At 34.9% G+C, this 72,089-nt stretch overlaps 1 protein-coding gene across 3 annotated transcripts; it reads right to left on the minus strand.

Moving 5' to 3' along the window:
* Nucleotides 1-4,571: 4,571 nt before the first annotated feature.
* LOC138695884 (cytochrome P450 9e2-like) lies at nt 4,572-43,159 on the minus strand. 3 transcript variants are annotated; one of them, XM_069820225.1, is made up of 8 exons: nt 43,046-43,159; nt 35,233-35,671; nt 29,898-30,062; nt 26,608-26,813; nt 21,430-21,607; nt 17,554-17,775; nt 13,279-13,533; nt 4,572-9,954 (listed from the first exon to the last, which is right to left on the minus strand). In XM_069820225.1, exons 2-8 carry the CDS (start codon nt 35,612-35,614, stop codon nt 9,770-9,772), a joined length of 1,593 nt encoding a protein of 530 aa, XP_069676326.1. In that variant the 5' UTR covers nt 35,615-35,671; nt 43,046-43,159; the 3' UTR covers nt 4,572-9,769. The 3 variants fall into 3 exon arrangements, with proteins under 3 accessions (XP_069676326.1, XP_069676325.1, XP_069676327.1); XM_069820224.1 differs by lacking the exon at nt 43,046-43,159 and adding an exon at nt 37,788-38,224; XM_069820226.1 differs by lacking the exons at nt 35,233-35,671; nt 43,046-43,159 and adding an exon at nt 37,788-38,223.
* Between the last annotated feature and the right edge of the window lie 28,930 nt (nt 43,160-72,089).

Below are 72,089 nucleotides of genomic sequence, written 5' to 3' on the forward strand. Positions count from 1 at the left end.
GGGAAAGTTGAAGGAAGTCGACTTGCTCCAAGCACTTGACTCCTGTAAACTATCCCCGTGTGAATTAGCCTTTAAGGCCAATTCACACTGGGATAGTTCGCAGGAGTCAAGTGCTTGAAGCAAGTCGACTTTCTTTTAACTTTCTTTGCTCCTGAAATCTGCAGTGCTTGGGAAAAGTGACATAAGTCAGTTTCCACAAACCTTTTTTGATAATTTATTGACAACTTACACTGGTTTATGTCGATTTGATTTTTTTCTGTATGAATTATTGTAATGGGAGGAATACTTATGTATTTTTTTCCAAGCTAGCAGATATTCTGTAAGTTGTCAATAAATTATCAAAGAAGGTTTGTAGAAACTGACTTGTGTCAGTTTTCCCGAGCACTGCAGAAATAAACCTAAATATTTTACAATACTCTTACCCGCATTGGTCACATATGGAAGTTTGGTTTGACTCTCAATGCAAGAAAATCACAAGCAATCCTAGTGGGACATCAACGTCTATTATGCAATATTACTCCTGCTCTTCCAGTCAAGTTAAACGACACAATAATCCCTTTTGCTTCCTGTGTTAAAAACCTTGGAGTTTACTTTGATACGCATTTAAACTGGAATAACCAAGTAACCCATATTACCGAAAAAGTGCTTTCCATACTACATTCCTTAAACAGCATTCGAAAATTCCTTCCGCTATCACTCAAGAAAATACTAGTGGAAACACGAGTAGTGCCCCACTTCGATTATTGTGATTTTCTACTGACTGATCTCAGTGTCAACCAGCCGCAAAAATTACAACGTCTTCATAATTCTTGTGTTCACATCGTCTGCGATGTCCGTCGCGCTGACCACATTACCCCATCCTTCCAAACTCTAAACTGGCTACGGCTTAACGAACGTAGAAATTTTCATTCTCTTGTGTTCCTTTTGCAAGTCCTTCACACTTCTACACCTACCTACCTTGCCTCCCGTTTCAGTTACCTGTCATCATATCATAATCTCTTCACACGCAAGCAAAATAACCGCATACTAGCCATACCAACACATAAGACATCATCGTATTCATCATCATACACAAACTCGCTCTCGCGTTTGTGGAATACCCTACCCAGTGACATCAGAGACTGTCGGAATTTAGTAGCGTTCAAAAGCAAACTTATTAAGCATTTTCTTACTGCGTAGAGTAGGTTTAATTTTTACTTAATCAATAAAAGAAATGCTTCTCTCTTCTTAACTTTTAGGCGTACAATAAACTGTCTAGATTTTATTAATCAGTTAATCTTTTAGTGCTTTGATTTTTATAGTATCATATATTATTATAATGTACCGAAGTACATATGATATTTCCATGCAGATATTCTGCGTCATCATACGATGAAAGAGTAATGGAACGGAGAAAAATTCTCTCCGGGTTCAAATCCCGGCGCCGGAGAGAATTTTTCTCCGTTCCATTACTCTTTCATCGTATGATGACGCAGAATATCTGCATGGAAATATCATATGTACTTCGGTACATTATAATAATATACATGATATGCGTAAATCACTTCGTGATTTAAGACGGCGCTTATTCCGTCGGATCCCGGCCAACTAGTCACTCATTACGAGTGCACCTCAGCACATGTGTGGACTTCGGGCCTAGGTTCATAGATATCTATGACGTAGTGCAGAGGGCGGCCACCAGAGGGAACCCAAGAGTTGGAACTTAAAACTGAGACGATTCTTCCGACGCCGGGGTGGAATCCGGTGTGGCTTAGTGGATAAAGCGTCAGCACGTAGAGCTGAAAACCCGGGTTCAAATGCCGGCGCCGGAGAGAATTTTTCTCCGTTCCATTACTCTTTCATCGTATTTTATATTGTATGTGTAAATTTAATATTGTAATTATCAGGGAACGGATTTATATGGACTAAAAATATATGAAATATGTAAATATATATGTAGTTATTTTTACCAAAATATGGAATTAAATATGGATTTTTACCAAAATATGGAATTAAATATGGACTTAAAATTATAAAAAAATGACTATGTACGTTAAATATTGGTACATTTTAATCAAACTAAACAAAAAATATAATGGACGTACCTTATCTTCCAATGTAGTTTCAACAAAACACAATTTTTATTGTCTGTTACCATAACAATAGGTTACAAACATTTCTTTCAAGTGCTGAAAAGTGAATCTTCTTCTATTGTCTCTGAGGATAGATTTATACTGACTAAAAGAGCGTTCGACGTCACAAGAAGTAACTGGTACATAATTCAATTTCACAATGTCTGCTGGGGATAAGTCCAAGTTAATCTTCACTGTTGATTCACCACTCATCACAGCAACAACCTTTTGTAGTTCTTCATATCCAGGGTTTTTTGAAAGTACAGTGTCCACCTTAGCTCTTACTGCATCTGCAACTTTACCTCTACCACGATTCAGTTGTTCCACAGTACTATTTATAATTTCAAAACTTTCAGATAGTGAAAGGTGCCTATTTTGGAGACTTTTGAGCGTTTTTATGATGCATGAAAATGTATGCTGAATGTGAGCTAAGTCATTCTTCACACTTATGTCACAGGTAACTGTTTTCGCAGTATCAATTGAGACTGCATCTTCAGAGTCCAATGCAAGGAGAACATTGTTAATAGAGTCTATATGTTCGGCATAATATTCAACTGCTTCTAGCCATGTACCCCATCTAGTTAAAATTGGCTTTGGTGGCAATGGAATTTCAGGGTACATTTCTTTCAACACGTTAACTCTACTGGGAGCTTTGAGAAATACTTTTTTCACTGATGAAATCAACAAATCTACTTTAGGGAAATTGTCTCTGACCACTTCTGCCACACGATGAAATGCATGCGCCACACAAGTAAAATTTTAGGATATACAACAGATAATGCTTGTCCAGCTTTGACCATATAAGGGGCAGCATCGCTAATAAAGAATAACACATTATCGTACATAATACCCTTTGGCCACAGGATACCCATAGCTTCGTTGAACAGTTTAACTATAGTTTTGTTATTGCACTTTTCTAGAACATCACAATGTAAAAGAATTCGTTCATAATATTGTTCACTTAACAAACCGATAACTACATTACCAACAAGTCTACCTTCTTTGTCGGGAGTCTCATCAATGGAAACCCAAATTGAACTATCTTTAATTTCATCTCTTATCTTCTGTATTGTCTCATCGTAGATGGATGGAGCATACGTCTTCCTAAGTGTTGACTCATCCGGGATTGTATGTTGAGTATATTTTTCAAGGAATTCCCTGAAGACCTTATTCTTTAGTTTGTAGAGAGGAATATCAGCAGAGATGAGAGAACGGCACAGGTCGATGTTAAACTCAGATCTTACATTCGATGTTGTTGGTTGTGTTAAAAACAATTGTCTCTGCTTGGAATTTAGTTGTTTGTTGGCCTGATGTTTACTAGTTGTAATGTGTTGTTGCACCAGGAACTTTTGTGTAGATGATACTGCACACTGACACAAATTACAAAATAATATTTTATTGTCAGTTGATAAACCATCTTCTTTAAATTCTGAAATGTAACTTGTTAGTTTTGATTTTAAATTGACTGAATGACGTACTTTTGGCATATTTACCGTCTTTATAGTATGATTTACAAAACTGAACCTATGTGTACTCTGACTGGCATTTAACTGTTGAGCTGCACAACTGAAGTCTGTTAAAAATTTTAAATTAAATTAATACAGTTTTGTAACTTACTTTCCCATTGTTGATAGGACTGCTAATTTTCAAATAACTCTGATGTTAAAGGGATTACTGAACATGTGTTTAAATCTCTATTGTTGAAATGTATTTTTAAAAGTTAATGGAATTTTGTTTTGTTTTATTGTTAAACCTAATATAATATGGACTGTTTTATATGAAATATGGAAAATATATGGAAATTAACGAAAATATGTACTAAACTCTAAAATATGGAAAAATATGGAAAATAAAAGTAGGATTTTTCAACCCTACACATTGTGAAACATAAAGATAATGCAAAATATAAATTATATTAGCTTTATAAGTAAATATGTATTTACATATAAATCCTTTCCCTGGTAATTATAATTGTAATTGTATTCTTAACATTGTAGTTGTAATCCCCTGGTAGGGGAGAAGAGAAGGCCTGATGGCCTTATCTCTACCAGGTTAAATAAATAAATAAATTTTCATCTGTGCCATTTTCCACACATGCCTTGTGAAACCATTTTTGGTAATCTCCAACACACTGAACACAACATTCTCTAGCATTGTCATTGTAGTAATAGTCGCAGTCGGAACCAGCGACAAGCTCCATCACTACAATCATGTAAGAAACAGCACTGTGAAACCGATTTCTTTTGCATAACTTGAGAACGTATTTGAATATAGGTATTGATTTAAGTAAATCTAACATATTCCTAGAATGTTTCACTTTATCCTTAACGAGTAAACTTTCTGAATTTCATTCAGTGATTTCTGCTGTTGAAAAACTAAACATAATCCATTTTAATGCGGAGGAAGTCTATTGAACACTGTGCAGTTAGAAGGTGAAAAGGAAATAATAAAATACAAAGATAACTTCAGAATAATTTATTGATCATAATACGTTCAAGAAAACAATTTACACATTTTCTTCAACACATTGTATCAATTATGCAGAGAATATTCATCATTGTCGTCGTAGTCACCATCATCATCATCATCATCATCATCATCATCATCATCTGTTTTTTCAATAAATTATTTTACCGAAATAGCGCTTTGGCATTAACACAAAATAAAATAAAAATACTCATTTTCATATTGTATTTCAGACAGCCATTAAAATAAAACTAGTGGTTTGTGCAGCAAATGCTGCTGCAAACTAAGTTCGTTAGATGTTCAAATAAAAATTTTTCAGATTTATTTTCAATGGAGAATACTTGTCTTTTTGATAGTCATTTGCTTCCATAATAATGAAACGTACTCCCTCTGAATGGATTTTTTAGGCCAAATACTTTTTCTTGAACCTATCCAACTTCCGTTTTTGAGTTTCAACGCGAAAACGCAAGTATCAATGTCAGAACGATAGCAGTAGCTATTTCAGGTCATTGTGGATTGTAGGCAAAAGTTAAAAAAAGTTAAAAAAAGTCAGGTTTGCTAAGCTTTCGAACAATAGCATTTTCGTATAGCTGCTGCATGTAGAACTTGAAATGTAGAGCGTAAAATCATTTTATCCTACTAAGAGATATTGCTGAAATGATCTGGAGACTACAAAATTTTCTAGGCCTCTTATCTTATCAGTAAGTAATACCTTTTTATCTTTCCTTAGGAACTGTAATTTTTGCGCTCTCTCGAGCCAATACTGAAGACAATGACACATATCAATATCTACACTACACCGCCATTAAGCATATGAAAAAGACCCAACCTCACTGGGTTAATAAGTATAAAAATATTTGATTTTTAATAACAATATTATTATCTTACTTAAGTTTTGTAGTTATATAAAGCAGCCACTCAGTAAATTATAGAAATGAAGATCTAAATTAAGATATTCTCTACATTTACTTACATAACTTCAAAACGTTTCACTTTCATGTCATCAATATAGCATCAATTTTATGTATAATTAATGAAAAATAGACGCATCATGATATTAACTATAATAATATTTAATTTCTAATTTTAATAATGTCATCAAACCACCTCAGGTTTCGTAGATTTGAATATCCAATACACAGCTGTACTCAGAAAATTATACACTGTAGAATCAGTTTTTCATAACAAATTGAATTGAGCTCTAAATATGTCGGCAATTCTGCAGGTCTTGGCCTTCTTGTAATAGCCTGTTGTTTATTGTAGTGTGTGTTTTGTTCTGAAATTCAATCAAGTCGGCCGTAATTCAACAAAATTAGTTCTCAAAACTGACAACAGATGGATTTTGGAAAATAGGAAAAATATGTAGGAAAATTGACATTTCACTGAAAACTACTACTTTTCCGAAAAACTTTGGGTTCCAAGCTTCAAAATGAGGGGCCATTTATTAAAATCCGTTCAGCCGTTTTCCCGTAATTTCCATTACCAGTTCAAATATTATATACTGTATATATATACTGTATATGTATATATATATATATATATATATATATATATATATATATATATATCTTCTGTTTATAGCGATGTGGGAGGCACTAATATATCGTAAAAATACTATCACCGCCTAAATCGGCCTAAGGTAAATGGTACTTATATCTGGTCCAATATGAACCAACATTGTTTGTCATTAAATACCTTCAGTTTTCATTAACCATTTTAGATGCAGCCGTTTGAACATTTTTTTTTATTATTCACAATAACTGATATGGACTTATGACATAGATATGTAGCCTATTGTGTTTCAACCTATCATGAACGCTATACGAGGCCGTACGGCATATCGGAACCTACAATTTGGAATTAATCGTATGCGAAAAAAGGGGGGGGGAATTTTACCCATACAGAGCTATATAGCATATGAATGCCTAAGTTTTGTATATAGAGAATTGGACTGATCTTAGATAATCTCTTGTTGTTCCTATTATATCTTCTTTTTCGTTTACTTACAAATTTACTTATTCGTTTACTTATCCATTTATTTATTTATTCATTTATTCGTTTACTTATCCATTCATTTATTCGTTTACTTATCCATTTATTTATTCGTATACTTATCCATTTATTTATTCGTATACTCATCCATTTATTTATTCGTATATTCAGCCATTAATATATATTCGGTTACTTATTCATTTATTTATTCGTTTACTTATGCATTTACTTATTCGTATATTCAGCCATTTATTTATTCCTTTACTTATCCATTTATTTATTCCTTTACTTATCCACTTATTTATTTGTTTACTTATCCATTTATTTATTCCTTTACTAATCCATTTATTTATTCGTTTAATTATCCACTTACTTATTCGTTTACTTATCCATTTACTTATTCGTATATTCAGCCATTTATTTATTCCTTTACTTATCCATTTATTTATTCCTTTACTTATCCACTTATTTGTTTACTTATCTATTTATTTATTCCTTTACTTATCCATTTACTTATTCGTATATTCAGTAATTTATTTATTCCTTTACATATCCATTTATTTATTCCTTTAATTATCCATTTATTTATTCGTTTACTTATCCACTTATTTGTTTACTTATCCATTTATTTATTCGTTTACTTATCCATTTACTTATTCGTTTACTTATCCATTTATTTATTCCTTTACTTATCCACTTATTTGTTTACTTATCCATTTATTTATTCCTTTACTTATCCATTTACTTATTCGTATATTCAGTAATTTATTTATTCCTTTACATATCCATTTATTTATTCGTTTACTTATCCGTTTATTTATTCGTTTACTTGTCGATTTATTTATTTATTCCTTTAATTATCCATTTATTTATTCGTTTACTTATCCACTTATTTGTTTACTTATCCATTTATTTATTCGTTTACTTATCCATTTACTTATTCGTTTACTTATCCATTTACTTATTCGTATATTCAGCCATATATTTATTCCTCTACTTATCCACGTATTTATTCATTACTTATCCACTTATTCATTTGTTTACTTATCCATTTATTTATTCGTTTACTTATCAATTTACTTATTCGTTTACTTATACATTTATTAATTCGTTTACTTATCAATTTATTTATTCGTTTACTTATCCATTTATTTATTCGTTTACATATCAATTTATTTATTCGTTTATTTGTGAATTTAATTATTCGTTTACTTATCCGTTTATTTATTCGTTTACTTGTCGATTTATTTAATTATTCCTTTAATTATCCATTTATTTATTCGTTTACTTATCCACTTATTTATTTGTTTACTTATTCATTAATTTATTCGTTTACTTATCCATTTATTTATTCGTTTACTTATCCACTTATTTGTTTACTTATCCATTTATTTATTCGTTTACTTATCCATTTACTCATTCGTTTACTTATCCATTTATTTATTCGTTTACTTATCAATTTATTTATTCGTTTACTTATCCATTTATTTATTCGTTTACTTATGAATTTATTTATTCCTTTACTTATCTGTTTATTTTAGTCTATTTGTCGATTGATTTATTTATTTATTCCTTTAATTATCCATTTATTTGTTCATTTATCCATTTATTTATTCGTTTACTTATGCATTTATTAATGATAGAACCGTAATGAAATATTGAGGAAGAAACTAATGTTGCACGTTTTAAGTTGATATTCGAGAATTTATATGAAGAGACCAACAAATACTAAGGAAAAAATCTTCAGAGTAGTCGAAGTTGAGAATCGAAATCCAGATGGTAACTTCAGTTTTTAATTTTATTTGTTATCTTCTCTGATAAGAAATAGGTCACTTTTCCCTTTTTTCTGTCGAGCATTCACAAGTTCTATTTAAAATCTGAAATATTAGTAAATAACAAGAACAATAACTTCGGTGTTCAATTCTGATCATTATACACTTCAATTCCATAAGATACTTATCTACATGGATTTAATTCAAAATAGATACCCTGTCAACAACTAGTAATGATGGAAAACAGCATTAACTGATGTTCAAGGACTGAAAAATTATTATTGTAAAAGTGAACAATTCAATATTAATATAATATCTGACAGTATACGTAATATTCACAAATATTTTCTAATAAAATACAGTGGAGGTAAATCACTATCTCTCTGGGGTTGGCAGTGTGTGTGCAGAGCAGTGATGTCCCTTGCTGTGAGGAGAGACCCCTTCTCTTCCCTCTTTCAAGTATCAATTTTATTTAGCTAATACCACAGTCTAGTATATACAATCACGAAGCTCAATACGTAGTAAATATGCATCCATGATAGTTGCTAACCACTAGGATCGCTAACATCGCCTCATTACAGACAATGCGAAATTGTAACAGCACAGTCTATTGCTTTTAGCATCCTCACAACTCAAGCTTCGTGACTGTATATACTAGACTGTGCTAATACTGCACGATACCTCGCAGCTAAATGGCTGAATTTGCTGTGAATAAATTTATTTTATGTTCATATAACAGGACCAAATGAAATACAGACATATTTAAGGAAAGTAACTCACAGATGTAAGAAAAATGAGGAAGGTTACATACAAACAAATTAAATGAAGCTACAGAAATAAGTTAAATATTGTTACCATAGGGATTTAATAACTTAATGTATTCGCAAGGAGTTAAACTTATAATAATTAACAAGGACAAAGAAAATGTAAAAGTACATCTAGGAAGCATTAACTCCTAACTGTAACTTATTCCAAAATAATTTTCATTACTGATCTGCCGGGAAATAAAGGCCTGAGAAGACAAAGAGAGGGACTGTGAAAGCTGAAATCTGAACAGGCATCAAATGAATAGCTTAATATCAAAGGCGGACATCTGACCTTCAGATGAAATTTAGATAATGTGGATTCTTATAAATTTTTTCATGCTGTTTTCAGTTATGATGAAACTATACACAAACTTTAACACTACATTTATAAAAATAAATTGTGTTAAAATATTACAAAGAACACTGTGAAACAGAAAAGTGCCTCTAATCAAAACTATGGAGACGACAGATGTCCGTATTTGATATTAAACTACTCAAATATCTGCATCACGTGGTGTGAGAATGCCATGATAACCAGATTCAACTCTTTTTAAGTTGAAAAGTATCAGTAGCTGAAATGTCCGTCGTCAACTGTCTTGGTCTTCACATGAAAATTCCAGGACTAATCGCCAGTCTGCTTTTTACTTCTTTGTTCAAGACCCAGCCAAAATCCTCCATCAACAGTCATGTTGTAGCCTTTCCTGGTGATTTCTAACGGTATTGGAGTTTTAGATACAACTTTCAGAGTGAAGCGGGATAACAGATGGACCATTGCAACTTTGGCTTCCATGAGGGCAAACCGATTACCTGAAACAAAGTAACATGAAGTAGAGTGTAATATTGAACAGTGATAAATTGAGAGGGTAGCCGGAGGAAGGGGGAGAATTCACCACTGGAACTCAATATTTCTCCTCCCCTCTGGGAATTTCAGATGTAAATAAAAAACTAGATTCCCAGACAGATTGTCCAGTGACATTTCGTCCGCCAGAAATTTTCGAGCAGTTGAGATTTTAGCCCACAGTACTTTTATGCCCATAACAATTATGTTCATCTATTTGTATCAACTTATGAAAATCGTACATTGTACTTAAATGTTCTCAGCCATTTTTGTCCATTTTACATAATTTTATGGTCCATTGTAGGATTAATTTATTATTTAGAAAATTAGCCTATATTATGCTATTTTATGTCCGTGATGTACAATGAAATTAACTAAAAATTTAATTTTAGAAGGAAACTAGTGGCTTGTGCAGCAAATGCTGCAAACTGAGTTCATAAGACGTTCAAATAAAAATTTTTCAGATTTATTTTCAACGAAGAAAACCAGACATTTTGAAAGTTATTTGCAGGGACGTCGCTAGGGGAGTGCGAAAGGGTGCGCAAGCACCCCATAAAAATCGGAGCACCCCTTTCCGCACCCCAAAGGGAAATTTATTAACAAAATACTAGACATAAATTATTTTGAAGAACTAAAACAAACAATTTCTTGGATGTGAAAAAACTATGTCCCATAGTGTATCGTAATGGATGCGATGAGCAATAATAATAATAATAATAATAATAATAATAATAATAATAATAATAATAATAATAATAATAATAAACAGAGGTATAGTATGCGCGCAAATGCATGAAAGAAGATTTTGGATTTTTTATGTACCACATTTTTACACCTCGCACTCCATTTTTAAATCTCGCAACCCATCCGCACCTCCCTTGCTCTGATCCTGGCGACGTCACTGGTTATTTGCTTCCGTAATAATGAAACATACTCCTCTGAATGCAAGATCACAGTCTTCTATCAGGAAAAGTTCTCGAAAGTTTCACGAATTTCAACAGTGCGACTTTTTCGCATGTAATTCAACTCAAGAGAAAGTACAATCACTTCTTATTAGCATGTCATATCTGGGATCAGTGGAAATTCCAAGATACATACAGTCCCAATCATTGCTCTTGAGAAGGTAAAGTCTCTGAAGAACGGCCCGCTATACAAAGAAAGGCGGAATTCTCTGTTAACCATTTTATTCAAAACAACAAAAAACTGAAGGGATAAAGACAGCAGATCGGGTCAGTTTCTTCGGTGCAGAAGGGGATAAAAATTGTAAGATGAATTGAAATTTCTAAATATATTTATATAAAACGCAATAATTTAGAAGTATACATTTAATTATGATTTAGGTTTTTTAGTTCTTAAGGTCCAATTTAGGCTTTTTTAGGTTTAACAGAATTTACATATATAACTCTTATGACCATGATTCGGAAAATTATCTAAGAAATTATGAGTTTAAAAGTAAGAAAAAAATAGGTAATAGTACATTATGCAACGAGCCTATAATGGTAGTAATTAAGACGTAAGTATGTTTGTTTATGAAACGAGAGCAAGCGAGTTTCATAATTTTCATACGAGCGTCTTAATTACCATTACAGGCAAGTTTCATACCACATTTTATGCTCGACCATATTTCTAACTTGAAATTATTCAAAATTAGGTCATGTTATGGTTATGTGCGAACTGACCTGAATTGTGAGATGTGCGCAGACGCGAAAGTATTGATTTTTTCCGAGGCCGAATGTCATTGACCTTGATAGAGAATAAGATGAACATTAGTCTGATATAACCTGGAAATTGATTTAGAATTTAAAAACGAGATGACAAATTGAATTTATTTGAATATTACTTACAATTAACGCTAATTATTAGGTAGTAACAGAACATAACCTTCTGCGACAGTATTGGATTTCCAGCCTCCGTGACTTTTCGCTAATTGTCTTTCGATTGCATATCCGAGAATAATCGATACTTGCGGTTTTATGACGGTACAAAGGTGACTTGTCATTGGCTGAACACCTGAACTTTAATGAATAGGTGTACTTTAATGAGGTGCATTAAAGGGCTACTACCAGGTGTACAATTACTACATTTCGGCTTGGTCGAGCATAAAAACCTATAAATCCTGTCTCTAGTTATGACGAATGGACAAGTAAACAAAGGTTGCTATACATGATACCTGCTACACAGAAACCTGCAGAAAAGTATATTCTATTATCCATGTGCTAAAAAGGATAAATGTTCATCTTCCCTCTTGCTTAAAAAAAGTCCCTAATGCAGACACTTGTATTTCCCTATTTTGACTATGCTGACATTTTACTAACTGACCTCTCCAGCGACAACAAAATGAAACTTCGACGTGCTCATAATTTGTGTGTACGTTTTGTAAGCAATGTTCGTAAATATGATCATATTACCCCATGCCTAGAAGCAATAGGTTGGCTTAAACTAAGATAAGAAAATAAATTTACATTCACTTCTCTTTCTCCTCGAAATCGTGAACTCTTCTATTCCTTCATACCTGTCGTCTCGTTTCACTTACCTTTCTTCCCACCACAATCTGAACACACGCTCTCGTCAGGAAACAATACTAACAATACCATCCCATAGCACCTTCTTATACACATCCTCTTTCACAATAGCCCTGCCAAGACTCTGGAATTCGCTACCTGCTAGCATCAGGGACTGTCGAAATAAAATTGAATTCAAACGCAAACTTACTAGGCACTTGGTCAGTAATTGATTTCTTGTAAATAGTTTCCTTAATCTATCACAAAATATTTCAATATCCAGTAATTTAATCACTATACAATTTTGTTATTCTAGGTTTAATTTGTAATTCAGTAAATATAAAATATTCTTTGTTTTTCTATGATAAATTATCTAGCTTTAATTAGTCAGGTAATCTTCTCGTACTTTGCTTTTTATCGTAATTGTAATTGTAAATTTAATACTATTTGTAATTTTATTTGTAATTGTAATTGTAAATTTAATACTAATTGTAATTTTATTCTTCATATTATAGTTGGAATCTCCTGGTAGAGGGGCAGAGAAGGCCTGACGGCCTTATCTCTACCAGGTTAAATAAATAAATACTAAAATACTAAAAAAATAATTGACATAGAATGTTAGAATATTTCAACAGCAATAATTTCGGAAATTGTTCCAAATAACTGATTTGTTTATTTACATTCATTACTAATAGACCTAACTTTATCTTCCATTACCTATAATTTCACAAATACCTTTTGAATCACAGGGCACATCAGGCTGATACTGCAAAGAATTGACGGCATACTCACCAATACAAGCACGGGGACCAGAGCCAAATGGCAAGTATGTGTACGGTTTAATGTTGTGTTTATTCTCGTCACTGAATCTGTCAGGATCGAATCGTTCGGGGTCAGGGAAGTACTCAGGATCACGGTGTAAACCGAACACAGGCAGCAGAACTGCATCCCCGGGATGAATTTGAACTGGAGGGTCACTTGGAAGAGTGTACTCCTTAACACAACAACGTTCCAATCCTGGTCCTGGTGGGTACTTCCTTAATGTTTCTGCGAATAAAAGGTGACATAGTTTTCTATCCTGTACATGTCAGAAATGAATTAATGGAATACAATTTTTGTCAAAAACCCTGACTGTGACACTAGCGGGCCCGGGATAACGGCGTAGCTCATGTGGTTGGATGCTGAGTTGTTATCCAGGCAACGCGAGTTCGAAACCTAATGCTTTCTCATATTTTAGATCCTTACAGATTAGAACATATTAAGACACTGGAAAAGATTAAAAAAACGGGCTCTCAAGTGTTGTCGGAAAAATTCACCATTAAAATGGGACACACTCACGGACAGGAGAACGCGAATTCGATTATGCGCACTGTTCAAAACATACAGAGGTGAGCCTGCCTGGAAAGAAATAAAAAATAGGTTGCAGCCGCCAAATTACTCTTCAAGGAACGACCACTCATATAAATTGAGGAAAAGAAGACAGAGGACGGACACTGGAAAGTTTTCTTTTCTCAATCGTACTACCAGGGAGTGGAATGCTTTACCTGCAGACTTACTAAAGGCTTTACCAACAACCAAAAACGTATTTAAAAATAGGCTTAAGGACTTTACTAATAGACGATAATTATACACAGTATGTAAAGGATGTAAATGATATGTTGTTATTGAAGTGTTGTATCAGTGAAGAATTATGTTGTGTCAGTGAAGTGTGTTGTATCAGTGAAGAAGTATGTCGTGTCAGTGAAGTGTGCTGTGTAAGTGAAACGTGTTCCTGTCAGTGAAGCTTTATAGTTTATAGTGGCAGTGCAAAGTATTTGAACAGTGAAATGTTTTTGAAGTGTTAGTGAAATCAGGATAGAATCAGTGAAATGTGTCGTAGTTCCAGTGCAGTGAGTGAGTTGACAGCGAAATGAGTGTAATGTGGAAAGGTACTTGTGCAGATGTGAACATATGATACTCGTGGGTTTTAGTTCGAACTTAGATTTAAGATACAAATTAGATTTATTTTAAATGTTATTTTAAGTGATAGTGCTTCATTTAATTTAGGATATTCCCCATTATTATTATTATTATTATTATTATTATTATTATTATTATTATTATTGTTGTTATTATAAATTATTGTTACTATTAACTATTGGTATTATTAAATGTATTTTAATTAAGAAGTTTATTATTGTCATTATTGAGTGTAATTAGTTACCACTACCACCGGGTGAATAAATACATACACATACATAATGGTCGTTAAAAGTTGCCTGGTTGGGTTTTATCCCGGGGTTTTCGCTCAACCCATTAAGAGCAAATGCTCAGTAAATGATGAAGGATGGGTGGAGCGGAGAAAAATTCTCTCCAGCACCGGGATTTGAACCCGGGTCTTCAGCTCTACATGCTGACGCTCTATCCACTGAGCCGCACCGGATTCCCATTCCGATGCCGGATTGAATCCTCTCAGTTTAAGCTCCATCACCTCTTAGGTTCCCTCTCCGCTCCACCCATCCTTCAACATCAGCGTATTCCAATCTCACCGGTCCGGTGGCATCAATGACGTCACGTTGCAGCGAAATAAGGAACAAAACCGCTGGAAGGATCGATGGCTGTCATGGCGACTGTACAAGTTGTTGTCTGTGCTGCGCTAGCAAAATTTTGCGAAATTTTCGTACTCCCATCTCGTTCAAAGAAAAGTTAGCATAAACAATTTATTTCTTGAACTGGTAGTAATAACGGGTCCGTTGACATGTTCGCTCATAAGCCATTAACATATTGTTTTTACGTTGTGCTCATTACAAACAATACAGCAGAAGTAAAGCAGAACACACCGCCATGACACAACAGTGCACGATGTTATTCGTCTGCTAATTCCCGCCCTATACAAGAACCAATCAGATTCACTGATGGCGGCTGATGGAGACTGCCACCACCTCTGCAAGTTGATGGTATCGGTGCGACACCGGTGGAGCATCAATGACGTCATCGGTGGAATTCGGAACACCGTGATGCCATCGGATTGCTCACCAGTGAGATTCGGAATACGCTCCATATGATAACGCAGAATTTCTGCATGGAAATATCATTTCGGTATATTGTAATAATAAATGGTCAGTAAGTTTCGGCGCCGGACCCCGGGCTCATTTCCCGGTCATTATCACCTTCATCTTCATCCATCCTGCTTACTTCCAACTCACGTCATCCTATCGCAAGGGACGGACAGATTCACATCTGGTATATTACCTTTTTTAATCGTTTTGACAATGAATACCAATGAACCAACATGACTACAAAGAAGAGCGAGATACAATCAAATACATAGCACAAGAAAACGGATAGGCCTACAACCCCAACATAATAGACAACATAATACGAAAGACAAAATATAATCACAAAAAACATAAGAATACAACACAAACACAAGAACACAAAAAATACATCACACTAACATACGAAAACAAAAACACACACACAAGATTGCAACCTCATTCAAGAAATTAAATTACAACATCGCATACAGAACAAATAATACTCTACAAAAACATCTCAACACACAAACAACAGAAACAAAGAAATACAACCACACAGGCGTATACAAACTCAAATGTAACACCTGCAACAACTTCTAAACGACATTTCATACAACTCGAGAGGAAGCGAAGGCATTTCTTTCCCCTTCTACTTGCCTTGAGTCCGTCAGTAACAGAACGGTAGCTGTTACCTCTTATATCTGCACCCCCCAAGTACTACACACAATAAAAATAAAATATTAAATAAAGTACATAAGTGGATATAAAATACAGTGACACAGATGTTTAACAATTACAGTGAGTATATTTTAATACCGTTCTTACAATATATTCAACTAATAATTAAATTAAGGAATGTTAGTTTGTATTATGAAGTTAGGGGGAGTGACAGTGTAGATTGCCCTATTGTATATGCTGTAGAGTAGCAACTAGCGGTGAAAAAAACATTTATCTTCTGCTGTCAGTAGCTTTATAATGTGCCAGTTTATGTAAACAACAATAAAATTAAATATAAACGCTTAGTATAGACTTTCGAAATATAGATTACGGTAAACATTTTCAGTAATAAGAATTTTCACTATGTTCAAAGTCAATTGTTAGTGAGATGGACAATAGCATCTTCCCCTTCACGGATGGTACAGAGTATGAGTAGAGGGGAAGGCCTATCAACCAAACTGAAATGGAGATTACATAGGACAGACAGGCAGATCATTTCAAACACGTTACAAGGAACATATCACAGCCATAATAAAATTACAAAACACTTCCACATATGCAGAACACATCACAAATGCTAACCACACCTACAGAGACATCAACACAGACATGGAAATTCTACACATCCAACCAAAAAGCCAGAAACTAAACACACTAGAACAATACGAAAAATACAGACACACGAAAACACATCCAAATGAAATTCTCAACACACAATTCAATTTCAAAACACACTCTTTCACTCTACATTACACTACAGAAACACACCCCCACAGAAAACACAAACAAGATCAGCAATAACCAGTTCTGAAGATGGCCAATAGCAGGCTGAAACATGTTAACGAGGTAATATAAAATTTAACACGTGAAAGATACATAATACGTTTTCCGAAGTGATATAGTGTTAAAAGGTGTGTAATCAAGATGTATGTTTTAACAATTTTAAAGTTTTAAGTTTTTAAGAAAGTTTTATATTTTATAATAAGTGTTAAAGTTAACATGAAAGGGAAATATTTGAGCCATTCAGAGCAAAAGTGGCGTAAGTCAAAATTGGGTACTGAGGTTTAAAGTAAAAATTCTGTAAAATACAGTGCAAAGTAGCAATTAATCTGTCCTTCTTGCTATCCACTGACTACTAATAGTTTAAATAAACTGAATATTAATTGCTACTTTGCGCTGTATTTTACAGAATGTTTACTTTTACCCCAATTACCCATTTTTGACTTACACCACTTCTGCTCTCAACGGCTCATTTATTAAAAATTATCATGTGGCGTAGTTCTGTATCCCGCTTGATCTCAGGAAAGTTAAAATTATTTCTCATTCTACTCACCAGAGAGCACCATGTCCAGATACTTCATGCTCTGAACTGCCTCGTAAGTTATGTTACTTCCACACTGTCTCAATGTGTCATCTATCTCTTCTTGGAGTCGAACTTGTATGTCAGGATGTACAGCGAGTTGGTGGGTTGAAAAACAAAGAAGCGTTGCACTGGAGTGAAAGCCAGCAAGGAAGAACTGGAAGGCGTGTGCTGCGAGATCGTCATCGTCTAGTTCTGTAGAGAGATGATTCCAATAGACGTCTTACCGTTTAAACAATACAACATGTTTTTGGTTTGTTGCTTTCTATATGAAGAGTCCACTGCAAGAATGATGGATTTCACTTTCTTGTCGAAAATGAACCAAGACTGTCAATGCATAGCTTAAGACATATAGAATGTTCATACAGAGTTATATGGCATTAACACTAATAGTCATTGTCCAGTAATGATCGGAAAATCATAGTTAAGCTTAGAGCGCTAAGCATTTCAAACTTTCAATTGCTTCTCCTGCAAAATGAATTCCAAATGACATCCATCATTCTTGCAGTGGACTCTTCATATGCTTCCGTTATGACCATTTAGATCATCCAGGGACTCTGTCTGTGTAGCGAAGTGGAAATATGGATACGTAGAAGACAGAATTAATTTCTCCAGATGATATGATGATAGACGAGAACTTGCCTAGGAAGAAAATACCTTATCCCAATTTTCAAATAATGAAAAGGAACATATTTATTTGGGGGGAACGGGATAGAAGAACCATTTGAAACTAAAATTGAAAACTTTAAGATCATTTTGATAATTTTTCCCTCTTTATGTTATGAATCGGCGATAGCTACTTGGATCGAGAAACAAGAACGATAACCACTATGCCACCGTGAACGACTTCTATACAAAGTTTTTATGTTATATAGGGTGTCTCAAAAACAGACCGACAAATTAATTGTAGTAGTAGGCACAGAGTAAAGAAATATGCTAGTGACAACCCCAAAGTCATGTTTTAAATGTTTTCCAAGTTATTATTCTGTGAATATGTTAATGCCCAGTATCAATAATGAAAGTAAGACAAATGAGAAAGACTTAAAGAAGGGAAAAGATATGTATTATTTGTAGGAAATATATTCGCATGTTTTGTTTGTTTCTACTCAAATGATCTCCACTTTTTAATAGGTAAAATTATGTGAACTCAACCTAACTCAAAGTGATTAGGCAGTATATGGAGAGCTGTTCTCGGATTCCTCGGCAGTTGAACAATTCGATGCCAAGTAGTGAATAAATTAATGTTCGCAACATATTATGATATACACCAACATCCTGTGTTTTTTTTTCATTAATAGGCATTGTAGTAAGTTTTTTTCAGTTTATTTCTGAGACATTCCGTATATTTATTAAGAAGACTTGCGTGTGAATGCATGGAGAAGTCATTATAAATGTAATTGTAGTTACACAAAATGTTGCAACCATAATTTAATGCAATTTTTAGAGGATTGTAATGGATCATTTACGAATTTTTTAAGGATAAGATATAACTTGTAGATGCATAGGTCTAGTTTTTCTTTGTTCACTATTACATACAATGTGGAAAAATATTTTTAAGTTTTCATACCTATATTTAATTATTATTTATTATTTCATCATTCTGAAAGCACGGTCAGATGCAATCCAGCTCGCAATCCGCCATCACCTACCTACAATGATTACAAATTAACAACGAATATGACAACATATAACAAGTATCTGTTTTTGTCCACACCTGTGGAGTAACGGAGTAACGGTCACTTTCGTCTCATTCAGACGCTAAATAACCGAAGATGTTGATAAAGCGTCGTAAAATAATCTACTTAAAAAAATAAAAAAGTATCTGTTTAACATGTTTGAGATTAAAATATAATACTATTAAATCTTCACTTAACATTCTATTACCATTATAGTTCTAACTAATCTATATGTCCTAGTCATGGCATATTTTATGCCTACCCATTCAACTCTTCATCACCACATAATAAAATTGTGAACACCCATATTTAAACAATTAAAATTTTTCTTACATTCATCCAATTACTTATACTCCTCATATTACTATCTACTAGCCACCGGCGTAACTCAGTTGGCTAAGGCGCTTGCCTGCCGATCCAGAGTTGCGCTCAGGCACGGGTTCGATTCCCGCTTGGATTGATTATTGCTCGGGATTTTTCTCCAACCGTAAAGCGAATGTCACGTAATCTATGGCGAATTCTCGGCCTCATCTCGACAAATACCATCTTGCTATCACCAATTTCATCCACGCTAATAACCGAGTAGTTTATACAGCGTCGTTAAACAACCAACTAAAAAATGTCAGTTTAGACTAGAAGCGAGTCTTTAAATCACATATAGGCCTATTCCAGCATAAACATTCTGCCTCAATCAGTTAAGGGTTGTTAGATATATACACATACACCCCTTACACCAGGGATGTCAAAGCGCCTGCACTGAGCGCTCTGAAAAATCCGCACATTTCCTTAAGAGTGACAATAAGCATTTTATCTTGCTAAAAGTGAACCTTGTTGGATTTATATTGCTTGTAGTGTGAACACGTAATACAGGTGCTTAGACATCTCTGCCTTACATTCTATATATGCCTAGATGCAGGCAGAAAACTTTTATAAAAATTATTGATGTGAAATGAGTCGTACTTGCATTATAATCCGTGGCGCTACAGCCCGTGAAGGGCCTAAACCGACCAGCCGGCTGCTGGCCTCAAGTCCACATGCCGAAGCAGAAGTGGACGATCATCCAACCAGAATGGAGGTATCGCGTGGTTAGCACGATGATCCCTCCAGCCGTTATAGCTGGTATTCGCTACCGGATTTCGCTACCTATCGTAGCTCCCCAAGTGTATCACGATGCTGGGTGGGCACCGGTCTCATACACTGGCCGAAATCTCATGAGAAAGTTTCTTCCCCCATGGGGACTCGAACCAACGCGCATTCCGTAACGCGAGTCCTAGGCGGGATGCCTTAGGCCGCGACGCCACGGCGCGGTACCGTACTTGCATTAATTCATTAAAAAAAAATCCAAATTGTTCTTGCGTCTTTAACCGATGGTTATGTTGCCATTTTTTTTTTCGGAGGCGAAGCGATAAACATTGTCGATAAGCGGCCTGCTCCCAATCTGTTATGTAGTTCGTAAATATATTTACTGTAATAACCGTATCACAGCTGAACATGATCTATTAAATATGTTGTCATATTAAATAAATGTATATGTAGCTTGCAGTAGACATTAACGTTCAATTTTCTTGAAAATATTAATATAGATGCAGTTATCTCATCGCTATTGATACTTGATGCATAAAACTGCAGAGAGAACTCACGACTTTCTTTTTACTTGGTTATTTAACGACGCTATCAACTACTAGGTTATTTAGCGTCCATGGGATTGGTCATAGTGAGATGGTATATGGCGAGATGAGGCCGAGAATTCGCCATAGATTACCTGACATTCGCCTTACTTTTGGGAAAAAATCTCGGAAAAACTCCAATCAAGTAATCAGCCCAAGCGGGAATTGAACCTACGCCTGAGCGGACCTCCATCGACAGGAAAAAGTCTCAGCCGACTGAGCTATGCCAGTGACTCAGAACTCGAGACATTAGGCACTGTACTAAGTAGCGTCATCAATAATGAACCTAAAAACCTTTTCTTCTTTGACAAATCATGATAATTAAGAGATATGACGTTGTTGAAAAAAGTAAAAATAATGTTTCGGATCAAAACGACTTTCAGAGAGGAAAAGTGTTATTAGTAATGTAATTTAAGGAACCTTTTGGTACAAGTTCAAGCATCTCTAGTTATTTCATGAAAATTCAAGCAACTATACAGCAACATTGGTAAGAGACATTTGCTTACTTGTCTTGGTTTTCGTTGGTGAATTCTGATCCTCTAGAACCCCCTTCTTAGCTTGCATTAGTAAATGAATCAGATCTGGTCTCGTAATGCCTTCACGCTCTCGTACATCAATTGTTTTGAGAACAATTGATTTGAAGAAATTTATTACTTTTTTCGACATGAAGGTGACGTTCAGCAACTGTAAGAGAGTAGACATTTAAAACCTTCATATACTTAATATAATGCAGAATAACACAATATATCATTTTGAACACAAATATATACAACAAGCAGTCATATTAACTTATTCTTTATTATTTTCGTTATACTATGTTTACAGTTTACAGTTATTTAGTAATTAAATCATACCAAAGGAAAATCAAGAATCCCATCACAGTTATATCACAGTCTACTATATACAGTCGCGAAGCTTGAGGTGTTTTTTTGCAAATCTCGTGATAAAGCGCTCCAAGCGGTTAGCAACTAGAAACAATAGACTGTCCATGGTCGACTTTGGACTGTGTCGTATTTCTATCGAGTGCTAGCTCGTTGCGTATTTCACATTGATGCTTGTGAAATGTTCGTTATTGGTTGTAATGAAAATGTTAATGGCTAAAATATAATCATTTGAATAATAATATGGGACAAGGAGGAGATGTTTGTAGTGCTATAAATTGTAGCAACAGTAAGAGAAAGAGGCCAGAGTTATCCTTTTTCCGATTTCCGAAAGATTCAGAAAGGTTCCTGGGTTTCCACAAGAATGCTGTGCAGAAACAAAACTCTTAATTTTGAAGTTCTTTGCGACTGTTAGAATACATTATATCCTTAAATTTCACAATGAAATGTTTCAGTCTAACCGAAAGGACAATACATACCGGTTAAAGTTCTGTCACTTGGGCTGCTAAATTTCCAGAGAAATAAAGGCTAGGTCTACTTTTTTTTTCCGAGGATATATTTTTAATTGTAGCTATTAATTTTGTTATTATTTTATGTGTTATTTTACTAAAGACGTAGAAAAATTAAGTTTGTTTTAATGAAATTTATTGATCACGTTTTATTTTCAATTCTGGTGGGATTATTATTGCTTAGGCCTACTTTTTTTTTCAAAGGACATGTTTTTATTTATAGCTGTTAATTTTGTTGTTATTTTTATTTGTTGCTTTACTAGAGACGTAGAAAAAGCCTGTTACAATAAAATTTATTGATCACGTTTTATTTCCAATTCTGGTGTGATTATTATTGCTTAACCTCATCCCACTTTGTTAACTACGTAAGCCTACACTACAAGTACCGGTACACGTAAATTACTCCATTAATTCATATTTCCATCATTATTGTTGTAAAGGGAAATGCAAATTAATATTTATTGGTTTCATAGTTAATTATCGCTATAATCTTGAATGAGTGAAGCTATCATAGCAAATTTCAGTTCGTTTTGCACAAACAAAAATTAAATTTACTTATTTCTTGCAGGTATCTTCGAGTTTATGGTGGAATTTAATATACTTCATTAAAATAATAAATTAACTTTATGCATTTAATATTTCAATAATGGAAGGAAGGTGTTAATTTTTCCAAAAGAACACGACAACGAAAGTGTAACATATTTTGTCGCCTGCTAGGAGAGATCTGCGATGATAAGGCGATAGTAGCGATCCTAGTGGTGGGCAACTACCCATGTTTGCATTTTTACTACATATTGAGCTTCGCGACTGTATATAGTAGACTGTGGTTATATTGTATCAGTGGATGGCAATTTTAGCAAAGAAATAATACACCATCAGAAATAATGAAATGTAAAATAATTCAACAGAAACTGGCTTTCAGACATAAATTGTACGTAAACTGACAGTTTGTCTTCACATTGCCTCTGCATAACCAACATCGAACGAACACACACGCTCATATACAACCAAATTAGAATTCTGATATTCACCTCACAATAACTCAACAACTATAGAATTTGGACATCTTCCTCAAATTAACCATATTGAAGATTATGGTCGGTCATAGTGTACGTTCAAGTTCATGTCGTCAATTAACATCAGAAGACAACCTAGTACAGAAACATATCATCTGTTGTAAATGTCATCTACAACAACTTTGATGAATTAAGGTTTCAAGGTATAATCTTAACTGATACATTATTGTGTACATACATCTTTTGGACACAGAAAAGGCGTGTAGTAACTGGATAATAAGAATAAGGGCACAAGCAAATTAGATAAGTATAGATTAAAGACTGTAAGCATCTCTTCACATAGTATTTCACATGAATTTTTCAGTTTTATTTTTATATAGTGAAGACCTGCAATTTTATATATGTATATGCATTGTAATCACACGTTTGTGTTTTTAACTAATTGACAATAAGGGTACATTTACATAAGAAAAGAAATATTGATGTCCCAAACCATGTTGTTTTTACTATGTTTTATGTTTATTAATGTATATTGTATTTTTGATCATAGAGGCACATGTACTTATTTAGGGATGATATTGCAGCATAAAAAGTTGTATCTGATGATGTCGGCATGACCGACGAAAACGTTAATACAGTATTAAATTATGTAATATAAGGACTTGTACCTTACACATATAGAAATCTCTGTATTGTATATCATAGACTTTTCTGAAAAATTATTCAAAATGAATTGCAATATATATATATTCTAGGAATTAGCAAAATGTTTACCATTACTCTAAGAACACCATATATTTTCCTGCAAGCTCTTTGGAAAGAAACAAAACATGCTCCTATTCAACAGATACGAAACTAACTTATCTGACTGGTCGGTAATATTGCTGCAGTAGTACAATAATTACGAACACTAGTTATAGGCCTACTGTCGTCTGCTTAAGCGTCCTCTTAATACAGACACAAACATAGGTATGGTGTGTAATACGTAATGGCAAACGGTTGCATTCTGTTTCCTCATTTTTGTTTCTTGCCAAAGAAAGATATCCTGCTCTTGCAGTGATGGTAAACAATTGCTCATTTCTCAGAATATAATATTAGTTTTTGTACTCATGTTTGCAGGACTTTCATTTCTTGTTTTGATGCATACTATCTCCTCTCTAAATATTGAAACCTTTTTTCAGAACATTCTTTATACTTGTAGATTTGATTATGCTATTGTTACATCTTATCTGATATACAGGGTGATTCACGAGGATTTACCGCCACTTACGGAGCTTATTTCTGGAGACATTCTCAGCAAAGAAATGTCCTATAAGCACGTGTCCTAATCTCATTTTTTTCAGAGTTACACTAATTTGAAATTGTTAGTAAATATCTTTTTTTTTTCCTTTAGTTTTAAAAATAAAATACTATTACAAATAAAGAATGAACTATTCAGAAGTATAATTTAATTTGTTAGTGTTCCCAACTTAAAAATCTGTTGTTAATTGCTTTATACAGATTTTTTTTCTCGCTGTTATTTATACTCACTTTAACATCTTCAGTCATATCGCGAGTTAATCTTCTGTGTGAAACCCAAAGGCCTGTGTACTATTGTTGAGACGATTCTATTGTTGTAAACTAGATGGCGACTGTATATGTATTACTGATTTGCTATGAATATGATTTCGGTGATGAATGAGGCCGGTGATATTCAGGGATGTTGTGACCCAAATTTCCTGGCATTTTCCTTACGGTAGAGGGAAAACCCTGAAAAACCTCAACCAAGAAATTCAACCTGACCGGGAATCAAACCCGGGCCCTCTGCGTAAGAGACAGCAAGCTGACCCCTATACCACAGAGGTGATCTGTACAGATTTTGTTTTTCAATTTTTAATTAAATATTACATCATTCTTACGCACTTATCACAAAAAATGTTACAAATCAGACAACTTTAGGAACTTGATTCTTTAATAATTATGCATCCTAATGTACAGTCTTGAAGAATTTACAAGAGTGCCGTAATTCCTAACAATTGTGACAAATGGGTAAGAAAATGTAATTTTGTAGTTAAAAATCGAAAAAAAAAAAAAATCTGTACGAAGCAACTATGGAATTCACAACACATTTTTAGCTTCAGAATGCTAGCTAATTAAGGAAATATACTCCTGAATAGTTAACTGTTTATATGTAATATTCTTTCACCCTTAAAACTACAAAATAGTGATATTTTAGAAACAACTTCAAATTAGCGTAACTCTGAAAATATTGAGATTAGGACTGAAGTTTATATGACATTTTTGTTGTTGAGAATGTTTTCGGAAGTAAGCTCCGTAAAGTACGGTAAATCCTCGTGAAACACCCTGTACAATTTTTGTAAGAGTAAACATTTTCAGTCGTTATTTGCAATGTGTTTATTATGTATTGATGAAAAACGTTCTATGTATTGAGTAGTATTTTAATAACATTCATTCATGTAGCAGATTTTTCACTGTTGTAAAATTCCATAATGAATATTTTCTTTCTCTTTACAGACGTGGACAAATTAGTAGACTAAATTAATTATATGTGCAACGAAGCTGTATTTATCGGTAGAAATAATGAACAAAAATGTATTTACTAATGTTTTGTGAACATTCCCTTATTCTTTATTAACACGTTGATTTTGTCAGGGATGCTGGAAACCAAAGTTTGACACTTTCTTTGAATATCAGTATCATTTAGCCAGATATCAGACAGTGCTTAAATGAGTCCATGTTTTGTTGTAAGCCTCTTTTTGTTCACTTTCTTCTTCAGTATAGAGCACAGATTTTCAATTTCGTTCATGTCCGGTCTTCTTGCAGGCCATGGGAGAATATCTTCTGCAGGATATAATTAAAACACCAGTAGTACCAACATAGACAGAAAAAATATACTTAATCATTGGAAAAATATGTCAGAAGAAGTAAACAATCATATTTACAACAATAGAGATTCTGTGAATTATACTGTTAGTTGATGTGGCGAATTATATTATGTTTCAAAGAAAAACGTTTTAGTCTAATAATTTGTCCACGTCTGTATTTTTACGAAATATAAGACATCTCCTGTCGTACAATAAATATCAGCGGACATATTTATTTTGGTCCAAAGATATACATTTTTATGTTTTGGTGTTTTTTCTAAATTTTAATTGCTATTCTAAGTAAATTTATCGTTGGTGTTTTCTGTTGCTGAGACTTTTGTACTGGAAACATTCGCTCTAAAAGAGATTTGGGAACTCTACATGTGAACTAAAATACAAAAGTAACCGACTTACCCTCATCAAGGGAGAGCATAACAAGTAGCCAAACCAGATTAATGCTCGCTTCCCTCCAAGATCTGATATGTCCGAACCCATCATGTAGAAGTCGTTTTTAGGGTTCGTAAGCGAATCGACACTGATTCCGAAGGCTGCAGTAGCTATGATGTCGTTGGCAAATCTTGTGAATATATCCCTCATTTCCACAACTAATAATTTTCCACCTGTTTTCAGGATATAAAATATGCACAGAGATTGTTAATCAAACTTCAATACAAGACAATTGGTCGTCAACTATGGTACACATTATTTTCAAGAAAGAATACTGAAAATACTGTAATAACTATGTAGGAATAAGTGTTTTAAATACAGCGTATAAAATACCGACATATCGGTACCTCATTTAATAATCTTTACCCTTCAATTAAAATAATATAAAATGATTCCTAATAGAAATACAATAGTGCATTATGCAACGAGCCTATAATGGTAGTAATTAAGACGCGAATATGTTTGTTTATGAAACTCGTTTGCGCTCGTTTCATAATTTTCATACGAGCGTCTTAATTACCATTATAGGCAAGTTTCATACGACTTTTTATGCTCGACCATATTTCTAACTTGAAATTATTCAGAAGTATTCATGTTATGGTTATGTAAGTGAGGAGTGAACTGACCTGAATTGTGAGATGTGCGCAGACAAAAGTATTGATTTTTTCCGAAACACGAATGTCATTGACCTTGATATAATCTAGAGAATAACATGAAGATTAGGCTTGATATAACCTGGATGTTGATTTAGAATTGAAAAACGAGATGACAAATTGAATTTATCTGAATATTATTTACAATTAACGCTAATTATTATAGTAACAGAACATAACCTTCTGCGACAGTATTGGATTTCCAGCCTCCGTGACTTTTCGCTAATTGTCTTTCGATTGCATATCCGAGAATAATCGATACTTGCGGTTTATAATGGTACAATCAGTACAAAGGTGATTTTTCATTGGCTAAATAACTGAATTATAATGAATAGGTACTTTAATGAGGTGCATTAAAGGGCTACTACCAGGTGTATAATTACTACATTTCGACATGGTCGAGCATAAAATGCATTTAGACCCGGAAGATCATGTAAGAATAGCGTGTTTAAAATGCAGGAACTGATAAATAAAACAACAGAACATAATATCGAAATACATACATCATTTATATTTTATATTAAATCCTTTTATGAAGTTAATTCATTTAGTGTTCTGCCCAAGGGCAGGTCTTTCACTGCAAACCCAGGTTTCTCCAATCTTTCCTCGTATGATCCATATATCTTAATGTCGTCTATCATCTGATATCTTCTTCTTCCCCGAACTGTTCTCCCGTTCACCATTCCTTCCAAGGCATCCTTCAGTAGGCAGTTTCTTCCCAGTCAGTGACCCAACCAATTCCTTTTCCTCTTCCTGATCAGTTTCAGCATCATTCTTTCATCTCCCACTCTTTCCAACACAACTTCATATCTTACTCTGTCTGTCCACTTCAAACGTTTCATTCTTCTCCATATCCACATTTCAAATGCTTCTATTCGCTTCTCTTCACTTCGTCGTGATGTCCATGTTTCTGCCCCATATAATGCCACACTACATACAAAGCACTTCACTAGTCTCTTCCTTAGTTATTTTTCCAGAGGTCCGCAGAAGATGCTCCTTTTTCTATTAAAAGTTTCCTTGGCCATTGCTATCCTACTTTTGACTTCTGGCAGCAGATCATGTTATTGCTTATAGTAGACTCCTAGTATTTGAAGCTGTCCACTTGCCCTACTGTCTCATTTAGATTTCGCAAGTTTATCTTCTGTATTGTTCTTCCTATGACCATTGTCTTCGTCTCATCCCAGATCACATATATAGCAGATTGCTCATCCCTATGTTAAAATCGGTAGCACTTTGAAGAGAACAACCGCCAGGATCGCCACCCGTCCGCCGTAAACGAACACGAGATGGCAGTATAGTCGCTAATGCAATTCAAATAGGAGTTATGAGGCGACTCCTTATGTAACAACTAGATGGCAGCATAGTAAACCTGACAAAACATGTTACCGTCAAAGCCTATAAGGCCGAGCAATCTGGGTATATTATGATCTAGGGTCTTATTTGCATTTATCTTCATCTCATACTGCCCACAGCTGTCATTTAGTTACAGTAGCATATCCTTTATTATCATTTCCTCTTCTGCTAACAATGCCGTATCATCAGCAAATCTTATGCACTTTATTCGTCTTCCTCCTACTATCACTCCTCCCATGTTCTGAAAAAAGTTCTTTACTAAATCCTCCTAGTAGATGTTGAACAGGGTGTGTAATAAAGGACATCCTTGTCGTACTCCTCTCCCTATTTCACTTCCTTCTGACATTTCTTCTCCTAACCTGACTTTGACTCATTGTTTCATATAAAGATTAATGAACAGCCTCCTCTCTTTCCAATCCACACCAATTTTCTTTAGGATCCCCATCAGTTTACCTAAGAGTTGATGACGCAAAATTTATTATGGACACTTTTAAAAGAGAACTGAATTTCGAAGAACGTTTTAAAAACAAAAGTAGACACTAATTTCATTCCGAGAAAAGTTAATAAAAGATGTGCAAATTATGTGGAAAACAATCCAGGAGTGAAATAATATTGCAGTCTTTCTGAGTTTTAATCAACGGAAGATTTCGAAGGGAACTTGCGTATGGCAACCGTTCATTTTTTTTATCTAAGATCCATCTGGCAACTAACCATAATACAAATGCAATATTTATGATTTTATTTATTTATGTTCGAGAGTTCTTCAGTATGTGAACACTTACAGTGTATAGTTGTGTTTGTGTATGTATACATGCAGTTTTTGTGTGTCTATTTCACACGTGCTGTGCTGATCATACTAATTGTACTATTCCTTTAGTTGAGAGATTATATTCATATGTATCAATTCTTTTTTTTAGTGTACTTGCATTCTAGAATGTATTTTCCTGTTTGTGATTTTATATATATAATTATTATTATTATTATTATTATTATTATTATTATTATTATTATTATTATTATTTTAAAGCTAATATTGATTGTGTATATGTATACAAACTCTCTTTATTTATTATTATTTTTAATTGAATATTTGTATACCGGTATGTATATTTCTGTATGTGATTTGATCATGGTTGAGTGGAAGAGAAGGCCTGATGGCCTTAACTCTGCCAGGAAAAATAAAACTATTATTAAAAGCTATAACTTTCCATTGAATTTTTGTCCGAAAGATATTAGACATTTTTTATTTACCTTTTTCGATCTTAATGACCTTTTCTGGAGTATAATTTCCACAACACTTTTCCAGGAATTCGACAAGCTGTACGCCACACTCTGACACGAGCTCGAACATCATCTTCATCTTGCTGGACGTGAAAGCAGGAGTTAGGTTTGAACGGGCCTCTTTCCATTGCTCACCTAAAGGTAGGATCACATTACACTTTCTTGTAATAATTCATCAAAGATTTTGTATTTCACTGTGTATTATGTGAAGTCAAGAGAGGTATCCATCAGAACTTAATGAAAGAGTTACAATGCGAGAACTTGAAAAGTTATACAAATTATTATAAAATAGTATTATACAATATTAAGATTATATTATACAAATTATTTATTTACAACATTTAATTTCCTTCACACTCCGATATCAGAATTTTTGTGGTAGCAATAGTTCAGTTATATTTGCATTACGCCATATTTGTTTCAAGGTATAGAAATCTTTTATCAAAGATAACAAGATGCACTTACATTTTATAAAAGATCTTTCATCAACAGTAATCTCACTAGAGGTTTTGATTTATCTAGAGAAAATCAAAACTCGAGTGGGAATTAATTGACTATTACACGATTAGAAGAAAGTATATAAAGATTAGAAGTAACAAAGTACTCCAATACAATAAAATATTAATTGGCTTACGAAAATACAACTGTCTTCAAATATATTATTGTACCATTTCAACATTACGCTAGATTGCAGTATTGTTTTTTTAGTGGGTTATTTTACGACGCTTTATCAACAGCTTAGGTTATTTAGCGTCTGAATGATATGAAGGTGATAGTGCCGGTGAAATGAGTCCGGGGTCCAACACCGAAAGTTACCCAGCATTTGCTCATATTGGGTTGAGGGAAAACCCCGGAAAAAACCTCAACCAGGTAACTTGCCCCGACCGGGAATCGAACCCGGGCCACCTGGTTTCGCGGCTAGACTCGCTAACCGTTACTCCACAGGTGTGGACCAGTAGTGTTTTATGATTATGTTTTCTTGTTATCAGTTGTGCCAACTACGGAATCTTCATTGAACTCTGTGGTCGGTTACTAGTCAAGAAGGCTTTGTTGATTCAGTTTCATTGTTATTAAAAAATTTGCATTCCACTTCAGTCATCCGGATCTCGGTAATCAACGTCACTTGACAGATGATTTTCAATAAATCTTAGTATTAAACAATCTCTGATACGCGACTATCCATAATATCATACAGCAGAAGCTATAACAAACATAACCTAAATAATATAAACGAGTGTTAGAAAAGTTTTAATTAGGGATGATTAAATAAGAAACGTTTTTAATTAACGATGAAGAAATAAAAAATAAACATGAATAATTTTAAAAGAAACAATTATTCAAAGTACAATTTTCAAATTTGAATGTTTTAGTGGTTGGTGGTTCAGTTGATGTTATATTGGACGTGTGCGTAAAAGAAGTGAACTCGTTGATGTACATGGTGTATCCCTCAACTTATTCAGAATTTCCGAATGGTGCTCTTCATATATGACCAGTGATCTTTATTAATTCTTGTTCTTGAATGCCAATGCGAGTCATATTTGAAAATGCTGTGCATCGACTGGAGTGGTTTGTAATTTTCGGTTTTTTGACGTCCAGACCGGTGCAGTTAGAAATGTTGGCAAACAAAGAAACAAATGCTAGGGTAGTGATAAAAATAAACAAATGCTAGGGACGCGATAAAATTGTGCGATAAGCAGCTATAATTGACTGCCTCCGTGGTCTGTTGGTCAGCATGCTGGCTTCCAGATCAGGAGGTCCCGGGTTCGATTCCCAGGCTAGGCTCTCGGTGAATTTTTCTTGAAGAAGAGGAATTCCCTGGGTGTCTAGAGTCTGGAAATTTGTATGTATGTGAGTGTGATTGTGAGTGTGCCGGGTTAATATAAATTAACCAATCATCACAATATAAAAATACGTCAGGACTGTCGCTGGGCAATAACCTGAACACATGTTTCAGCGTCACATTGTTGACAAGTAACTCCATCTGTTAGCACAACCATAAAACATCTAATAGATGCTATAGAGTTACCAACAAGGAAAAAAAATAATAATAATAATAATGAGCAGCCATGATTGGTTGAAAGACGTCCTTTCGTGCCGTTTTATTGGTCAAAAGTAGTGTGACGTAGTAAAAGTGTAATAGTTAAAGCAATTGTTATAAAAGAAAACCCATTACACTGTCATATATTTTATAATATATATTTTATTAAAGATCTTTGTCAAAGAACTTTGACAATGTAATACCAACCTGAATAGCAATATTAAGAGAAGGATATCAAAGGTGACAGACTCTGTATTGAAGTCATTACCAACAACGTGGTGGTAGACGAAAATGATGACAAAGTTAGTGTAATATTCACATGTGCAATTTTGCCTTCAATCCTTTCATTCAGAGAAAGTATTTTATAAGTGCCATGAATCTACAGCTTTATTTGATTTCGAAGAAAGCCATGTTATGGATTTTTATTCGGTATTAGATATTCATCTCTTTCGGCCGTGTTTGAAATCTCGAACTTTGGACCTACTGGCTAGCGTGGTATTGACTTGGTCACCGAGGAAGACATTTACAATATTTCTAGTTCTTTATTAAGCGTAATACTTCAACTACTGGCGCTGTTTTCTAACTAACTAAGCTATATACAGCGAGCGGTGGCTACTTGGGACGTCAATTAGCGAGCAATGGCTACTTGAGACGCCAAAGAAACAAGGAAAACAATTAGCACGCTATCATTATCTTGAGCTGATAAATATTTTCCTGTTGCTCCCTCCGTTTGGTTCTGGAAGGGGAGCGAAAGGAAATAGTGACTGCCAGACTCTTTCAAAGAAATATTATTATTCAAACATCTTCATATTTTCTCGCTTAATTTCCCATTATCGAAAGCAAAACAAATGAAGTCTTTACTGACATGCTTTGTCAATGTTGAATGTTCTAGGAGACATCAATTTAAATTTAATTTTTCCGATTCTTTTAGGGATAACAAAATTAATTATACTCTCTGATTTAGTGAGCACTCTGTGAGGTCACTGTCACTGAACGCCTTCCACCATATATATATATATATATATATATATATATATATATATATATATATATATAAAATATTATACAGGGTGAGTCATAAGTATGTTTGGAAAACGCGTGAGCGTGCTCCTGGATCAAAAATAAGAACAATTCCTTACATGAAAATTTGACGAAAAACGCTTATTTATTGGAAAAAATAGTAATAGTGACTTCTGTTTTCATAAGTATCTGATCATATTACTCTGTTGATTTTGTTTTGATTTTGTACCAGTGTTTGTTTACAAAGAACACAGTGACAAGACAGTAGTACATTGTTCTTGTTTTGATTTGGCGCGGTGGTCCAGTGCCTTGGCCATCCAGATCACCCGACCTCACCATTAGATTTTTACCTTTGCGGTCATTTGAAGGCTGTCGTCTATGCAACATCAGTGAATGATGCAGAGGAGCTATTGCAACGTGTTGAAAATGCATGCCAATTAATACGTGACGACAACATGGTGTTTGAGCGAACTCGCCAGTCGTGTGAACGTCGTGCTCAGGCATGTGTAAACAATGGAGGGGGACACATTAAGCACCTTTAGTAAACGTTAAGGGCCGTATTCATAGACATTCTTAGCGCGGGCTTTCGGTGGATGATCAGCGAACTAACGTTTTTCGTATTCATAAACCAGTGTTAGCGATGTGATATGATATGAATTCTGTTTAGCACACTCGTAGCCCGGGCTAGCGAAATGTCTATGAATAGCACCCTAAAAGACTAGTTTCCAAACATGTACTTGTGACACAACAAAAAAAGAACAAAACCAAAGTATCACCATTTCTACAATAATTAAGCATTTTCTCTCAACCAATTGACGTAGAATCGCTGGTAATTTTCGGCGTTGGACTTCGGACTCAATTCGCGATCATTAATTCACACACATAATCATCCATACAATAGCCCGGGTTCAGTTCACGGAGTGTCGTGTTGTACAGGGACATCATTTTATTTTTACTTCAATTTTTATTGTACCCAAGTTTTTTAATGTACTTCACTCCCAACCCCTCTACTAGTAAAATTCTAACCGCCTTTCACACAGAACCAAGGCCGCCTTACGGTGATAGTAAACAGTACTGAGTCAGTGAGTATAGAACGTTCAAGAAATATGTTCGCGTTTTCCAGTAACGAAAGAACTTTCAATATTGAATCATATTTTCGCATAGGTACTGTCGTCCGTTTGCCTGCGTCGCATCCCGGTTTCCCCCACCCGCTCCTGCTCGCCCCTCTGTAAAGGCTAGTGGCTGGGCTGTCTTAGCTCTTTTTTTGAAAACATTAATTTCTGTTAGGAATTGAACGTAATATTGTACAACTGTTTAAAATAACTTAAATAAAAGGGCCTCGTTAATTAATTGTCACGTGACTTCCCTACTTTCTACGACTCTGCAACAAAACCACTTGGACGGACAATAGATAGCATGCCTGAGTAATTTTATCTTTTCGCAACGGGCAGAAGTGAAGATTCAATTTACAGTACGTAAAGTACTCTGTTATAGAGTAGGTACAGAATTATTTCAACATGAGTTACAAGTACGAAGGACGAAACTGCTAATTGGAATTAGGTACAATAGTTTATAGTGCGATAATATGCAAGAAAAAAATGAACTAATGCCTATATTAAGTGAACGGCCACTATTTTCAAAATTGTGTTTAAATATCCATATTATAATTATTTTTCAATTTAATTTCATTCTCTATTTTGTACGCTAATGTGCTGTAGACAGTGTAATGTACACTGCATAATGAACACGTCCGAATGGACAGCTCAGTTCGTGAGTAAAAACACTTATTGTTAATATAGTACTGTATTTTTACTAAAGAAAAACCTAATGAAAATCATCAAACTCAAAATCGCGATATTTCCTAGTTCACGTAAATGGATGAACTACTTTTCTTCCCTCCTATACCTAGTAAAGTAATTTGTTTGTATTTTACACCAGTATCGTCGAACTCCAGTCGTGGAAGGGGGTAGCAAACGGTGTTTCGGGTTCTCAACCGTTAATTCAAAGGTATATCCAGGTTAATATTAGAAAAATGTTAGTAAAAATAAAATGATGTTTCTGTACTTGTACAACAGCGCGGCCGTTCGGCTAACCAATCATTCACAAGACTAGAGTGGTAAGCACAATAAGCCTCAGGCTGCAGTATAAGCCTTCGGGCACCTCCTCCGTACAAGAGAAAAAAAAAACACAATAATTCTCAAATAATTTGTCACACACAATATAGTGCCTGAATGTTGTGAAACAAACCTTTTAGCATGGTGAGAGTTTTCGCGAATACAGGATCAATGTCTTTCGGCACGACTTGGTTGCGGTCAGTGAAGTGATCGAAGTCCTTCACTGTCACAGCCTTGATGAGCTCCGGGTCGCAAATCATGACGTAGGGAGTCATGAGCTGGAATACTCCCCCATAGGAGTATGCTTTAAGCCTGTCATACATCCACTTTATATGATCTGGGTAGGAGCGCTTCCTGAACAGAAATGGTCCAAAGTTTCCAATGAATGGGCTCTGTTGTAAGGAAGGCATGTTCCTTTTTAAGAAGTAATCATAGTTCTTAGTTCCGTACAAGTACAGAACTAGCAGAAGTCCAAGGAATACGGTAGCCCAGTACATGAAGTTTGGGATGATCATTGTGGTTGCTTGGGGAACTTCAGTGATGATATAATACAGGCAATAATACTGGAGGAACTGCAAAAGATGAAAAATATGTATTATTATAACAATTATTTACGATACGAGTACCGTAACATTTCATATTACAGTACGAGATTGGAAAGTTGTCAAACGAGGCCGCAGACCGAGTATTGTAATATGAAGTTACGATAAGTGTAACGTAAAACGTTTTATCCACTTTGATAAAAAATAATTTTTTAATAAAAGTAATTGTATAATTTTTATTAGTTTTGAACATGTCTTTTGTGTAGAGGCGATTGTATTATTATTATTATTATTATTATTATTATTATTATTATTATTATTATTATTATTTTCTTCCCGTAAAAGGGGAATCTTTTATGTTTGTTTCATTAGTTTTGAACACGATAGGATTTTGTTTATAATAAAAGAACAGCAGTATTAGTAGACCTAAGCAAACATTTTAAAATGATATATACATTATTTTTAATGTACCGAAGTACATATGATATTTCCATGCAGATATTCTGCGTCATCATACGATGAAAGAGTCGGATCCCGGCCAACTAGTCACTCATAACGAGTGCACCTCAGCACATGTGTGGACTTCAGTCCTACGTTTATAGACATCTATGATGTAGTGCAGAGGGCGGCCACTAGAGAGAACCCAAGAGTTGGAACTTAAACTGAGACGATTCTGTCCGGCGCCGGGGTGGGTATCCGGTGTGGCTTAGTGAATAAAGCATCAGCACGTAAAGCTGAAAACCCGGGTTCAGATCCCGGCGCCGGAGAAAATTTTTCTCCGTTCCATTACTCTTTCATCATTTTAAAATGAGTTCAAAGGAGGTTGCAGATATTCAAAATTCTGCAAATTCTACAGTTAGTACTAGCAGTATCATTACCTATTTGCGAACATAAGCATCATTACCTAACTAGTTGCGTAATGAATGTGTTTACAACATTTTTATTAGTGCTGTAAAGTCCACATTACAGGCCACACCTGTGGAGTAACGGTTAGCGCGTCTGGCCGCGAAACCAGGTGGCCCGGGTTCGATTCCCTGTCGGGGCAAGTTACCTGGTTAAGGTTTTTTCCGGGGGTTTCCCTCAACCCAATATGAGCAAATGCTGGTAACTTTCGGTGCTGAACCCGGACTCATTTCACCGGCATTATCACCTTCATCTCATTCAGACGCTAATTAACCTAAGCTGCTGATAAAGCGTCGTAAAATAACCTACTAAAATTAAAAAAAAATCCACATTACATAGTCGAAGTGGAACAAATGTAACTCTTCGTTCGGATCAAATTTCTGCGCATTTAAAAGTGAAAAGTAAAATTTTGAGCACACTGAGAATTAAATCAATAGCTTTCCCGAAAAACACGCTATGAAATGTTCCACATAAAATAATTTTCATCTCGAAAAGGAGGCAAAAATAAGCAGTATTGTTTTAAATGTTTTTGTTTGAAATATCTCAAAGAATAACCCCATGTAATTAATGACATTACTTACGTTTCATCTTGTATATACATATATTATAAATAGGCCTACATATATAAGTAGGCAGGCTACATAGGTAAATCTATTTTTTATTTTTATTTTATTGGGTATTGGGTTATTTTACGACACTGTATCAACATCGCAGGTTATTTAGCGTCTGAATGAAATGAAGGTTATAATGCCGGTGAAATGAATCCGGGGTCCAGCACCGAAAGTTACCCAACATTTGCTCCTATTGGGTTAAGGGAAAACCCCGGAAAAAACCTCAACCATGTAACTTGCTCCGACCGGGATTTGAACCCGGGCCACCTGGTTTCGCAGCCAGACGCGCTGACCGTTACTCCACAGGTGTGGATAGGTAAATCTAAAATGTAAATAAATGGAAGATATAAAAATAAGCAAACAAACCTAAAAGTAAATAAATAAATAAATAGTAAGTAGGTAAGAAGTAGATAAGTAAATCAAAATAAATAAATTTATAATATAAATATATAAGAATGTAAATAAATCTAAACAATAAACAAATATGAAAATAAAAAATGAATTTGAAACATAATAAAGAAATAAATAAACCGAATAAATTGATTTGATGAAGAATAACTTACGTTCATGCAGATTTTAATATTACTGCATATTTTAATATTTCATAAAGAAATCAACAACACTCACAATACCTTTCATATAGCAGAACTGTCTAATGATGTAGTCACAGTTGTGTAAGTTACCGTTTGACAACACAATGTAACTATCCAAAGATAAGCACACATGCGTAGGCTGTCTAGAATTATTTTGTTTTAATTTTAGAATGCATTGTGTACTGTATTACCACATAACTTCATTAACTTTGCAGGAATGTTATTTGCCGGTTGTTGTAGAAATTGTAACTGTCTATGCAGACCACACGTGAACACGGACCAAATTCCTTTCTACGAGAAAGTCGGCGTCTGTATGGAATACAAGCAATGAACACTAAAGTAAGGTCAATACACAATATACAACATTGTACATTTCCGAGTCCAGCTGTTATACTGCAAGGTTTGTCAAACTAACAAGAGATTAGAGATGTACGCACAGCAGCGAAACACTCACAAGCACTGTTGCTATTCAGCTGTTCTTGCAAGGTCACACGTGGTGGTTCAGACTGCGATTGCGCAGTGCACTCTGTTGTGAAATACTCCATGGAGCGTTGCTATGCAACTGGAAGTAAACAAATGGCCACTTTCCCCCTTTGTTTTCATCGAGGGATTATTACACAGGTTTCTAGGTGCACACAAGTTAATAAATAGCCCACAGGGGCTCATTTGATACTGCTTTCTCCAACAGATTTGACAAGTAATAAACATTCTATCGTATACAATGCACCTTGGAAAGATGACTGCCACAAATGCAAAATTGTAGTTTAAAAATATTTGAAGTTTAATGACAGAATTACGCCTACCTTCAGTTTTAACCTACCGCTTGTGGCCATATTTTACAAATTTATTTATAATTTACATTTTAATTGAATACATATGAATAGATACCCGAAATAAGCATATGCTCGTGCTCGGGTACAGTCCAGTAGCCTACATAAATTTTACAGAGATCAAATAATAATGCTGATGATAGAAATAATAGTAACAATAATAATAATAATAATAATAATAATAATAATAATAATAATAATAATAATAATAATAATAATAATAATAATAGAATAATCATGACGGAGATGATACAAAGATAGTAATACAAAATAATTCATTAATAATAATAATAATAATAATAATAATAATAATAATAATAATAATAATAATAATAATATTAGTGATAAAACAAAAATATTTACAATAATAAAATAAATACTAAGACGGATAAAATAAAATATAAAACCACTAGCGAGAGTTAACAACTTAAATAAGCATATAAAAACCGGAAAAAAATGACGAACTCGAAAATAAACAGAAAAGTTCGTTGTATCGCAGACGACAGCAACCGCCGTATTGACATATGAAAACAGTATTCCCCCCCCCCCCATTAGACAGCAGAGCTATATGAATTCATGAAATTCTTTCATTTGTGACTTCTAATGGTGCGTTATTATATTAGAAAGTGTTCTTACTACTTCCCTTATTTATACAGGGTGTTAAAAAAGGGTCTGATAATTTGAAAGAAGGTAGTATTCATAAAAACAAGAAAAGAGTCTAATAAACATAATAACTTTGAAGAAACTTGGATTGTGAAATTGGTATTGTAACAACAATAAAATTATTAGCTTCTAATGTGAGTTAAGAAAAAAGGTTATAATATTTTGAGACAAGGTAATATTCATAAAAATAAAGATAAAAATTCGAACAAACATGGGTCCTAAAATCTATGTCTTTGAAGAAATAACCACTGTGTAATTTGGTATTGTAACAACAGTGTATCTTCTAATCCAGTGGTCGTCAGCACTCGCTGAAATGTGCAAAGGGTAAGCGGAGCCGTCCCATGTGCCCCGTCGTGCAGCAGGAAGAGTTAGAGAGCATACCCGCTAGCAGCTACGAGTGCACCATTGTGCACTGTGTTCTCCGCGGGTAACATACGCTAGCCCCAGGGTGCTCTGTGCTGACGACCGCTGTTCTAATCGGAGCTCTTTGCTCGTTTCTTATTGCAGTGCAGTAAACAAAAGAGTAAACAGGCATATATGACACACGAAAAGAAACGAGAAAAGAGCTGGTTTTACAATAAAAATTTCACAGTCCTTCTTTCATCAAAGAAATTAATTTTAGGGCCATGTCTATTAGATATTATTTTCTTGATTTTATTAATATTACCTCCTCTCGAAATGTTAGATAATTTTTTCTTAACATTCTGTATTTTAGAAGGTGGACTTACTGTCTTGACTTACGTTACTCTCATCTAATTTCAAGTTCCCTGCAACTGCGAGTTTATTTACCGTTATTGGAATTTTCGTGTATAAAATCTGCAGTGCTTGGGAAAAGTGACATAAGTCAGTTTCCACAAACCTTTTTTGATAATCTATTGACAACTTACACTGGTTTATGTCGATTTGATTTTTTTTCTGTGTGAATTATTGTAATGGGAGAAATACTTATGTATTTTTTTCCAAGCGAGCAGATGTTCCGTAAGTTGTCAATAAATTATCAAAAAAGGTTTGTGGAAACTGACTTGTGTCACTTTTCCCGAGCACTACAGAAATGCTCCTTACAATGCAATTCTTAATCGAATCAGTTGAAAATTTGAATAACTACAAATTATTAAAATTTACTCTAGTATTTAGGTCATATTAGTTTTAGTATATATTTCATTTTAATAAGCCAAATTACAGTAATAATGCACTTTTTATAAAAATGATAAAAGTGATTTCTTGTGTGGAATATAATATTAAAACCTCATTGCCAGTTTACAAGTATAAAATGAGCTTTGATTGAAACATTAAACAATTTGAAAGAACAAACAATAGGGTAAATTAGGGTCTGTTGGACAGTCGGGCATGTTGGACACTTTGTACTTTAACGTGTTACCTCGCCACTTGTGGGCACCACATTCTGCTACAAGTTAATGACGGAAGTAGCCACGAGTGAGGCTACTTCCGTCATTGACGTCTAGCAGAATGTGGTGCCCACAAGTGGCGAGGTAACACGTTAAAGTACAAAGTGTCCAACATGCCCGACTGTCCAACAGACCCTAATTTACCCTAAACCAAAATATAATCAGATCAAATTTCTGCACATTTAAAGGACAAAACTGAAATTATTTCAGTAATTTAATATCGTAATACACTGCCCTCTTGAATTGACGGAGTAATATCTATTGCGAATTTAATCAATGGCTTTTTCAAAACACGTTATGAGATGTTTCATATAAAACAATTTTTATAATCGAAGTACAATTTTGCGGTGCTTAAAAATGTCTTCAACAATGTCTCTAAAATATAGCAAATGACTTTTCCCGTTAGCTACGTCCATCTTTGGTATTACCCTAGACCATATATGTAACAGATAACTCATCGCTATGTTAAAATCGGCAGCACTTTGAAGAGAACAACCGCCAGGATCGCCACCCGTCCGCCGTAAACGAACACGAGATGGCAGTACAGTCGCTAATGCAATTCAAATGGGAATTATGACGTGACTCCTTATGTAACAACTAGATGGCAGTATAGTAAACCTGACAAAAGTTGTTAACCTCAAAGCCTATAAGGCCAACCTATAGGGTATTACGAACGTGTATATGAAGCCTGTCCGGAAAGTATCCAATCATTTCATATATATTTTTTTAAGAAATAGCACCAAAATAACAATACGTACAGCAAATAAAAGAACTGAAGAGTTTATAATTTGCGGACAAGTGTCTCTATGGGTCAACTTATCGGATGGAAATTATTGCAGACATTCCTACAGGACAATATCTTGTGCAAATTCACAGGCCTCTGATGGCCAAAGTAGGAAACAAAATATAGGCTAAACGAAAGTGCAACACAATGGGGATTTTAAAATATTAGATACTCAAGTTTCATATCTTTTATGCTAAGATGTAATTGTCCACACCTGTGGAGTAACGGTTAGCGCGACTGGCCGCAAAACCAGGTGGCCCGGGTTCCATTCCCGGGCGGGGCAAGTTACCTGATTGAGGTTTTTTCCGGGGTTTTCCCTCAACTCAATATGAGCAAATGATGGGTAACTATCGGTGCTGGACCCAGGACTCATTTCACCGGCATTATCACCTTCATCTCATTCAGATGCCAGATTACCTAAGATGTTGATAAAGCGTCGTGAAGTAACCTACTTTAAAAAAAGATGTAATTTTATAACTGCCTATATTCATATTTTACCTCCATTTACATTTCACTTATAAAACAGCCTGACAAGGGACAGGAAGGTTCTATGAACTTACAGATAGAGTGGCATTTTCCAGCGTTATCTGTAATTATTTATGGAAATATCACAGCCATCTGAAATAATGTTAACAACTTTCACCAGTGGCGTAGCGTCAATGTAAGCTAAAAAGCTTAGCTTCCCCAGTCAATAACAATTTCATAATAAACCTGCAGTTTATGGACAAAATTATTTATTAATTCTAATAGAATTTATATTTACGCGTTAAATATTGTGATGCGGCAGCTCAGGATGATTTGTGATGCAGCAGTAAACAAGAAGCTTGCATATACCAGCTCCCAAGCAGACTGGTTTCTTCTGTGTAATCCTCCCCGCAGATTTTCCATCCCTTTCTAACTAAACTACCCTAGTCGCAAGGCTCGCAAGAAGCTAGCTTTAACATTTAAAATAGTAGTTTCCGAGTTATCCCTTTTCGTCAGTTGTGTTCAGTTGAAGTGTTAGTGTGCATTGTGGCTGATATAATAAATAATGAGCGAAATAACAGTTCCTGACACTAATTTACTTGAATTTTTAGGACAATTGTATTATCAAGACTGACTTACGAACAAAAGTGTGATTTAAAAAACAAATGACCGACTCCCTTGCTGTCAATGAAGGATACAACCGAAAGACAGACGCATACTTACGTAATGATACTAATATTGTGATTTCTCTAAGTATGACAGGGAGTGAGCTAGTGTTATACTATACGTGTCTATTTGATGTGTAAACCATGAAATCATATTTTACTACGTATCATTTGAGGTCATGCCTTATTGGTGTTACTTACGATGTTCCAACCAATCTTCGACTGCTGACTTGACATTGACTACTATTTATTTTAAGACTATATTTTTGTAATACGTTTTCTCATATTGCATGAAAGACAACTTGAGTTAGCTTCCCCTGCTCAAAATTTCATGCTACGCCACTGACTTTCACACAGCACTCTCACAGAAATATCAACGCATAACTCTGAAAACTGAACCATCCTCCTACGTTGTTGGAGAAAGCATGTAAATATACAAATATTTATGCTAAAAGTGATATGTCGCAGGCAAAGATGTACTTACTGCTTGCCGCTGTAGAGGACAGCGTCGAAGTGTGAACGACACGAATAAAGGGCGCGAATGTTTCTAAGGAGGAGGAATACTTGAGGAAACTCCTCCTCCTGTGACGTAACCTCGTTTAGACTATCTCGACAACTCTCGGAAAGGGTAGCGCGTTGCATAAACGTGTGCAACTTTGGTGCCGCAACCTTGTATATTAGATTACGGTTTTCAAGCACGGAATTATCCCGTAATAATAATAATGATAATAATAATAATAATAATAATAATAATAATAATAATAATAATAATAATAATTACATAACTTTTGTATTACTTTAAATATATTCGTGAAATAATTTTTATTTTATTTATTTATTTATTTTTATTTATTTATATTTAATGTGCTGTACAACAGCCAGTGGCCAATTACAGTTCAGCACAAAGAATATAACAAAAACATAATACAAAAATAATTATTACACATAAATACAATTACAATTAATTCAATAATGACGATGAATGGATAAATAATGGATGACTTTAAAATACATAATTAAGAATAGTATGAGACAATGATAATTGAGTATAATGCCTAAAAGAATACATAAATGATAAATCGTTGCCAAGAGCAACTAAGTCTATACATTGAAGGGATCGAATTCGCAGCCATGCACGTTGGCATATTTAATGCATCCGGAGACTGGTGAAAGAAATTTCGAATTTATAATATAGAAAAGTTTGTGGGCTCTCATATCTTTTGTTGGAATACGTAAGGTAATATTGTTTAAGAAAGAGTCACAGGATAGATCACCTTTGAGGACTTTACAAAAGAACAGATAATCTAGCTCATGGCGTCTAGCATATAGATTTTGACAATTAAAATATTCACATTTTCTCTTATAACTGTACCCGGAATTAATGGGCAGAAATCTGAATGAACATAAAGATATAAATTTTCTTTGTATATTTTCTAATTTAGCCGAGTCCGTAGTTGTAATCGAGTTCCAAACTACAGATGCATATTCGAGTTTCGATCGCACCAATGTATAGTAAAGCATTAAAAGAGAATCGGGCGTGGAAAAAGAATAAGTTATTGACCGTATTATTCCTAACATTCTGATTGCGTGATTTAAAATGTAATCAACGTGACTATGAAAATATAATTTACTGTCAAAGAATATTCCCAAATCTTTTACGCAATCCGTTCTGTTAATTAGAACATTATTTAGATAATAATTAAATTTCAGTGAAGAAGTTTTTCTAGAAAGGTTATTACATTAGTTTTGGATACGTTAATTTTCATACCATTGTCTTCCGACCATTCAGCGACTGTATTGTCACATTGAAGTGATTGACAGTCAGTACTACTTTTGATTGTATGACAAATTTTTAAAACGTCTGCATAAATAATAATAATAATAATAATAATAATAATAATAATAATAATAATAATAATAATAATAACTTACTTATGGTTTTTAACCCTTTGAAGCATAGTGGTTATTCAGAAGAACCACCTGTTTCTTTCTTTCTAAATTTTATGGCACAGATAATTCCACCAAGGGATCAACTCTTGAGTATACATAGAGGTGCCATCAGTGTTTTGAAATTGTGTGCAGTGTGCAATGTTGAAAAAAATTGTTCGAAGCTTTGTTATAATCCATGATATGAGAAACATAAAAAAATAATTGTGCTTCAAAGGGTTAAGAAACCCGGAGGTTCATTGCCGCCCTCGTATAAGCTCGCCATCGGTCCTTATCCTGAGCAAGATTAATCCAGTCTCTATCATCATATCCCACCTCTCTCAAATCTATTTTAATATTATCCTTCCATCTACGTTTCGGCCTCTCCAAAGGTCTTTTTCCCTCCGGTCTCCCAACTAACACTCTATATGTATTTCTGGATTCGCCCATACGTGCTACATGCCATGCCCATCTCAAACGTCTGGATGTAATGTTCTTAATTATGTCAGGTGAATAATAGTAATAATAATACTAATAGTAATAATATTTACATAATTTTCGTATTACTGTAAATATATTCGTGAAATGAATTAATAATAATAATAATAATAATAATAATAATAATAATAATAATAATAGTAATTGTAACAGACGGATGAGTTTTTTTCGAGAAAATTATATATCTGAAACAGTCGTACTTTATTAGTAGTAGTAGTAGTAGTAGTAGTAGTAGTAGTAGTAGTAGTAGTAGTAATAATAGTAATAGTAATAATAATAATATTAATTCTTATTAATATTATTATTTATTATTATTATTTATTATTATTATTATTATTATTATTATTATTATTATTATTATTATTATTATTATAACGGATGAGTTTTTTTTTCGAGAAAATTACATATTTGAAACAATCGCACTTTATTAGTAATAGTAATAATAATAATAATAATAATAATAATAATAATAATAAGATACATATTGATTTTTTATATAAAATACTGTAGCACCCCCAGAAAGAGTAATATTAGTGCAATATTAATTTGGTCATACATACATACATACATAACAACAGAGAAATCTGACTTTTCAGTAGGTACTGAATTAATTAAAATGCCGAAAATGAGTCGTTCTAAATTTTATGTTGACCCAAAATGCAGATAGTTTAAATGTTGACACAAGATGGCAGCGACGCATAGTATCCTTTCCGAAGCGCAAGCATTCCGTCTAGTCCGTAGCGGACTCTAATGGAGAATAGCGAACTATATACATTAATAATAATAATAATAATAATAATAATAATAATAATAATAATAATAATAATTTATTGCCAGAACAAAGATACATATTGATATTTTATATAAAATACTGTAGCACCCCAGACAGAGTAATATTAGTGCAATATTCCAGACAGAGTAATATTAGTGCAATATTAATTTGGCCCTACATACATACATACATACATACATACATACATACATACATACATTCATACATGATACATACATATTATAACAGCAGAGAAATTTGACGTTTTCAGTGGGTACTGAATTAAATTAAAATGTCGAAAATGAGTCCTGATTCTAAATTTTATGTGCACCCAATGCAGATAGTTTAAATATTGCCACGAGATGGCAGCGACGCATAGTATCCTTTCCGAAGCGCAAGCATTCCTTCTAGTCCGTGGCGGACTCTAATGGAGAAGAGCGAACTACATACTCGTCTCAGGACCTCCTATATTACCTATATAATATAAAGGGTCCTGGTCGTCTCCGTTGAATTTGACGTCTGTTGTGTTCTTGCTCCCCCCCCCCCCCCCACTCTTCACCTTTTTTTTTGCCATTTTTCTCCTTCCGTCGCCGGTGCATTCTCCGTCTGATGCTGATTTCGAGTTGTTCTCGTGGTTTACCTGGCATTTCTTCTTTGCCTTCCTTCGTTATAATTATTCTATTTATATTTTCTTTCTTTGAAGATCCTATATTTCCTGTTTGTTTTCATTCGTTGGTTTACTTGTGCGTTTACCATTTTACCACTTTAACGCTTAATACGCTTCCTTTTCCATTTTCGTTACTTATTCGTTTATAAACTTATTTATTTCTTATTTACTCTCTTTTTCTATTTCGTGTTTCTTTAATATTTTTTTTTCGTCATAATTTGTATATTTTAGTTGTTGCATTTTTGTTTCTTTTCTTATTCTTTCATTTCTCTCATCATTATTAAAATTGTTTCCGCTCGTCTGTAAATGTTCACAATTATGAAATTCAGATACAACTACGGGTACATAAAACGGTCTGAATTCCGACATGCCATCTTCACCAATATAATTATCATTACAGTGTTCATTTATTATTTGGGAAATAGGACTACAGCCCGTTGTTTAAAATCAGTCTGATAATATACTGTCTGGTCGTTCACAACCCCCTTTTTTTTCTCCGTCCTAATGGGGCCCCAACATTAGAATAGAATTCTTGATCATCGAATAGGCAGAGGCGCAAATGGCTACACGTCAACGTGGCGACATTGAAAACTATCTGCATTGGATGCACATAAAATTTAGAACCACGACTCATTTTCGGCATTTTAATTAATTCAGTACCTACTGAAAATGTCAAATTTCTCTGTTATGTATGTATGTATGTATATATGTATTTATGTATGTATGTATGTATGACCAAATTAATATTGCACTAATATTACTCTTTCTGGGGGTGCTACAGTATTTTATATAAAAAATCAATATGAATCTTTGTTCTGGCAATAAAGTATTATTATTATTATTACTATTATTATTATTATTATTATTATTATTATTATTATTATTATTATTATTATTATTACTAATAAAGTGCAATTGTTTCAAATATGTAATTTTGTCGAAAAAAAACTCTTCCATCTGCTACAATAATAATAATAATAATAATAATAATAATAATAATAATAATAATAATAATATTAATATTAATGATATTTATGTGCTGGACAACAACCATAGGCCAAATAATAATAATAATAATAATAATAATAATAATAATAATAATAATATTAATAATAACAGATAAGAAATGAAATATCGGGTTTTGTATAATACTCGACACTCTAGGTTTTTTTGACGAAAAAAGTAGAAAAATTGTCTAATTGTCAGAGAAAAGGTGGTTTTGAATGTAAATAATTCATATAGAAAGTCAGTAGGCCTATAGGTATAAGTAACCTAAAAATGAATATTTAACACATGAAATAAAGAGGTAGAATGTTACAAAATGAACGTGAAAAGCACATTTCGTTTCATTTAGTATATGCAAGGCATACTAAAACCCTAAACTAACCTACCCTGTCACAGATTTGTATAAGCAAGGCACACTAAAAGCCTAAACTAACCCAACCTAAACGGAAAGGCACACAGAAAGACTAAACTCACTTAATCTAACCTGAGATAACCCAACCTAATACATACATACATACATACATACATACATACATACATACATACATACATACATACATACATACATACATACATACATACATACATACATACATACATACATACATACATACATACAACATTTAACACATGAAATAAAGAGGTAGAATGTTTCAAAATGAAGGTGGAAAGAATATTTCGCTTCATTTAGTATATGCAAGGCATACTAAAACCCTGAACTAACCTAACCTGTCACAGATTTGTATATGCAAAGCACACTAAAAGCCTAAACTAACCCAACCTAAACTGTCGAAGATTCGTATATGCAGGCACACAGAAAGACTAAACTAACTTAATCTAACCTGAGATAACCCAACCTATCCTGTCACAGATTCCCGCAACATACATACATACATACATACATACATACATACATACATACATACATACATACATACATACATACATACATACATGCATAAATACATACATAGATTATGTGGCCATAATATTCAGTGAAGAAATTGTAAGAAAACTACAACACAGCAATCCGGCTTCCAGCCGAGTCGCTCGCAGACTCAAGTTAACGCATTCAGCTTGCTATCGATGGTATGCCGCACAATAACGTTAACTCGACAAATGACAAACTGCTGATGTAAAATATTATTACATAACCAATTAAATAATAATTTATTATTTACTTACCATATTCAGAAAGGAGATACTGAATTTTTTTTTTCCATCTTATTCCAAATATATGTACGTTGTCTATATGTCTGATAACGATAACAAATTTCGATATGCCGTCTGCCTTATCTCCATTCATCTATTTGCGTAGAGCGATTTCTCCCAAATTATTATATGTATATATTTATACGCAGACTATGATTCCCGATGGGGTCATGGATTTTCTCCATTCATCCAATCCTTTCGACCGCATTATGGCCCTGGGGGAGGTGGGCACGTAGAACTGACATCCCTACTGCCATTAATGCCGATTATGTTTAAGGGAGGGAACTTTAACCTCTCGCCACCCTGTGAACCAATTTGGCTGTAATGGGATTGACTTTACATTTACTTATTGGCTAGGCCTATATGTTAGGAATGTTAGTTGTTGGCACATTGGTCATGTGAATCAGTATCTATGTCTAGGATTGTAGTAGAAGTGAAAACCAATCCGAATATGTATTCGAAATAACTAAACAAATCATTATTTACAGTCGAGGACACTAGTTAAACCACGCTTCGATTTGCCGACTCAGGGATTTCAATCCCCGATATCCCGAATACGAGTTAGTGTTTTACCATTGAATCACCTCGCTTGGTAAGAAATTATCATTTATGTAATTAAGACTGCATTTGAACGACATCTCGAAGAAAAATACAGCACTTAGAACTTGTGAGTAAATTTGTGACTATAGAATGGACAATTATCAAGACAAAAATAAAGGAATACAGAGAGAAATGGTTGGCCCATACCCTTTAGAAAGAAAGCCTATCTCTGGAATTCCAAAAATAATACATTTCAACCAATTGACAGAAAAGGTTCCAGGGACGCAAATCACAAGTATGAAAAGTGAAATTTATATAGCCTAGTCTTATTAATCCTGATTCTATTCCAGAGACTTATTCCGATTATAAAACTGGAATTATAAGATTCGCCTAAGGCAGTCATGTCAACTGATGACCATATGGGCAAGCGCGCGCTTTAGAGCTCAGGAGAGCCTGAGCGCTTTACAGCGGAAAGGAAAGAGACAGACGAGAGAGATAGTATATACCGCTTGGTCGAGCTATATACAGGGATGGCCAGCACTGATTCAATAGATAAAGGGAAGAGAACTTATTAAAACTATATCCATGTTAATTTTTAGATTTGTCTGAGAAGTATAAGTGCATTATAGGAATTTAAGTTTCAATTTTAATGCTCACTTTTCACGAGTTTCCTTTTTATTCAAAAGCAGTACTTTCTCAACTTTCTACAGAAGGGTGAAATTTTCAGATATGTTTATTTAGTAGTCTTACAGGTGCTGAAACAAGGTTTTCGTAAATCTTTATATCGTAAATGTATATTACTGAAGATACGTATTGAAAATTTTGAAAATATTCGCATGGAAAATGTTTGTAAGAAAATTAATTAACAAAGGAACTACTGTTACATCATAAACAAAGATATGTGCCCATGTCTTGTAAAAACGTTGGCTCTATAGCTTCAGCAGTTTTCGACAAAATAATTTAACATTCTGATGATAGGAAGTTGCGCACCAATATCACCTTAAAAGCGTAATGCGATAAGGGTTTTGTTATGTAATATTAGTTATAATATTAGTTACAGTTGAAACATATACCTAGGTGACTTTGCTTTGTACTGTAATATTGTTTTGATTAGTTTATTGATTAATTTTATGAGGCTAAAAATACCATCAATATCAATTCCAACTTATCACGTCATACTTAATCGCTTTCTTTGGGATATTACTTTCTTTATGAATGATGTTTCATTCATTTAATATAGTATAGTTTTACTACTATGAAATTTTATCTGCTAAATTAGTACAAAAATCTACAAGAATAAAAATATATAATACACTAGCATTACCCTCCCTTTTATACGGAAGCGAGATTTGGACATTAAAGAAAAAAGACATGAACAGAATCAAAGCAACGGAAATGAAATTTTTCAGGAGGACAGCAGGATATACTCTTTTAGATCAAAAAAGGAATGAAGAAAGTTTAGAATAATTAGAAGTAGAGTCAGTAGAAGAAAAAATCAGCAGATACAAATTCAATTGGCTAGATCATGTAAGAAGAATGAAAAATTCAAGAATCCCAAAAATTATGATGCAGTATAAACCTAGAGGACATCGTCGACCAGGAAGACCTTTAAGAAGACTGCTAGATGGGGCCGAACAGGTCTACAGAAGCCTAATTCGTGAAGGATGATGATGATGATGATGATGATGATGATGATGATGAAATTTTATCTGAATATTCCTTCTTAACTCTTTATTATGTTATTTACTGCAATATTAAGGAACTGGTGACAGTGGTGACAGTACTTTGCTTTACAGACAATATAGTTAATATCAAACAGCAAATAGCCATATAAAATAACGACATAAAATTTCACGTTCTGTTTGAAGTTTGTACACCATTGTTTTCTTAATCCAACAGGCTCCTTATTCATATACATAATCCTTGCTCCTTCCATGCCTAGCGCTTGATGCCCGCGCACGACGTCAAGGTCAGAAAAGTGCGCTTGCTTTGTTATCACTGGCCTAAGGCGTCATCGCTTATGGATCTAGTCGAAGTAAATCTGAAGTGCGGATTCTGCTGGAAGGAGACGGAAACAGCCCATCACATTATTTGTTCCTGAGGGACTTATGTTCGCAAGATACAACACCTTTGGGAAATTAAGTTCAGCACTAGAGGGTCTTGACTGATCTCCATTAACTGGGCTATATATTTAGTCAACAGATGAGTTGGCACTGAATAATTGAGGCAAGTACAACAACCAACTCTTTGGTCTGCGATGCATCTGGAACTCAGTAGATCGATCCAACGTTAAGGAAAAAAGCACCTAAAGTTAGTTTTTACAGGAATGGCGAAAAAAGGAACTTAAATGACACAAAAAGAATGATTATATTTACTATATACTGTCAGAATTCGTCATGAGTTATTGCACCTCTACTACGTAATGTTAATTTTGTTCACCCTTCTCTTTTGGTCTCCCCTATTTGTGCAGCATATAATACTGCCGCCAGGTAGCACGCGAAAGAATCGAAGCTATTTCTTATACAGAGACATCATTTTATTTTTACTTCAATTTTTATTGTACCTGAGTTTTTGAATGTACTTCACTCCCACCCCTGTACTAGTAAACTTACAACCGTCCTCCACACAGAACCAAGACCGCGTATGCAGTACTGAGTTAGTGAGTATAGTACGTTCCAGAAATATGTTCGCGTTTTCCAGTGACGAAAGAGCTTTCAATATTGAATCATATTTTCGCACAGGTACTGTCGTCCGTTTGCCTACGTCGCATCCAGGTTTCCCCCACCTGCTTCTGCTCGCCCCTCTGTAAAGTCTAGTAGCTGGGCTGTCTTAGCTCTTTTCTGAAAACATTAATTTCTGTTAGGAATTGGACGTCTACGTAATATTATACAACTGTTTAAAATAACTTAAATAAAAGGGCCTCGTTAAGTAATTAACTGTCACGTGATTTCCCCCCCCCCTTCTACGACCCTGCGACAAAACCACTTGAACGGACAGTAGATAGCATTTCTGAGTAATTTTATCTTTTCGGATCGGGCAGAAGTGAAGATTAAATTTACAGTACGTAGAGTAGGTACAGAATTATTTCAACATGAGTTACTAGTACGAAGGACGAAACTGGCAATTGGAATTAGATGCAATAGTCTGTAGTGCGATAATATGCACAAAAGAACTGAAGCCTGTATCGAGATCAACGGCCACCATTTTAAAAAATGTGCTTAAATATCCGTATTATGGTTATTTTTCAATTTAACTTCATTCTCTATATTGTACGCCGATTTGCTGTAACAGTACAATATACACTGCATAATTAATACGTCCGAATGGATAGTTCAATTCGTGAGTAAAAACACTAAGGGTGCTATTCATAGACATTTTGCAGCACGCACTACGAGCGCACTAAGCTAACCCCGGCTATCCACTGGTTACTAGTACAGAATTCAAATCATATCCTATCGCTAACACTGGTTTATGAATACGAAAAATGCTGATAATCCACCGAAAGCCCACGCTAAAAATATCTATGAATACAGCCCTAAGTGTTAATACAGTACTGTATTTTGATTAAATAAAAACCTAATGAAAATTATCAAACTCAAAATTGCGATATTTTCTAGTTTACGTAAATGGATGAACTACTTTTCTTCCCTCCTATACCTAGTAAAGTGATTTGTATTTTACGGCAGTATCATCGAACTCCAGTCTTGGAAGGGGAAGTAAGCGGTGTTTCCGGTTCTAGACTTTTAATCCAAAGATATAGCCAAGTTGATATTAAAAATGTTAGTAAAAATAAAATGATGTCCCTGTACATCTCTGCAATAAGTCATAATAATTCATATTCCGAGTTCCTTTGTGACGGAGTTAAATCTCTTTTTATTTCTTGACATAAATGTTATGATTTACAACAGGTATGCTCAAAATTGTAAAAGCCCCGATTACACGGATGATGCTGCACTGCATAACACACACAGTGTACAGACTGGGCTCCGCAACTACATAGCAGCAGCACAACCCGTGGCATCGCTCTCGCTGTCTTACAAATACGGATAATAAACTGAATTTGAAAGAGGAAATATTCATTTACTACATTATTTATTATATTTTATACAGTTATGATATTATTATATCATAGATAATGTTATTTTCATATTCCACATTCAACATGTATAGGCCTATTCTTTTCTGCAAGTAATCGGAAATCTATTTCCAACGAATTTTGTTGCAATGCACAAAAGATCCTCATCTGTTAATCGGGATCTATGTTTGGATTTTTGGATTTAGCAACCTTCATTCTCGAAAATAATTGTTTGCACACATATTTCGAGTGAAAACGAATCTCATCCTGGGATATTGCGTTTTGTTCTTTTTTGAATACTTCTATGCTTGGCAAGTCATATTCTCTGCATTTAGTTCTGAATTCTACGTTACTTTGTAAATCAATTAACTCGTCCTGGAACTGCACTCTCACAGATTGTACTAAATTTACCATGAAAGGATTAACAAAAAGATTAATATCACTTTCCATACGTCTAAAGTCATTAAATCTATGTTCTGTGAATTCACATTTGAGCTGTTCTAGTACAGAGAAGTAATTAACTATATTTTGTTCAGGTACCATAGATTTCTTTACAAGTTCACCATCCGTGAAGGGTTTTTAGTTCCTTTGCTAATTCCCAACATACTACAGTACATAACTTGCTCCTAAACGTAGACTCTGAATTGTTCGACTGTCTTCAATGTTTGGACTTTCATGAAGTGTTTTCAGCTCTTGAAACTGTAGTGAACGTTGCACCCCTGAAAAATTATTTTATCATAACATGTATTTCTCTTGGAATAAAATCACCACAATAACAATAATTGTACTAGTAATAATAATAATAATAATAATAATAATAATAATAATAATAATAATAATAATAATGTTGATACACGTAGAGCAGCTGGCTACGGACTGGAAGGTCCGGGGTTCGATCCCAGGTGGTGACAGGATTTTTTCTCGTTGCCAAACTTTCAGAACGGCCCCAAGGTTCACTCAGCCTTCTATAAAATTGAGTACCGGGTCTTTCCCGGGGGTAAAAGGCGGTCAGAGCGTGGTGCCGACCACACCACCTCATTCTAGTGCCGAGGTCATGGAAAGCATGGGGCTCTACCTCCATGCCCCCCCAAGTGCCTTCATGGCATGTTACGGGGATACCTTTACCTTTTACCTTTTACATGAATACATATTACAGAAAACAACTTCCCTGTCACTTCGGCATGTTCTGGATGGCAGAGCGTATGTTTTATGTTGCTCAGTAGTATTCCTGACAACACCTTACAACATAGTAAATACTTTACCTTTTCACAACAAAAATAGTCTTCCTCGCACACTGTACGGAATGATCGTTTGCTTACAGAAGGTTTTGACTGTGTCATTGTCCCGCACTGTTCGTGCATTTACTAAGTACTTGAATTGCCTTCTGCAGCCATCCCTCGAGCTTCGAACGGGGAACAGCACGCTCTACGTTCGAAGGTTGCGATTACAGAACGTAATCGGGAGTCAGAGAATGAGCATACCTGATTTACAACTTCATTTGACAAAATAGGCTAATTTAAAACAATTTAAACACTCCTTGGGAAACTTGAAACGCTACAGTATTGAAATGAGGGCCAGAAACAGTCGCAAACAGGTACACTCATGCCGGGCATTTTGCGGAGTCTCGCAAGACATCTATTCACTCCTTCCTCACAACTTCAATGTCACGCGGTTTGGGGTGACTGGAGGATGTGGGACAGCGACTGTCGGAGGGAGAGAGGGGAGTTACTTAGTTCTGTCGAGACGGAGACAGCGTCATCCAACACGAAGTTACACTTGAGAAAATTGAAACGGCATTTTATAGTGAAATAACTTAAGACTCGGAGTGGAAGTTTGAGTACATAACACAATTAATTTGCGAGTCAGATCGACCCTTTGAGAGTCTTTCGTTACAATGGAAAATGCCTCATTTAAATACCATCCCCAGAAGATAACTTATATGAGCCTTATTTTCTCTCTGCACTGTAGCTTCATGTTGGCGTTGAGAGGAATCCTTCTTTCTTCTCTTCCACTTTTAACCTTATAATACATTCTCTATTTCTCCAGTCATTCTTTTACATTTTCTACTCTCTAAAATGATTCAAACTTTAATTAATCAATTATTTAATTTCCGTGTTCATTAGATCTAGATTTCTGTACATTTCTCTTTTTTCGTTTTGTTATTTTTCAAAGGAGGAAAGCAAGTATTAAGATGCTAAAAAGTCGACCTGGTTGGCGAGTTGGTATAGCGCTGGCCTTCTATGCCTAAGATTGCGGGTTCGATCCCGGGCCAGGTCGATGGCATTTAAGTATGCTTAAATGCGACAGGCTCATGTCAGTAGATTTACTGGCATGTAAAAGAACTCCTGCGGGTCAAAATTCCGGCACATCCGGCGACGCTGATATAACCTCTGCAGTTGCGAGCGTCGTTAAATAAAACATAATCTAAATCTAAGATGCTAAAAACTTGAGATTTTATGGAAATACAGAGTGAGTCAGATACCTCTGCAATAAACTCTGAGAAGTACTGTCGGTGACTCAGGAGAAGACTAGAGTGGACTGAGGAGGAAGGGATGTGAACAGATAACGTACGACAACACGTGCAATGTTTGTACTGCAGTAAGCGGAAACATTAGGTCTCCTTCTGTTCAACTTAGCTTTAATTTCCATACGCATTGTTACTCATGTTTCCTGCACGAGTAATAACCTGGCTACTGGGATGCTTATCTGAGTGATGTTTATAATAATCAACAGCGATAGTCAAGAAGGTCACATTCTTTCTTCTCGTCTTCTCCTGAGTAACGGACAGTAGAGATGGGCGATAGTCACTTGCAATAGTATCGATTGTACTATCGACTGTAGTTTCTATAATCGATAATCCTATCAATAGTTAGCCTATAATCAAAACTATCGATACTTTTGATAGTCATTAAAAACTTTTGTTATTTGGTTATAAACCGAATATATTTCTGAATGAATACCTAAACAAATACTGAACTATTAATTTTATATTACAGAGTGATTTATATAGAACTAACACATTTTTTTCTTTCTTTCTTTCTTTCTTTCTTTCTTTCTTTCTTTCTTTCTTTCTTTCTTTCTTTCTTTCTTTCTTTCTTTCAAAACGAATAATGCTAGTCACAATGTGTTAGGGCTATATCTCCAATTTAGAGTATCTTTGGGAGATTACTAACCTCTATAGCAAATGTAGAAAATTCTTTATTTATTCGGCTGGAAATTCACTTAATGACCTGTTTTTAACGTCAAATTAAGCAATAATTTTAATTCCCTGTCATGAGGTGCGCAGATGTTTATTCTTTATTCTGTATATTTATTGTCATCAAAATTATTATTCTTTAAGAGATCCAGTTGTTTCCAATTTGTTTACCAGTGTGTTTCTTTGGGGAGGGAGGGATTACGAACACCAAATTCTCTCTGGTATCCCTTTGAGTAGCTGTAATTGAATTCGTAATCCAGTATTGCTTCACAAGGAAGAGCTATTGATTTAATGTGTACTGTATTTTTAGTGACTGAAATAAAATGTAGAAAACAGCTGCCAACATTAAGGAATAAAGAATAAACATCTGCGCATGGGTGTTGTTGACGCTTCAAGTATGAAATGCATCAAGCCATTTCTTAAGGTGTTGTACAAACTTTGGAAAACTGAAGTACATTTATAACTTAAATTGCCTCATAGAAATACATGTGTAAATGTAGGTAACTGTGGACAATGGTTGTTTTAAAAAAATAGTCTGTTGTAACTGAATTGTGCCATTCCTTTAATCTTATTTTTATTTATTACGAGTATATCCTGTTTCTTCTCCTTTCGCCGCTTACGTTTTTTCCATGGGGTTACTTCTGCACCTAAAGATGACTCCATAAGTAATACAACAATTCACGTGCCAAAGTATTTTTCTCTTAGGTGGCTTTTGCCAGGTACGTAAGAAGCAGTACTGCCAATCTGCTACAGTTTAAAATTGTATGGATAAATGTTTCAAGATGATATGAATTGGATATGTGTAAATGCTACCATCGTCTTGGCTGGACAATGAGTGTTTTCACAAAAAAAGTCTTTGAACTATGGTTGTTTTATGAAAACCACTGAAAAGTTCCACTTCTGTAACATAGGCCTGTGGCGATTTTTCCAACTAACAACTAATTCAGACCGCTCATCATAAGCTTAATATCTCAAATTTTTATTTTTTGGACTACGGTAAAAAAACTCTCAAATTTATTGTTTTTCTCATTGATTTGTGAAAAAAAAATTGCGAATAATCATTGACAAGACAAAAGTGCCAATATGAAATCGATAATGTTGCAGTGATTAGGTAGCTCTGATTGGATGAAATCCAACCAGGGTTTAAGCTAGAAAATAAATAATTGTCGCAAAAATGCACAAATTAAAAATTATATTTGTGGAAATTATGAAATGCTTGTGCAGTATTTTAAGTAATTGTGCAGGAAGAAAAAAATTAATAAAGAATGCAGAAACAAAAGGTCATGTAATTTGTTTCTTTAAGTTTTATTATTTTCAATTCATCTTACCTCGCTCTAGATATACTTAGACGTAGGTATGTTTAGAATCAATTACTGCAGAATTTACATCACATTGTCCACATCTGTGGAGTAACGGTCAGCACGTCTGGCCGCGAAACCAGGTGGCCCGGGTTCGAATCCCGGTCGGGGCAAGTTACCTGGTTGAGGTTTTTTCCGGGGTTTTCCCTCAACCCAATACGAGCAAATACTGGGTAACTTTCGGTGCTGGACCCCGGACTCATTTCATCGGCATTATCACCTTCATATCATTCAGACGCTAAATAACCTAGATGTTGATACAGCGTCGTAAAATAACCCAATAAAAAAAGTACATCACATTAAAATACGTTGTTTTACGGACACTCTAAACATTGAAATTCTTGACTAATAGTCCCTTCAAGATTTATTGTTAGCAGAGTGCTAACTCTTTCTACTGAAAGGCGGTTTCTAATTCCAGTTTTTACAAGATTCATGCAAATAAATCCTCGCTCAAAATTTACAGTATGCGATGGAATTATATGAATCAATTAGAAGAAATAGCAGATACAATGCTCATAGAAGAACAAAATGGCTTTAGAAGTAATACCAACATTGGTATATGGCTCAGAGATTTGGAATCTAACTAAACAGCAAGAAAGAAGAATGGAGGCAGCAGAAATGAAATTGTTGAGACCGTTGGCAGGATATACACTGCTAGATCATAAGCAAAACAAATACAGGGACATCATTTTATTTTTACTTCAACTTTTATTTTACCTGAGTTTTTGAATGTACTTCACTCCCACCCCTTCTACTAACGAAGTTCCTCCACACAGAACCAAGGCCGCAGTACTGAGTTAGTGATTATAGTATGTTTCAGAAATATGTTCGCGTTTTCCAGTGACGAAAACTTTCAATATTGAATCATATTTTCGCACAGGTACTGTCGTCCGTTTGCCTACGTCGCATCCCGATTTCCCCCACCTGCTTCTGTTCGCTCCACTGTAAAGACTAGTGGCTGGGCTTTCTTAGCTCTTTTCTGAAAACATTAATTTCTGTTAGGAATTAATTGGACGTCTACGTAATATTATACAACTGTTTATAGTAATTAACTATCACGTGATTCTCCCCATTCTACGATCCTGCAACATAACCACTTGGACGGACAGTAGCTAGCATGTCTGAGTAATCTTATCTGTGCGGGTCGGGCAGAAGTGAAGACTGAATTTACAGTACGTAAGGTACTCTTTTATAGAGTAGGTACAGAATTATTTCAACATGAGTTACTAAGAATGAAGGACGAAACTGGTAATTGGAATTAGATGCAATAGTCTATAGTGCGATAATAGGCACAAAAGAACTGAAGCCTGTATCGAAATGAACGGCCACTATTTTCAAAAATGTGTTTAAATATTCATATTATGGTTATTTTTCATTTTAACTTCATTCTCTATATCGTACGCTAATGTGCTGTAGACAGCATAATATACACTGCATAATGAATACGTTCGCATGGATAACTCAGTTCGTGAGTAAAAACACTCATTGTTAATACTGTATTGTATTTTGATTAAACAAAACCTAATGAAAATTATCACATTCAAAATCGCGATATTTCATACTTTGCGTAAATGGATGAACTACTTTTCTTCCCTCCTGTACCTAGTAAAGTGATTTGTTTGTATTTTACGTCAGTATCATCGAACTCCAGCCGTGGAAGGAGGTAGAAAACGGTGTTTCCGGGTCTCAATCATTAATCCAAAGATATAATCAGGTTAATATTAAAAATGTTAGTAAAAATAAAATGATGTCCCTGTATATTAGACAGGAATTAGGCAACTATATAAATAGATGACACGAACATGTAGAGAGAATGTCATCAGACAGAGTTCCATTAAAACTGCACAACTACAGACTCATGGGACGACGGGATGTAGGACGGCCGAGACGACGATGGAGTGACCAGTTTTAGACTTTAATTAACTATTGGGACGGAACAGGCCGGATTATGATTATGAATGAGAAGAAATTGTTAACTTAACTTACATGAATTGTACCAACTCTTTGGAATTAATTCCTGAACATCTATTACTCAATGCCTTTATGAACATTGTCCATGCCATTAGCATTTCATTGTCCAATGTGGTTGTCGCATTTTTGCACATTTCCATTCAAAGTTTTTTGCATTTTTAGAACTCAAGTAGCAAAATGCGACTGTGACTTAAATCCTGCTTACAACCCATTGGTGAATTGTTACATGAGTGAACACTGAATAGTATCATAATACCCTATCACCGATTCTGGATATCCTGTGTAGTTTAAGAGGATTGCGGAGTAAAAAATTTGCAAGTTATATCCCAGAATTTCGCTAAGCGATATCGAATTGACATGTGAGAGCTTGGTGTCAGGCTACATAATGCATTAGTCTGGCCATACCGGAAATCCGCTATAGAAATATGGCTAGAAAGTGAAAGCTTGCTGACTTTGAAAGAGCGGTCGATACGTCGTCTTTAAAAATGTCACCGCTCTTTGTGCGTATCTCATAATGGAGACAACCGCCCACGACGCGCAAGAGCGACATCCAAACTCTGGCCGAGCGCCTTTGTGAACCTGCCATAAGATCGATGCAAGTAATTCAAGTTTCATGTCCCATGGTGTGTGAAGACAGCGCCGACAAAGCTCTGTTCAGAATTAAATACACTTTGACAAGGTCTAATAGTATTCTTCATTCAACGTCCTTTCAAACTATAGGAGTTGTCACAGACGATGAGATTTTGATAAAGCAGAAGAAGTTTTCGCCGCAGAGCTTTCCTACAGTCACTTAATCAAATATCTCATAGGCCAGCTGTTGCCAACTTTTGAATGTCACGGACCCCTTCAAACTCAAATGTCATTTTATCGTTGTACAGAGTGGACTGCTCGAATGTACCTAATTTCAATTGTATGTGACTGGTGAACGGTTGAAGATAGAACCTTACGGTAACGTTTATATGAAAGGAAAACTCAACAAGTTTCGAATCCTATCGGTAGATGGTGCACAGACATGGTTTCTTTTCGTTGATTGTATCGATTGTCAAAATGACGACACCGCAGATGAAAGCGCAAACTGTGTTGTGGTATACGGAGTTTAAATCAGTTGTTAGAGTTCAAAGGAAGTATCGGCGAGTGTTTAACCATGATGCTCCAACTGCTAAATGCAGAAGTAGCACGATACATTTTTAGCTACAGGATTGGTGTTGAAGAAGTATGATGGCGGTCGTAGAACAGTGATGTCATGGAATTTATATTGATGGTGTCTTTAGCCTTACAAAAGTAAGCAATAAACTAATCAAAACAATATTACAGTACAAAGCAAAGTTACCTAGGTACTGTATCTGTTTTAAGTGTAACTAATATTACATAACAAAACTCTTATCGCATAATGCTTTTAAGGTGATATTTGTGAGCAACGTCCTATCATCAGAATATTAAATTATTTTCTCGAAATCTGCTGAAGCTATAGAGCTGGCATTTTTACAACACATGGGCACGTATCTTTTGCTTATGATGTAACAGTAGTTGCTTTGTTAATTCACTTCCTTACAAACAATTTCCATGCGAATATTTTCAAAATTTTTAATACACTATCTTCAGTAATACGTATTTACGGTATATTAGATTTACGAAAACATTCTGTAAGACTACTAAATAAATAGGCCTATACCTGAAAATTTCGCTTTTCTATACAAAAAGTTGAGAAAAATATTTATTTTGAATAAAAAAAAATCAAACTTATGAAAAATGAGCATTAAAATTAAAATTTACATTATTATAATGCACTTATACTTCTCAAGCAAATCTAAAAATTAACATGGATACAGTTTTAATAAGGTCTCTTCCCTTTATCTATTGAACCAGTGCTGGCCATCCTTGAATATAGCTCGACCAAGCGGCATATATCACCTCTTTCGTCTGTCTCTTTCCTTTCCGCTGTAAAGCGCTCAGGCTCTCCTGGCCTCTAAAGCGCGCGCTTGCTCCTGTGGGCATCAATTGACATGCCTGTCGTAGAACATCCGACGAAATGGTTACAAATGTTCAAACCGCGCATGAGCGAAGCCCGCGGAAGTCATTAAGAAGAGCTTCGCGGGAACTTCAAGCACCAAAATCAACATTGCAACGAATTGTCCACAAACGTCTCAAACTGTACGCATACAAAGTGCAGTTAATGCAACGTCTGGAGCCGGATGACAAACCCAAACGAGTGGAATTCGCCAATACGATTTCTTTCTCTGGGGCCGCGTCAAAGCTAAAGTGAACTCCACCCCAGTCAGAGACCTTCGTGATATTCGGGAGCGCGTCATAGAGGCTATTGAGAGCACTCCAGAAGACATGCTCCAACGTGCTTGGCAAGAAGTCGTTCATCGCCTCGATATCGTCATAGTGACAGCTGGAGCTCACGTAGAGATATGGTGATGTGCATATCGAAACTTGTTGAGTTTTCCTTTCATATAAACGTTACTGTAGGTTTCTATCTTCAATCGTTTACCAATCACATACAATTGAAATTAGGTACATTCGAGCGGTCCAACCTGTATATTTCAGGTGAACCCTGCTTCATTTTATACCATTACTCAAGCCCAAATTTTCAAAATAGAGGTGACGTCAAAACACAGTCTTTCCTTATGATAAATGTTGTTCATCTATAACATTTTTCAAGACTGTGTCATTTCTACGAACACATTTTTTTTAATTCCCTCTAACTATCACAGCCCATGCATCTGAAACTTTTGATATCGTATCCCAAGCATGACATTTTTTCGAACTTTTTCTCTGTAATGTCTCCAGTCTGAAGTTTTTGCAGAATTTTGTAATACATCTATCCCCATCCGTTTCATTGGCGATTTAGGCTAAGTTTACATTGGAAAAACGTTAAACGATACCAGCAACGGTTCAAGACATGATACTAGTAACACGATACCTCACTAGTTGGATGTGTTTAAGTTGGAACAAAGCGGAGAGGGGTAAATTTTTATAATTTTCAACTGCTGATCTGAAGCATATCCTCTGTTGAAACTTCTAAAACCATACGATGAAAGAGTAATGGAACGGAGAAAAATTCTCTCCGGCGCCGGGATTTGAACCCGGGTTTTCAGCTCTACGTGCTGATGCTTGATCCACTAAGCCACACCGGATACAACCCCGGCGTCGAACAGAATCGTCTCAGATTAAGCTCCAACTCTTGGGTTCCCTCTAGTGGCCGCCCTCTGCACTATGTCAAAGAGGTCTATGAACGTAGGACCGAAGTCCACACATGTGCTGAGGTGCACTCGTTATGAGTGACTAGTTGGCCGGGATCCGACGGAATAAGCGCCGTCTTAAATCACGAAGTGATTTACGCATATCATATATATTATTTTAATGTACCGAAGTACGTATGATATTTCCATGCTGGTATTCTGCGTCATCAGACGATGAAAGAGAAATGGAACGGAGAAAAATTCTCTCCGGTGCCGGGATTTGAACCCGGGTTTTCAGCTCTACGTGCTGATGCTTTATCCACTAAGCCACACCGGATACAACCCCGGCGTCGAACAGAATCGTCTCAGATTAAGCTCCAACTCTTGGGTTCCCTCTAGTGGCTGCCCTCTGCACTACGTCATAGAGGTCTATGAACGTAGGACCGAAGTCCACACATGTGCTGAGGTGCTGAGGTTGGCCGGGATCCGACGGAATAAGCGCCGTCTTAAATCACGAAGTGATTTACGCATATCATATATATTATTTTAATGTACCGAAGTACATATGATATTTCCATGCAGATATTCTGCGTCATCATACGATGAAAGAGAAATGGAACGGAGAAAAATTCTCTCCGGCGCCGGGATTTGAACCCGGGTTTTCAGCTCTACGTGCTGATGCTTTATCCACTAAGCCACACCGGATACAACCCCGGCGTCGAACAGAATCGTCTCAGATTAAGCTCCAACTCTTGGGTTCCCTCTAGTGGCCGCCCTCTGCACTACGTCATAGAGGTCTATGAACGTAGGACCGAAGTCCACACATGTGCTGAGGTGCACTCGTTATAAGTGACTAGTTGGTCGGGATCCGACGGAATAAGCGCCGTCTTAAATCACGAAGTGATTTACGCATATCATATATATTATTTTAATGTACCGAAGTACATATGATATTTCCATGCAGATATTCTGCGTCATCATACGATGAAAGAGTAATGGAACGGAGAAAAATTCTCTCCGGCGCCGGGAATTGAACGCAGGTTTTCAGCTCTACGTGCTGATGCTTTATCCACTAAGCCACACCGGATACAACCCCGGCGTCGAACAGAATCGTCTCAGATTAAGCTCCAACTCTTGGGTTGGGTTGTATCCGGTGTGGCTTAGTGGATAAAGCATCAGCACGTAGAGCTGAAAACCCGGGTTCAAATCCCGGCGCTGGAGAGAATTTTTCTCCGTTCCATTACTCTTTCATCGTGTGATGACGCAGAATATCTGCATGGAAATATCATATGTACTTCGGTACATTAAAATATAAAATAATATATTCTAAAACCATAGTCAAAACTTGGATCCACAAAGAGAATATTTCAACATGAGATTGTCTAGAACTAGCAGAACGGGAAAATGTGCTTTTGGAATAATTTATAGTAAATGGAGAATACGTATTATACAAAGCCATAGAAAGTAATGCGCAGACTGCCGATGGCATAATAAAAGCAATTTGCATGTTCAACAACGCAATTTTTGACACAGAAGGAATGCATCATAATTTGGGAGGTCCACACCTGTGGAGTAACGGTCAGCGCGTCTGGCCGTGAAACCAGGTGGCCCGGGTTCGATTCCCGGTCGGGGCAAGTTACCTGGTTGAGGTTTTTTCCGGGGTTTTCCCTCAACCCAATATGAGCAAATGCTGGGTAACTTTCGGTGCTGGACCCCGGACTCATTTCACCGGCATTATCATCTTCATCTCATTCAGACGCTAAATAACCTGAGCTGTTGATAAAGCATCGTAAAATAACGCACTAAAATAAAAAAAATAAATTGAGAGACGTTACAGCATTCCCAGATAGGTCAGTGATACAAAGATGGGTGGCAGACCTCTTTCAGCTGCAGCTCATATAATAATAATAATAATTTATTTAATCTGAAAGGATTAAGGCCATAAGGCCTTCTCTTCCATCCTACCAGATAGCACATATAAATACAAAAAATAAATACAAACACTGATGAAAATGATACATTTAAGTTAAAGCCCTATAGAGGATCAACAGAGTCAAAAGTACATTATAATGCTCTCATCGAGCTAATACAACAAAAAGAAAGAAAACGGAGATAGCAATGATGATATTGATAACTGACAATAATAATAATAATAATAATAATAATAATAATACATTACATATCAATTTTCAATTTTACAACAGCATAGTTACAATATTTACTATATTATGTCATGGGTTAAGGTGAAGTTGCGCAACCTGACATGTGTTCAACAAGCAATTCCACGAACTAGAATGTGATTTTTTAATTTAAATTTGAATTTTGATATTGTCCGACAGTCTCTGACGTGGTCAGGGAGAGAATTCCAGAGGCGTGGAATAGATATGCTGAAAGATGACGAGTAGAAGGATGTTTTGTGCAGAGGAATAGAGAGAAGGTACATGTTCCGGGTTCGAGGTAGTGGAAGGTAAACAAAACGAGATGCTAGGTAAAAGAGTGTGGAGGTGTGAATGATTTTAAATAGTAATAAGAGAGAGTTGAAGAATCTTCTTTCTTTAAGCGGACTCCAAGACAACAATTCTAGTGACGCTGTTACATGATCGAATTTTCTAATGTTACAAACGAAACGAACGCAGATATTGTGAACACGCTGTAGTCTATGGGCAAGATCAGTATTTAGATTCGTGAATAAAGAATCGCAATAATCGAAGTGGGGCATCACTAAAGTTTGGATCAGGTTCTTTTTAAGACTGATAGGTAAAACATTGGTTAAGTGTTTGAGGGAATGAATTATGGAAAAAGTTTTCTTACATATGTAGGTCACTTGACTTTGAAAATTTAAATTTGAATCTAAATATACTTCGAAGTTTTTTACTGTCTTGCTATATGTAATTGTGGTATTATTTATTTTTGTGTTTGATACATTGGCTAGATCTATTTTGTTTAATACTCGTTGGTGGTCCATTATTAAAGCTTGTGATTTGTCTGGGTTTAGGATGTTTTTAAACAATACTCTGGTAATAAAGTAACAAATTTGTTATTAAACCTTCAGTGGTCGCGTACTCAAACGCAACGTTAATGGTCGCTTGGATCACAGCTGTGATCATAGCTACTGTTTGAAATCGCCAGCGTTCATCGTCAGAGAGTGGTTTCTTTACCGGCGAAGTTCGTAGGTGGAGAGTAAATTGTTTTATATAGTTGACCATGCCTGATCAGCTGATAATGGATGATAATCTGATAACGTTACAATATAAGTTTTGCTTTGAAAAACAAGTACGGATCTTAAAAGTAGCTAATATGTTTAGAAATAGATATAGAGGACTGTTTTAATTAATTTATATTGAGACATCCTGAAAATAATTCCACCAAATGTAAGGAATATGTCAGACTTTCTCCCGAATAATTTAATTTCGTTTTAGGTTTAATTGAAAATAATGTAAAATAAGATCCACAAAATTTGTTCAGAAACAAATAAGCCCAGGTGAAAGATTAGCAGTAACTTTAAGGTAAATACCAATGATATAAACACTTCATTTTTACAATGTTATTTTTTTTTCATTCATGAGCATTTACTTGGAAAATAATATTACAAAAAAAAATAATAATGTGAGAAGGAGATAGTTGCATTTCTTTCCTTTGTTCGGCATTCCAGTTCACATACTATTTCACTAACCTGATGTGTCCTGATATTAGAGGTTCCTTATTTTTCAATTATAAATAATTTTACTCCTATTGTATTATTAGATCTAGTTGATGCAAGATATAAATTTGTTATTGTTTATATTGATTCCTCTTTTTGGCTCATGTCGAACAGGGATTTGTGTTTGGATACATAACCAATTAATATCTCGTCTTCATTAGTGGAGAAATTGCAGAAAGATTTCTGTTTTACCGCCACTATGGTATGTTTGATGACGTGTAGATCAGAGGTTATTAAATAGTTTAGTTCATGACTTACTGTAATTGAGGGGTTTGCCGGAAAAAAGGCGGATAGATCTTTACGCCCTTCTTCGGGAAAACGGTTTAAAATGTAGTGAATAATTCGCTAATTATAGTAGCGAAATTTTGTTTTGATTGTACTGTACATACCTGCAGGACAGGGCTGCGTGCGTGCGTGCGTGCGCGATTTAGTCAGTCAGTCTACAAGTAGAGCTAGTGCTGAGCGTTACCGCATACTGCACTGTGTGTGTTTTCTCTTGGTAGAGACTAAGCAAATATATATAGTTCAATTTAGTCAGTCCAGTTGTTTCCTTTGACTGCCTTTTATGTTCATTATTGTCCTTGCTTTAAGAGTAAACAAACTTATGAAACTCATAGATTCAGACGGAAATATTTTATGTTATACAAAGAGATTTGTTACAATATTCAGATTTTTGGGCTTATTGTTATCAGGATTACACAAAGAATAAATGTTATTTATTTATGTTCACACAAAATGGAGACTTTCTTTTTCTGTTATATTCAGAGATTTTCCTTTGCGTACTTAATGTCTACTCAGTATATCTGAAATAATGTAAATTACTTTGGAAGTAGATAATAAATGTCATAAAATGTGTCTTTGTTCCAATTCCGTGTGAAATTTAAATCTGAAATCTACATTAAATCCCCTAAGCAAATCACTATATGGATAAAGGACGATGTTCGTAGAGCGCAGAGATGTTCGTTGACAATCTTCGCTGTAAAGAAACCATGCACATTCAAATCAACGGGAAGGAATCCCAGCGAAGAACGTCAGCGATGATCGTTCGGCGAAGATCGCCGTAGCCAAATCGTAGCTTAATATTTTTATATAAGTAAATTTATTTCTTTACTTTTTCTGGTTAATTATTACACATTAGCAGAGAATAGCTGTATTGACTCCACTCTTCAACACCTTTCAACAATCAAACACACCCACATAACAGGCAGAGAAGTTCGAGATGACGCCGAGATCTAGTAGGCTTTGAGGATGGTGCGTGAAGCACTGAAATAGCTATTTTGGATTTGTAATGTATAGTATCTGAAATTGTGAATTTGTAAGGTACAATTTAAATTGTGGATTGTAATGCATTTTTTTTAAATTTTGGATTTGTAATGTATAATATTTTAAATTATGAATTTGTAGGGTACAATTTAATTGTGGATTTGTAATGTATAATATTTTAAATTGTGAAATTGTAAGGTACAATTTAAATTGTGGATTTGTAATACATATTTTAAATTTGTGGATTTGTAATGTATAAATTAAATTGTGGATTTGTAATGCATATTTTAAATTTGTGGATTTGTAAAGTATAATATTTTAAATTGTAACATTGTAAGGTACAATTTAAATTGTGGATTTGTAATACATATGTTAAATTTTGAATTTGTAAGGTATAATTTAAAATTGACTCTATCTATTACAATAGTGTATTGCTAGATAACTATGAACTATTCTACATATATCAAATTCGATTAATAATATAAACGTAGTATGTAATATTGCAACACTTGTACAAAATTTTTTCTGATAATGCATTTAGGCATAAGCTTTGTAACTGGCGAGCGGATTGATTCTATATAGTACATAGATAATTTAATTGTGGATTTGTAATGTGTATTTGTAATGTACGGTATTAATTAATTGTGGATTTGTAATGTACTTAAGCATAAGATTTATAATTGGCTAGTTGATCATATGTTGTGTAGAGTAGATAATTTTTATTTATTTTAATTTTTGGATTGTAATATCTATTTTAACCGACTCTGTATATTGCAATAATGTACTGCTATATGAATATCAACTATGAACTATGAAATATTTAGCATAAACATAGCATGTAGTATTGCAAATATTGTATGCAATGGAACATGCTGTTTTGGCACAATAAAGGAAAAAAAACCGCACAAATCTTACATAATTAACACGAGTAAGTCCGCTAGTTAATCAATTAATTAATCTTTCATTACTCACAAAACAATTGCTTCTCCAAATACATATTACAATAAATGCTGTGAAAACATAAATTTAGAGGCGGAGAAGTTTCCACGGAGCACAATCGTGATCCAAGAATGCACCAATTTACGAGTAATTACACGCCAAAAATAATATTTGCTTAACACTTGTCCATTACAACGACAGACTGAGGGGGTAAAGAAATATACAAAGGAAAGATACCCAGATTACAGATTTTATAAGTGCTGATACAGAATGCACCAACTTAATTACGCGCCAAAAAAATATTTGCTTAACACTTGTCAATTACAACGACAAACTGAGGGGGTAAAGAAATATAAAGGGTGCGTCAGAAAGAACGGGTGGATTTCAAACTATCGATACGTAACGAGGAGAGAGATATAGTGAGGGGGACCACGACTGTTGGGTCAGCCATAGAATGCAGTTTCAGTTGAGAATATGGTGTTGGTCTGGTGTACAACGTGCTTTCATCGTAGAGACATTTTTGAAAAATGAAGTCTGTGATCGCCACTCAGGACTCATTTCGACATCGGATGTCACGCTAGGATTCCAACTCGGAATACAATTTTGCGGTGGGTGGCTTCATTTCGTATCACAGGTTCAACATTAAAGAAGAAATCACCTGGACGAAATTCTATTGCACTGAGATTGTCCGAGGCTACGGTAAGATCTCGCGCCCTGCGACTTCTTTCTTTAGGATCATTTGAAGGCGTAAGTTTGTAAACATCGATCACATACACTGGACGAACTGAAGACAGCGATTCGTGAAGAAATCGTGGCAATTGCACCAGCTATGACTGTGAAAGTGATGGCGAACATCAGAAAACGCCTCGATGCCTGTATTGAAAGCCAAGGACATCATATGGATAATGTTGTTTTCCATAAATAAACTGCATGTATTGGTGAATATGTTGATAACAATAAATTTTTGATTTGATGAATCTTTACAATTTTCTTGCCATATGAAATCCATCCGTTCTTTCTGACGCACTCTGTACAAGGGAAAGGTACTCAGATGACAGATGCGATAAGTACTGATATCTCGGACCACCAATCAAAAATAACGTATTAGACCACTATTGTGATCCACGCGACCACTGGTGGTTTAAATATAACGTAAGCATTAACTAAAGGATGTAAACGTTACTATAAAGTCAAAAAGTCGTACTGCGGATGTCATTTTATAATATCCATAAAATATCCCAGTCTTCTTGGTCATATCACTTGTAATCGTGTCTGATGAGGAGCTCTAGGTTGACTGAACTACGGTTGAGTCTTGTCCCTATGGAGATATCAGCTCGTTACACATGAGTAGCTCATGGCTCGCTGGCCAGCTCGTGCTGACGTGGCGTGGCGTGCCATCTCTCTTCCTGCAGGGCACGTTCCTCTCCAAATTGAGTTCTGTCCAAACAAGGTCGAGACCTCAACAGGTGCCCTGCCATAAGGTTATGAGCACCACTTAGAGGCGAAATCGATACTTCATAACAGTTTGGGCTGTCTGGCGCTATTGCGTCTGTCGCCGACATGGGGTCTCTGCGGCCGCCCCGAGAGAAAGATTTCAATCATATAACAGAGGAGATACTGTGTAAAGCACCCAGGCTCTGAGACCTGGAACATCCATCAGCGAGTCGTGTGAAAAGATAACTGAGGAACTATGACGGAAATGACATGGGAGCCATATAGAATGTCACGGTGATGAAGTGTAGAAACATCCAGTGATTCAAAACTACTCGCCTGTCTCATCAGAGAAGGAAAGGGACAGGGGAATTGTGTGTTTGGTCATTGAATCCTATAGATTCACAATCCCCTATATCTACTTTCTACTACAGACTTTTATAATGCCTCACTTTGACTATTGTGATGTTTTATATAGCGACCTAAGTGCTGAACTTTCCCAAAAACTTCAACGTGTACATAATGTCTGCGTCCGATTTATTTTTAATATCCGCCGACATGATCATATATCGGAATATTTTCTACGACTCTCCTGGCTCCGCTTGCAAGATAGACGTTTAGTACATTCTCTTTGCCTGCTATATCAAATTATACATGATTCCACACCCAACTACCTTGCCTCTCGGTTTACTCTCCTAGCTTCACATCATAATCGAAATACACGTTCACAGCACAATCTGTTGCTATCAATACCACGTCATCAGACATCTCTGTACTCAAGTTCTTTCTCAATAGCCATGGCCCGCTCACGGAATTCGCTGCCGCTGGAAATCAGGGGTAGTCTTAGTCCTCAGTTGTTTAAAATTAGGTTGTTTAGATATATTTTATATGCAAAGAATTAGTTTTTCAGGTATAATTTTTATTTATTATTATTATTATTATTATTATTATTATTATTATTATTTTACACAGTCATTACTTTATTTTTCCATTAACACTTATATCTAGGTAATTGTCATTGTCTCAATGTAACACGTGCTGTGCTGATCATACTAATTCTACTATTCCTTTAGTTGTGAGATTATATTCATATCTATTAATTCTTTTTTTTTTAAGTTAATACTGTATACTAGATGTATTTTCCTGTTTGTGCCTATGTATTCAGTCTCTTTTTTATTATATGTATTTTTTTATTGTTATTTTAAAGTTAATACTGATTGTATATATGTATTCAATCTCTCTTTTTTACTTAATTATGTTTATTAGTATTTTTAAGTTAATATTTGTATACCGATATGTATTTTTTTTGTATGTGATTTGATCCTGGTTGAGTGGAAGAGAAGGCCTGAGGGCCTTAACGCTGTCAGGGAAAATAAAACTATTATTATTATTATTATTATTATTATTATTATTATTATTATTATTATTATTACTTTCACAAATTGAAGGATTTTAACAGTAACTGGTGGCAATTAGAGGGAATTTTCAACCTAACAGTGACTTTTAACAAACCGTTTTCTTCAAATTTAGTGGCTTTCTGAATTCAAGCTATAAAACTCATTCCAATTCATTCTTAGCAAGCAATATGTGGGCGTAACACAATTACGAACAAAATTTCTTTAGACGTTTTGAATCTAGAGGATTCATATCATGACACCCTCTCTAGATAACGAATCCAACAGATAGGTAGCTTTTCCATTCCATTCTTTCCTTTGATTTATTCTCCAATCCTGTAATATTTCCTTCTAATTGTATATCATATCCTTGACTTTCCTTTTCCAATACTTTTA

This window comes from Periplaneta americana, chromosome 3 (assembly GCF_040183065.1).
Source record: "Periplaneta americana isolate PAMFEO1 chromosome 3, P.americana_PAMFEO1_priV1, whole genome shotgun sequence".
Lineage (NCBI taxonomy): Eukaryota > Metazoa > Arthropoda > Insecta > Blattodea > Blattidae > Periplaneta > Periplaneta americana.

What these genes read in the sequence shown, in the direction of transcription:
- LOC138695884 (XM_069820225.1), bottom strand. Translation starts at nt 35,614, where the DNA reads ATGATCATCCCAAACTTCATGTACTGGGCTACCGTATTCCTTGGACTT. An exon ending in GGTCATTAAGATCGAAAAAG is followed by an intron (nt 26,814 to 29,897) that starts GTAAATAAAAAA and finishes TCCTGAAAACAG; the next exon opens with GTGGAAAATTATTAGTTGTG. An exon ending in TCTGGACATGGTGCTCTCTG is followed by an intron (nt 13,534 to 17,553) that starts GTGAGTAGAATG and finishes TTTTATTCGCAG; the next exon opens with AAACATTAAGGAAGTACCCA.